The sequence below is a fragment of the Symsagittifera roscoffensis genome, chromosome 6, assembly GCF_963678635.1.
Source record: "Symsagittifera roscoffensis chromosome 6, txSymRosc1.1, whole genome shotgun sequence".
Lineage (NCBI taxonomy): Eukaryota > Metazoa > Xenacoelomorpha > Acoela > Convolutidae > Symsagittifera > Symsagittifera roscoffensis.
Window position 1 is genome coordinate 47,249,239 of NC_087067.1, and position 54,976 is coordinate 47,304,214.

Genomic DNA, 54,976 nt, shown 5'->3' on the forward strand with positions numbered 1-54,976 from the left:
CCATTGGCCAATCAACAAACCGTAAACACAACAGCATCAGATGATGGGAAAATATTAGTCCATGGACATTTTTTTGATTGCTTTGTTGTGGATATTAAAAATAAAGATGTCGCGGGTTATGTCGACTGGTGATTTTGTTCTGCTTTGAAAGGCAATTAATAAAGCGATGAGCATCCAATTCCTCTTTTAGTCCTATCAAAATATACGCAATGTAAGAACAGCTGCAAATCAAAAATTTAATAAATAATTAGTTTTTACTAAAGTCCTTATGAATGGGAACAGGGCGACGTTGTCTTAGTTTGACACCGTAAGATTAAGGAAAGCAAATTAAGAGGAAAACGCCTGCTGCAGAGGGGCAGAGCGACGCGAGTGAAAAACCAAAGGCTTGGAACAACCACGCTAAATTGATGGGAGCGAGTCGTATACTCAGTACTCTAGAAAAGATGGCTCCAAAAGGGAATCAGAATGCATCAATGATGCAAGAACAGTGAATGAACAGGCCAGGGTCTGGAAAAACCAATGACAGTGAGCGGACATAAGGGCCCGAATAAAACGGGCGACAAGAAAGACGCGAATATGAAAAGGATTCAACATCGGGACAAATTAAGACTCTTTGCGATTAAAATGCGTACTCAAAAGAAAGGCGAAACTACCAAAATACGAGCGAGCAGGGGCCCAAATTGAAACAGGATGCCCATGCAAAACGATGAGGCTCTGAAAGCCCACAGCGAAGGGCGGAGAGACGGCGAGGAAACGAGGACGATCGGTCGATTTGGGAGAAGGCAATTAGACAAAATACTAGTTTCTGAATAAACTTTGGAAGTGGAATGATTGGCACCGACGAGAGATATACGGTACAAAGGCTGGTTGCGGGCAGTAGTCAAAAGGCGGAGATTCAGGATGAGTACTCGAGCAGACAGCGCGGATGTTGGTGTAACAACAAAGGGGCAATGATGATCAAACAAGTTTTAAAAACAGAGGCGGAGGTGTTGGTTTTTTGTACGAGAAGAACTAAATCACCCAGTGCTGAGTAAAACTGTTAATACTATTTATCAAACTTTAGCATTGGAGATTAAAAAAATTCAATTAGTACTAAATTAGCCCAGATAAATTGATCCTACTTCTATTAAACAGTCAAGTTTAGAAAACTAGTAAATCATATCTATTTATTCCCTCACCGAAGTTTCATGGAAAAAAAATCGATTACAATGGATTTTTGCTGAATAAAATGTTGTCTATATAATCGATTATCATGGCAAATTTAGACAACGTAATGGATTTTTAATCTATTTTAATCGACTTTTTTTGAAACGTAAGAATCCATTATAATACATTATAGTCGATTATAATCCATTTTTGTTTTCAATATCATTTTTTGTATATAATCCATGAAAATTGATTAAATTTTGCAAATAATGACTCTACTTTTTGCAACTTTCCGCAAAACTCGAATGAACACGTTCATCCAGAGGGCAGCCAATATGTAATAATTTTGAAGAGGCCAATATGTGTTTTTTTTTCTCCAAAAAGTGCCAAAAAACGACATTTTAAACCAGTTCCCACGTAATCTATCCCCCCCCCCCACGTACCCCTTCACGTAAATTTTGTAAAATTGAAAATAGGAAAAAATGAAATTTAGTAGAGAACAAAATAACTAACTTAAGTTTAAAAATTTTATGAAAAAAAAACAGAAAGATAGGTAAACTTCTATAGGTAAATTTTATAATTTTTGTAAAATTGAAAATCCAAAAAAAAGAAGTTGAACGCGAAAACAAAATAACTTACTTAAGTTTAACAATATTATGAAAAAATGAAAACAACACTCAAAAAGATTCAAATAAATGGATTATAATCGATTCAAATGAATTATTTTTCTTTTGGTTAAATTTTTTGAAAATAAGTTGAAAATAAATGATTACAATCGATTATAATCGATTATTTTGGGATCCTATTGTTTAATATGTATCATGATTATAATCCATTTTGAATCGATTGTAAACGAATGTTTTTGTTATTTTTATAGAGACTGGCAATGAAAGTCCAGTATAATCGAATATTATCCATGAAATTTCAGTGCGGGTTGGCTTCGCTTCCTTCGCTTCCTGACACTAAACATATTGTTTGTTGAGAGTTCACCATCAATGCGCTGCGTGAATCTCAAAGAGCAACAATTTGAATAATTATGTTGTTAGGTATTGATCTTAATTTGTTGAAACAAAAGCGACATACCAGGGAGAAGCATAAATCAAAGTCTTCTTTGGATTTTTTTCAGTAGTCAAGAAGAGTTAACTGAAATTTTCAAAAATTTAAGTACTTATCATTATGCTGTGAGAGTGTCAAGCAAAAAATAACAGCAGCAATGAAACAGATACGACACACTTAACGAGAAACTAGCCGAAGTTTGAATATATTTTTTTTGGTGACAAAACTAAAGAAAAGAGTTACAAAAATAATCACCACTTAACCTTTTAAGTATGATTTTGAAGCTTTTGAAGATATATTAGAAAGATTTCAAAATGTTCCTGTCCAAAACCTAATGCATTTGGCATCGAAAAAAAAACAGCCAATTGGTAAAAATATGGAAAGTTAATCCAGTTCAAAACGTAGCAGCACGAAAAAGGTTCAAGCGAATTCACAGTTACACTTCCAGCCCCGTGGTTAAATTTAAGTAAAGAACACAATGATTGTTTTTTATTTAAAAAAAGAATAAACATGGCGTGTAGTAGATAGTTTTTCTAAATACTGAACGATATCAAACGACAAAAGTTCAAAAGGCGGAATTGTTAATTTAGAAAAAGAAATGGTTTCAAATAGATTTTTGGACAATAAGAGAGAAACTTTCTATTCGTTTTCAGAAATGAAAAGCAAAAACTAAACCATCACATTCTCTCAATGAGTACTCAAAATACAAAATGAGCAGGAAAATGTAATTGTTTTGGGTTAAATTTAAATTAATTTACTCTCAATTTTTACAGTCTAATTAAATAATTCTGAAAGAAGGTTGAAATGACAATAAATTCCACTCTCACAGAAAATTTTAACAAACATTTTGAAAAAAGTGTTTCCCAACAGTTTGAGAAGAGCAAAAGTTGTTGCACTGTTCAAAGAAGGAAGACGTTGTGATCCATCGAGCTATCAGCCGATTTCTTTGCTACCCAATTTTCGTAATTTATAAGGAAAACTGATCAATAGTTGGATTTTAATGTATTTTTATAGATTCAGGTGTCTAAAAAGATCAGTTCAATTTTAGAGATTTTGTTTTTAAAGTATAATGAGCATGGCTTGAGAGGTCATTTGTTGCAATCAATTGAATCTTATCTCATGAACCGAGAGCAAATTTTAGAGTTTAATCAAGCGAAGTCTGATTTGAGAAGAACTGCAACTGGGGTCAAATTGAATTGCTCTCAGACCACTTTTTTTTTCTCAAAAAATACAGAAGTCAGGTCAGAACGTTTAACAACTACTTTACAGCAGTTGATACATCAATTAATACAAAATTTAAAATGTTGTCTCAAATATTGTTCTAATTGCAGAAAACGTGTTCAGACACACATTTGATGTCGTTTAATTAAATTCAAAAATAATCATCGACCAAAAAGAAAAAGGGTTGTCAAGAAAAAAATTGAACTATAATTTCTTTTCTAAGGTTCTTAACGCAAAATCAGTTGGGCCAAAAATTTTTCAAGCGAAAAGAAACAAGTAAAGGAAAAAATACGAAATAGATATTAGTAAAATGACAAATTGCTGGAGTAGATGGAAACATACTAAAGGCAACTACATGAAAACTGCATACAGACAAAAGTTTAAAAGATGTGACAATTTAGCCGACAAAACATAAGCAGAAAAACAATAATCCGACAATTTTTGAGAAACTGCAAAATTTCCATTTGACAGAAAAACAGGTCCTAGTCAGGTTCGAAACAAGGACATTTGTCGTCACAGGCGTATTCTTTACTTCCAGACTAAGTGTGATGGAGCAGCTTGAAAACTCGATTTCGATATGAACCAGGTGCAGGTGGTTCAAATGATTCTGTTAACAAAGTCTATATTCCGATTTGATAAAGCAATCGAAATTGTAAGCAAACATTTTTAGATTGCTATATATTACACAACGAAGAATTAGTTAAAAATAGTTAAAAACAAAACACAATGAACTTTTTAAAAGATAACAACCAACATTTTTTTAAAATTACTGAATGATATCAAAACGACATTAATTCAAATTATTGCAGATTGTCAATTTATTGAGTTATCAGCCATTTTCTTTGCTAACCCAGTTTTGGTAAGCTGTTAGAAAAACTTACCTGTAAACATATTTTAGGTTATTTTAATAGGTACAGGTGTTCAAAAAGTTCAGTTTGACTTTGAAGATGTTGTTTATAAAGTGTAATGAGTATGGTTTTAGAAGTCATATGTTGCAATTATTGAATGTTCTATGAGAAACCGACAGCAAGTTTTAGTGAAAAATCGAGCGAAGTCTGATTTGAGCAGCACTGCATTTGGGGTCCCACCGGGCTCGTTCTCAGACAGCTTTTTTCCCTAAAAATACAGCAGTCAGTATAGAATTTTTAAAAATTTTGTATTTGCTGAAAACGCGTTCAAACACTCATTCAATGGCATTTATTAAAATTTTAAAATAATCATCTCCCGAAAATAAAGTTTCTGTTATGAAAAACGTTGAACTATAAATTCTATTCTGAAATTTCAAATGTTTTGTGTGATCTGGAGAAAAGCATACGAATTATGCTTTCCACGAAAGGCCAAAAATTAATTTAAAAAGCCAAAAAATGTTAGCCCAAATAATTTACTTCGAATTTTTTTCTAGCAAAAAAAAAATAATATTAAAATAATTTTAGTAGAAGAACAAATTGCCGGAGTAGATGAAAACATATTAAAAATAAGAGCCAAAAACTTGTAAGATGTGGCAACTAAGACGACAAAACATAAGCTGAAAAATAAAAACCAGACAATTTCTTTGAAATGGAATATTTCCTGTTTGAAAAAAAGGTCCTAGTCAGATTCGAACCAGGACCTTTGCCATCCCAGCCGTTTTCATTACTTCCAGACTAAAGGTGTTGGAGCCTCTTGGAAATTTGATATTGATATGAACCAAGTTACAAGTGATTCAAATGATTCTGTTAAACAAAGTCTATTTTCCGATTTGATAAAGCTTGCTAATCGCAATTGTAACAAAACTTTTCTGAATGGTACATTTTATGCAATTAAGAATTAGAAGGAAAACTATATCTTTAAACTTCCCTAGTTACTTCAGTTCTTCGTCTTTCTCTTTTTTCGTTGTTTTTGGTTTTGTTTTCACACACCCATTTCTTTTCAACGAGTTATTCGAATGATATTTTGATTTAGTTGTAATTGCTGATGAGACATCATTGATCTTAAATCATGAAGAGTAAAATGATCAAACTCAATTTTTCGCTCAGAGACACCTGAAAACTGATCTGTTTATCTAAGGTGATCTCCCGTGAAATTTTAAGTTTTAAAAAAAATATTATGAACATTATTAAGTTTAAATACGCATTTTATCTATCATCTCAAATAAACAGTCAAGGCTCTTATCTACATTAGTGCCGGCAGATCTTTTTTTAGTTAAAATAAAATCAGTACAGCAAGGTGTCTGGACTCAAGTAGAGGGCTGACTAGTTGGATCTACGACTCGATTTAGTTTAATTTTCTTAGGGTTCACTTATTTCAAAACAGTTGAGCTAAAAATTTTTAAAAAATATTTTTTCTTCTATCCTTAAAGTGGGAGTGCCATAAAAGTAAAAACAATTATTTTATAGTTCAATTGAATTTGAATCAAAACTGATTTTGAATCATCTGCTGCTGTTAAGTTGTGCGGTTGTCGATTCGTAATTGTCAAGGGCAATCGGAATTTTGCTTTTATTACCTCTAAAAGCAGTGTCTGATGCAGTTAAGCATTAAATTAAGCTGTCTATCGTTTTTGAATATGTTTCAGGATAATCATTTTTTCTGATTTCCAATTTGGAAAGAAACTAACGGGAGCAACGATCATTGGTCCACTATTTGTTAAAAATCGACTGGGGTGTGCTTCAAGATGTCTTTCTATGCCATCATGTCGTGCGTACAATTATTGCTCAACAATCTGCGAACTTCTTTCTGGAGGACGTTTTGGAGAATCGGCTTCACTGATAAACAACCCAAGCTGTGTGTATGTTGGCATGCAAAAGCCATACTTCCCCAATTGCAGGACAACATCCCTGGTAGGAATCGATCAGTTACATAAATGCGGATTATTTGACAAATATGGTTTCCACTGGACTCCTTTTGGAAATACAGTGAAGACGCCAGACTTGCGATACCCATGGTACCGCCGAAAAGAAAGAAACTGTCTGATGAAAAACGGGCAGATTAGTTACTTCATTCCAGGTGGATGCGCTGGGAGCGCTTATGAGGTGAATGTTAATTTGTTTGAAAAATTATCACGAAATGCAACGCATTTAAAACCTTGGAGCACTGAAAAATTTCTTAGCAAAGTTTGCAATAACTATGAACTACACGTAGTCCTCAATCATTTTAGTCCCATGAAACGAAGTTCGATGGAAAAAAATGGATTATTAATTGTCAGCCTCTATAAAACGCTAAAATGAATGATTTCAATGGATAAAAATCGGTAATGGACTTTCTCGACCAAAAATCGGTATATTTCGAATTTCTTGACCAAGTTTTGGTACGTTTCGGCTTTCTCGACCCAACAAAAAGTGTTCGATTTTCGTCGACCCAGTTCAGATATGTTTCGAATATCTCGACCAAAATTCGACATTTCGACATTTTCAATTGTTTCGACGGATATTTTTAAAATGTTTGTTTGTTCGACTGTCTCGACTTTGTTGACAAACAAGAACCCTTTCTCGCTTTGATGTCGGCCGTGGTTGCTCGAAAAAACTGTTCAGAAGGCTTTTTGGTCTCTCAGTGAAAACACATCTGGATCAAATTTTTATTTCACATTTTGGAGCTGAAAATTCATTTTTAAAAAATTTCTTTGGTACAGTCTATTCGTGGAAACAACCTGCTCGAACTATGTTTTGATTGTGCTCGACCTATATTTCGACTGTGCTCGACAGATGCTTTGACTTTTTTGACCGAAAACGGGTATGTTTCGACTGTCCACGACGTACTTTCGACTTTATCGACCAAAATTGGGTGTTTCGACTGCGCTTGATTTATATGACGACTGTGTTTGACCTATGCTTTGACTGTGGCCGACCTATACTTTGACTTTCTCGACCCTAAATTGGATGTTTTGACTGTGCTCGTCGTATCTTTTGACTTTCTCGACCAAAATGGGTTTCAAGTGTGTTCGACATATGTTTCGACCTTCGCAACATTCTCGATCATCAAATAACATGAGTAACATGACAAGATATATAATGTATGCTTTTCAGTTAATTTTTCTTGATGACGCTTGCTTTAAAAATACACTATTAAAATTCGTAAAATGCAAAATTCCTTCAACGAAAACAATTTTTTGAAACGAATATTGCAATTTTGCTTTCATTTTCATTGCAAATTCGGACTGAAAGTGTTGACCTGGAAACTGATGTTTGAGGAGTTTAAGATAGATTTTACTTTCTGTTGCCGCAGGAACCCTTAGATTTCCAAAACATAAAGGGTTCACTTTGAATCTTCTAGTTTTGCGGTACACTTATCTCCTCAATTGATTGCTGCGAGTTGCAACTGACTGACCGAGGTTTTTTTGAGCAGATTTGGTTTCAAATTTCAAATTCAAATATAATTAAAATCAATTAGGAAGTTTAATTTTTGAAAACAGTTAGGCTGTGCTCGATCTATGTTTTGACTTTCTCGATCTATGTTTCGACTTTCCTGACCGAAATCGGGTATGTTTTGACTTTGTGCTCGACTTAAAATTGCTTCTTGACCGCGGAATTTTAGTCGCAAAACTGCACTTAAAGTCCCAAAGTCGAAACACAAGTCAAGCACCTCAGCTCGGGATAGTTTAAATTGGCAAAAAGAGAGGTTTATAAGGACAACAATTTAGACAAAAAGTGTCCATTGTAATTATGGAACTCTGGGGCCATGTCCGCTTTAATTGGAACGGTTTGAATATGCCCCTCAAAACATAAAAACACTCTGCCGGTGGCATAAAAAAGGTAAACTCGCCAGCCAGAGTTGCAACAAAAGGTTCGTAACAAGATCCGCTCCAAATAGCCATATCATCAATTAAAAACTAAAACGCTAGTCTCAGCAAAAATAAAATTTTCCTCTTAGTAAGAATGAAACAATGGATAAAGTTTGAGCTTTTCCTCGAAGCCCCTTTTATATATATATATCGAAATAAGTGATGCAAGGTGGTGGGAATTGAGGCGGGGATATGCTGTGAATTAGAAATAGATCTATTTTTGTGTTCAAAATCAGCCTTTTTTGTAGGTTTCAGAGGTTATCGAGTGGAGCAACGACAAAATGATTTACAACCAAGCCCTCGCTTATTGCCAGGGAAAAGGCGGCACTATGTTCGGCGAAATAGACGGGACGATTGAACAAATGGACCAGTTTGCTGAAATGATCGGCGACAATTTCTTCCTGGGAATTCGAAACGTGCACAATCATGTTGTTTATCATAACACAAATGGCGATGATGTCAGTGCTCTGTTGTTATGGATGGATGGACAGCCGAATAAATTGGAGATCGAAAACTGCATTATCGGATCACCGGAAGCAATTAAATCACATCGGGTGGCTGTCGGCGATACCCAATGCAGAATGAAGCGAAGTTTTGCCTGTATTTTGCCGGTATAGACCAAATAGACTGGCCGTAAGCAGAGCAAAGCTCAGAATGTTCCGAGTGTATTGCAAGGTCGATGATAAAATTCTTGATTTAAAAGAAGATAACTGTTCGCAAAGACATGGGTTTTTACTTTTTACTCTCAACGCGCTAGGTAGTTTACCCATCAATTAATTTTAATTGCTAGCCTCAATTCCATTTAGAATGATTTGATTCATTGCTTCATGCGAAAAAAAGGACAAAATATGTCTCTCGTTAATTAAGCTAAATTGGCCAAACTGGTAATTTTGCAATCGTAACTTCAAGAAAAAAAAGTGTGCAGGTTTAATTTGATCTCAAGACATTGCAAGTTTTCAAGTGACATTTAAAATTTTGTCAAAAACGGCCAATGGAATAGCCGAAATTCGTCTGCAGGAAAAACTTACCCGAGCACAAACATTTCGTCACTTTCTTCGAAAGTCAGGAAAACTAGAATTTATTTTATAACAGATATATAACAGATTTTCCCGTTTTAGAAAATCAATCAAATTTTCAGAAAAATGCCTCATTGTTCCGACTTTCGATACGAAAGTAACGGAATATTTGTGCTCGGCGTGGGTTTTTTTCTTCAGACAAGTTCCGACTTTTTAACTAGCCAGTTTTTTTATATCATTCGAAAGGTGTTGTTGTTCTGAGCTCAAACTTGAAAAAAAAAACATTTCACCTGTGATCATTTTTCGTAAAGCTACGGGGGTTTATAGATTGCCAATTTTGCCAATTTGGGACATTTAACGCGCGGTATATTTCAAGCTATTATCGCGTAAGCGGAGTTTTAATCCGTCTTAGAAATCGTTCGAAATTGGTTGAAAGAAGCTTATTTGCCATAATTGATTTGTTACAAGGAGCGAAATATATCCTTTTATACTTTATATGGCGTGTGTGGGGATGATTTGCATAAAAAGTTTCAAATTTAAGAGAAAAAAAACTTTTCTCATTTCGTTTGTTTTTTCATTTAATTTTTAAATTTTATTCTGCTCCACAACCTTAAAAGGCAGTCGGAACATTCAGGGCTTCGCCCTGATACGAGCAGTCTTTTTTCCATTTGGAGTCATTTAGTTCACCGCACACAATGCGCGTTAACAGAAAACATATAAAAAGCGCGCATTAATTATCCCAATTTGGCTCATTTCAAACCCTCATTTTTTTAACAAACATTAGTTTCTGGTGAAATATCTTTTTAATTGTTCAGATGTTCGAAGAAAGTGCGGAATATCTATGCTTAGTGTGGTTTTTTTGTTCAGTCAATTTTCGACTTGTTAACTTAGCGTTTTTCACGGAGCTTCTTAAAACGCTCTGAAAGATACTGTAATCCTGAGCTCAAATTCAGAAAGTTATTGTTCCGACTTTCGATACGAAGTAACGGAATATTTGCGCTCGGGGTGTTTTTTTTTTCTTCCGATAAATTTCGACTTTTTAACTAGCCATTTTTGACGGAATTTTTTTATATCATTCAAAAGAAATTGTTGTCCTGAGCTTAAATTTGAAAACAGATTTCACCTGTGATCATTTTTCGTACGGTTATGACGGTTTGAAAAATGCCATTTTGGCCATTTTGACCAATTTGGGACAATTAACGCGCGATATAATTCGCGCTATTAACGCGTAAGCGGAGATTTAATCCGTCTTAGAAACTGTTCCAAATTGGTTGAACGAAGCTTATTTGCCATAATTGATTTGTTACAAGGAACGAAATCTATCCTTTTGTTTTTTATATGGCGTGTGGGGGAATGATTTTCATAAAAAATTTCCAATTTAAAAAAAAATTCATTTTATTTTATTTCATTTAATTTTTTTAATGTTATTACTGCTCCATAAACCTTGAAAGGCAGTCGGAACATTCATGGCTTTGTCCTGACACGAGCAGTCTTGTTTTATCGGTGACTTGTTTGTGTCAAGTTACGGGCAGTTGAAAATTGCTGATTTGGCCAATTTGGGATAATTAAAGTGCGATATAGTTCTTACTTATAACACGTGTAAAAAGTAAATTTATGTGTTCCTAATTGTGCATTCAGAGCATTCAGGGCTTTGCCCTGATATGCTAGCAGTCTTGGTTTTCTCTCGAGACATTCCAATTTTTTAGATTCTACAAAAATGAATTTAAAAAATCAAAATTTATCTGGATAATATTAAAAACGGCCAAGGCCTCCATACTCTGTCACTTTTTTTTCGAAAAATACGTTTAACAAAAACATGATCATGGAAGAAAACGAAACGAAAGGAAGTGGTGAGTTTTTTGTCAATTTTTCTCAAGTTCCGTAATAATTTACATCACTGAATTTATTTTTCCTTATCGATTCAAAATTGAACAAGACTGCTCGTATCAGGGCGAAACCCTGAATGTTCCGACCGCTTTTTAAGTTCTACGGAGTAGAATTAACTTGAAAAAATTAAATCTAATGAAATAAATCAAAAATTTTTTGAACATTTGAAAATTTTTATTAACATCATCCCCTCATACGCTATATAAAGTAAAAAAAAAGAGAGATTTCACTCCTAGTAACAAATCATTAATGGCAAATAAGCCTCTTTCAACCATCTTTAAACTACCATAACTTTACGAAACATGATCAAAGGTGAAATATCTTTTACTTTCACAAATATTCTGCTACTTTATTGACAAAATTCGGAACAATAAAAAATGTGACTAATCATGAAGATTTAACAGAATAAGAAATGCTTTGAACGAAAAAAATACAACAGGCCCCCTTAAAAATTAAGTTTGATGAATGATAATATTACATTGACTGACAGCGGTAGTTTTTAGGAGTAAGATTATCCTGCAATAAACCCGTGTTTAGAAGAATGATTTCAAAAATTCCTTCTGATCCCAGGTAACTAAGTTTCAAAATAACTATAAATTACTTTTATTAGCATTGAAACTCAGAAGCAATCAAAGAAAGAATCAGATTATGGAGGCGGTTTTTCCTTTTTCCAAAATTCTTGTCGCTACATACGCTTGTTCATATGCACATCACATCAAGCATGGTACATTGAACTCCTAGATAGGACAAAAATTTTATTTCCAAAGGTAAGGTTTCAAAAACAAGAAGTTTAAAGTTTTATTTTTTTCTTGTACGTATAAGATTTTAATTCGGCTTAAAATATTCGTAATTAACTCAAATCTCAAACATTTTCTCAAATCAGAACAACCGCTTTACTTTTATCATTTTAGATGTTTATACAGTAGATATCAAAGATATCAAAATCCTTTTAAGAAAACCTAAATTAAACAAAAACTTTAACAGGCTGACTTGGAGGTCATTTTACAGCAAGCTGCTTTGAACTTGAGACAGAACAAAAAAATCAGGTTTTTGTTTCAGAATAAACCCGAAAACAACTTCACAGAACTTACCTCAACTTCTGAACTTAACTTTTTTATGCTTTTGAGATTCTGCTTGCACGCCCAGCTATGTAAAGTTCTAGCAAATTTCAAATAGCACTTCAAATTTGTATAATTTGACAGTTTCTAAATGTTTCTCCTGATATTTATTCAAAATCATATACAGAAAAACATCAAATAGTAGCAAACTTAGGGGGGAGGAATACTCCCTTTGGTAATAATTGAAGACATACATTTTGTCTGTGTCTAATTTTTTTGAGGGAAAGAGCGCAACCCTCCAAAAATCTTCAAAAAAAACTTGCTTATTAGTCCGCCTCTCTTTAAAAGTTCTTGTTTTGAGTAATTTGAATGATCCTATCTTTGACGATATTGCAATTGCTGGAGTTATTTGTTATTAAAATGAGGTAATTTGATCAGCCGGTGATACAATTGATAAATTGTGAGCCCAATACAATCTTAAAAAATTGTTCTTCAAATGCAATGATTAGTGGATAAAGGGAAACCACTTGACCCCTTGCCGCCTAAAATGTACCCCTTTGGTCCAGTGGCGGATCTAGAATTTTCTCGATGAAAGGCAAAATTCCTTATTTTTAGGCGACAAAATTGAATTTTTGAGCTCTCCCAAATCACTCTATAGAACTTTTTCAAACCAAAATTTCTGTGCCACAGGCAACTTTTTAAAATAACAGGCCATAAAAGGCGTTTTAGGCACTTTTGTAAAATGTTGTGTAAAAAAGGCTTTTTTTTGGCGAGCACTCCCTCAAAATTAGTATATATTGGCGCCAAAGACACCTTTAAAAAAACTTATATAGTTCTTAACTTATATATTAAAGTTCCAAGCCAAATATGGATATTTCAAAATAGAACAAAAAGTGGGTCATTTCCTTGGGGTGGGGGTCCGCTTCCTTAAGTCCGCTACTGCTTTATTTTTCTTTTAGGATAATTGCCACTTATATAAATTAAATTTGAGAAAAAGGTTTGCTTGGCGAAAAAAATTGGCTTGTTGTTTTTTAATGCCGCTGAAAACCACTGCGGAAAAAAGTCTTTTTAAAAATACCCCTTTACAAGTTGTAAGAACATTTAGTACAAAGTACAAAGAGCACGCCTTGTAATCGAAGACTGAATTTTATCCTGTTCTTAGTAGAATTCAGCCTGCTAAAAATGTTAAACTATATTCTAAGCAACTATAACTGTTTGAAACTTTTTTTTTCACTGTTTTTAGCTTGGGAGTGAATATTTTTTTGTCTTTGGACAAACAATGCTGAATCTTCGTCTTGAATACCACCTCTTCTTGTGATCAGAACTCGAGACAATCAGTAGTAGCATTTTCATTAAATAGGTTTACAGGCACTTGCCACTTCTCTTGCAGCTCTAAGTTCACAGAAAGTTTAAGATTTTGGCAAATCTTGCTAAGATCATATTAAGGTTTTCAAGTAACTTGGCAATCTGGCCGAGATCTTGCGTTGGTCCTGGAAATCTAGCATGATCTTGCACGTTCTTGCATGTTAACTTGGCTAGATTTTGCATGGTCTAGGCAAGAACTTGCTAGCTCCTGGAGAAATTCTTCAAGATCGAAATATGACACTTGAATGACTTGGAACTTTCTATGATATACCCTGATGGCAAAGAGCGACACCCACTCCGAGCAGCGACAATCTGCTGAAACTTAAAAGAATTTTAAAAAAATGTTAATTGTGACGAATATTGTGTCATCAACTCAATGAGTTTTACTCGAAAATTAATTAGCTTAACAAAACAAACAAAAAGCCAAAAATTGATCAATTATTTGACTATATTGTAATTCAAATGGCAGTAATTCCGACGGCGAAATGTGATTTAAAAATCTTTTGATCTTATTAAAAGCTTATCTAATGGAACTGCTTGGCGCACTTTCACAACATTTTGCAATTAAAAACAAATGAAAGAGAAATTCGGAGCCGAAGGTCTCTCACAGGTTGTTATCAATAAAAAAGGCCGTAGCCTTTTGTCTATAAGCTCAGGGCTTTGTTCTATAAATCGTTTTTTATTATCTCAGTAGGGAAATTTTGGAGTTCGACTGTCTCATCTTCAAGTTGTTCTCGAATAAAGTGGTTTTTCAGTGGTTGATGACTGCTGGTCCATCACTCACCACGCCCATCATACCGAGAAGTGATTTTAAATTTTAGATATAGAGCGTCATGAACCGCTGCTGCAATTGCTCGGTACTCAGCCTCATGCAATAAAAGTTACCTGCAGCAGAAGAAAATTAGTGATGTGGCAATTAAGCCGTTAATTTTTGAGCTGACACCAACTGAACAGGAAAATTTTATTTCTGAAAAAAAAAATATTGAAATCTCTTAAGTACCCCGTGAACGTAGAATGCACAACATACACACTTGCAAGGAAATCTGCTAACAGCACAATAAAAGTCCGTTATGTAGCCACTTAGCCGTCAAAATTTGAGCAGACAAGTGAAAGTCGGACATTTCAACTCTTCTTGGATTTTTTGTTCAACTTCCTTGATACTGAAAAAACAAGGTCCGGCCAGGGCTGGAATCTCAGACATTAGATGTAAAAGGCAACCGCATTACCTTTCGGCCAAGTGTGACGAAACCTACATAATGCTAGGAGAAAAAAATAAGAGAAGACAAGAGAAGTATTGAAAAGCGTTAAGTTTCAGAATTATTGCAAAAAAAATTCAAAGGATTGGGGGTAGATACAGTAATTCAACCTCAAGTTTGAGCTGAGGATTGAGAAAAAGCAGTGATTGTTGACGAATGAATGAATGTATGAAAATTACAGGACATGACAAACTTGAGTAGTCTGACTTCAAAACCACCCATCTCAGAATGAGTTGGTTTTGTCCAATGTCAGGCTGTAACCCATCAAAATTCTATGATGTTGATTCACCGTAGCCTTTTGTCTATAAGCTCAGGGCTTTGTTCTATAAATCGTTTTTTATTATCTCAGTAGAGAAATTTTGGAGTTCGACTGTCTCATCTTCAAGTTGTTCTCGAATAAAGTGGTTTTTCAGTGGTTGATGACTGCTGGTCCATCACTCACCACGCCCATCATACCGAGAAGTGATTTTAAATTTTAGATATAGAGCGTCATGAACCGCTGCTGCAATTGCTCGGTACTCAGCCTCATGCAATAAAAGTTACCTGCAGCAGAAGAAAATTAGTGATGTGGCAATTAAGCCGTTAATTTTTGAGCTGACACCAACTGAACAGGAAAATTTTATTTCTGAAAAAAAAAAATATTGAAATCTCTTAAGTACCCCGTGAACGTAGAATGCACAACATACACACTTGCAAGGAAATCTGCTAACAGCACAATAAAAGTCCGTTATGTAGCCACTTAGCCGTCAAAATTTGAGCAGACAAGTGAAAGTCGGACATTTCAACTCTTCTTGGATTTTTTGTTCAACTTCCTTGATACTGAAAAAACAAGGTCCGGCCAGGGCTGGAATCTCAGACATTAGATGTAAAAGGCAACCGCATTACCTTTCGGCCAAGTGTGACGAAACCTACATAATGCTAGGAGAAAAAAATAAGAGAAGACAAGAGAAGTATTGAAAAGCGTTAAGTTTCAGAATTATTGCAAAAAAAAATTCAAAGGATTGGGGGTAGATACAGTAATTCAATCTCAAGTTTGAGCTGAGGATTGAGAAAAAGCAGTGATTGTTGACGAATGAATGAATGTATGAAAATTACAGGACATGACAAACTTGAGTAGTCTGACTTCAAAACCACCCATCTCAGAATGAGTTGGTTTTGTCCAATGTCAGGCTGTAACCCATCAAAATTCTATGATGTTGATTCACCGTAGCCTTTTGTCTATAAGCTCAGGGCTTTGTTCTATAAATCGTTTTTTATTATCTCAGTAGGGAAATTTTGGAGTTCGACTGTCTCATCTTCAAGTTGTTCTCGAATAAAGTGGTTTTTCAGTGGTTGATGACTGCTGGTCCATCACTCACCACGCCCATCATACCGAGAAGTGATTTTAAATTTTAGATATAGAGCGTCATGAACCGCTGCTGCAATTGCTCGGTACTCAGCCTCATTCGTAAGTATGGCGGCAGTTTGTTGCTTCTTGTTGCTCCAACTGATTGATGCCCCTGTCTTCTGCAAGTAATGCATGTAACCAGTACTTCACCTTGATGCCACCACATATCCAGCCCATCAGCATATCCAGTCCATACAATTTTACACCACCAGCGTTTTACACCAACAGCTCCAGATCTTTGTTCCCTTTCAGGTAACGAAAAACTCTTATCGCAGCCACCTAGTGCGCTCTGCCCGAATTCTCTACCAAACGAGAGAGCGGCGTCTTAGTGGCTAGAAGATCCGGCCTTTTTTGCTTAGCTTGATGTTTCGCTGGTCGTTGACAAGCTTGGTTGCTCAAGATCAATGCGCCCCTCGATTGATGACTCCAGGGTTTGCAATGGCTCTGTGTCAATCATGAAATCGTCTGGAATGATACCCTCATTGTATGTCACGCTACATGCTCGAAAAACCCGTCCTGTCTCTGGATGCGATAGCAAGTAGGTTTTGCTCTCCTCCTCCTAGCGAATGGACTTCGTTTCCTTGCCCTTCAGATCCAGTTTCGATTACGACGCCTCTCTATGGTTGCCTCCATTGGCAGTCGGTTGCCTCAATCCAGATAGTACGCCAGGCAACCGAACAAACATAAATAGCTCTTATTTGTGTTCTTCTATAGTGAATCCCCATCCGCGAAAAGCGTATCTCGTTGCTGGATGTGGGACACAAGTTGCTACCCTCACAGCTGTCGACAATGCCCGCACTGGGAACTTTTTCGGTAGTTTTGCTTCGGCCAGCAGACATCGAATCATCCGGATGATCTTTCTGTTGTAGCGCTCTGCTACACCGTTCTGTTCAGGAGTATTAGGCAAAATCGAATCTTGCTTCACTTGATCTATTGTCAGTCCGCAGGCCACTCGGTGCTACATACTCGGCCACAAATTCCTGGAACTTCAGTAGAGCATCTCTCTTCTTCATCATGTACTTGACCGCAGCCTGCCGATTGAAGTCGTTGTTGAAGCATAAGAAGCAGCGTGCCCGATGCCTGCTCAGTACTTTAAATGACCCCTAGACGTTACTGAATACCCGTTGCCCCACCGCATATAATCTGCCGTTAGTATTCTTTGGCACTGGTACTTCATAATTCTCGGAAATTTAGATCGCGCCCACATTGACAACCAATTAAGGATCCTGCTTCCCCGGGTGCCCAAGTTGTCGGTCCCACGGCTTCTGTTCCACTGATATCCCTTTTTGTCTTCGGCACTAGATTCATTGGGCTCTTCCTGAATTTGCACTCCAGGAAGAAAAGCCTGCCACGCTGCTTCACAAAAAGCTATCCCCCATCTGGTGCCAGTAGATGGGAAACATCTGCAGCAAAATTGAAGCTTGACTCTCTAGTCACTGCTGATCTCACACAACAGGTAAACACTGTAGCTCGGAACAAACAGCAAGTGTCCCTTTGTTCCAGATCTCAAAGCTAGAAAAGACAACTGTGTCGCGACCCACATGATCAGTGCACCCCATATCCCATATCCCTTCGTTCAAGATGTAGCACATTGTCCACTGTTTCTGGATCTGCAGTTCCTCGCCATATGACCCCTCCGACCGCAAATATAGCAGCCACTACTTGACACTCCTTTCTTTTTCCTCGCAGCTTGCATGGTTCTGTGACCATCCCCACTCCTCTCTCCACATTGAGTCTCGCTCGAGTCATCGTAGCTCTTAAGCCTTGCTCTCAGCTCTGGAAATGTCTCGGCTGGTTCAAAGCTCTTCTGCGCCACAACTTGCTCAAAGTTGCCAGGCACCCATTGATCAACAAAGTATTGACTAATATGTCCATGCTTGCTTCTCCAGCTTTGCTTAACCGCGTAATCGGCTTTTGGCTGCGAACGAAGTAGTCATCGATATCCCCCTCTGATCTGAGGCGCAGCTTCGCAAGGTGACCCACTAGACTGACCACCATCGGCCTCTCTACACTGCAATACTTCTCTTGAAGCAGCTTCTAGGCCTTCTTCCAACCACCATAGCCATCTGTTCCCATGCAGTTCTTCTTTATGTTCATCAAAGTGATGTTGTACCGCACTAGAGCCAGGTGGGACCACAAAATGTTTTGATTGTCTTGCCTCTGCTGAATCAACACTGCTGGCTCTTGCATCTTGGTAATGCAAGCTGTATGCTGATCAGTATTCGGACTCGTGGAGAGAGTACGCTCACCCTCTGGCATCATTTCCCATCTCTGTCCTGAGCATCAGCACTACAAACTTTGTCGAACAATCAGGAAAATCTTCAGACATTCCACTGAAATTGTCAGAGTCACCCAACACTCTCTCCATAATCTTTATACGAACAAAGTTACTTTGACGAGAAAAGACCAAAAAGTTTCGAAAAAGGCTTTTTTAAGATAATCTAAGAAGCATTGGAAAAGAGGAGAACAATGGACAAGATTTTCACAAAAAAAAACTTCCTTAAAGAGGACTTACGGTTCATAGAAAACAAATAAATTATTCCAACATCCTTTTGTTCTCCTTTTTAGTTTTGCTCATCGAAACACACGGCTGACAATTTGGGCTGAAAAATTTGGCCGATAATATATGCGGGCAGCAATTGTACTAGGAAACCTACAATCATGAACAGAAGAGCTCGAAAATCATTTGGCTCCGTTACAAGCTCAAAAGTTAAGCCGGAATCTATAACACGTTAACTTTGCTGATCTGCTTTATGCTACTACAGGAGAGGGGAGATAAAACACTTTTACTCATCTGTAGGAACTGTTTGGCACATTTTTATAACCAAAAATGTAAATTCTTTCTATCGGTTTTAATTTTAGAGGCAAAAACTACTGTTGCCTCCTGAAGTTTTCAATTTTTTCGAAAAATAAATTTTGCATATATCAGAGCAGATGATCCTAAATGCAAAGGATTGGTAAAATCCAAGCTTTCGTTTTGTCTTTTTGGTTTTCCCGAAAATTGGGCATATGTTGGAGAACTTTGTTATCGTATTTAACGCTATTTATCCTAAGAGTTACATTACTATAGCAAAATCACTTTTTAAGGGCATGAGATATGATTGAAAAAAAAGAAGAAAAAATTACATAATTTTGTGTTTCGGATTCCACTTTTGTTAATTAAACTTTTTTTGGGGCAGACACTAATGGGCAGTCAGCATGTTCAGGGATTCCCCGTGATATGAACAGACTTGTTTTGCTTAAAATAAGCTATAAAACCTATAATAATAGGTTTCGGATTACCTTTATTCTTAGCCTTAACTCAGATATATTAGGTGATAATGAACATAATGGAAACACTTATCTGTCGAGAAATTCTTTTGTGCTTCTTTTAACACAATTTATTCACGGACGAATTCTAGTTTCGAAAGTAGATTCTGTTTTTTAGATTTCCCGCAGCGGAATAAAAAAAAAATATTGATCCAGTTCTCTCAAATTGGATTAATTTATCAAATTGTTTCAATCATAGATTGTTTGTGAATTTCGAATAGCTGTAAATGTAAAGTATTATTTTTTGAACCTCTAAAGTTGAAGTTTTTTTGAAAGAAAAAACAAGTCACTGCTCTCTTTTTGTTTCCTTGCGTTCATTGATATTTTTTCAAATATCTGTTGCCCTTGTTTTTTTTATATATCTGTTGTGAAATTCAAATCAAGATTGGGTGGTGTTTTATCTAATAATGCGCTGCCGGTTGCATAAGGAGAATATCTGAAATTGGACAAAAACCACCAAACTTCGTAAGTACTTACCAATCTTTGAGAATACTTGGTGCAAAAAGATGCACACAGCTGCAAGCGCAAAGTATTACTATGGTTTTGATCTGGGGTGTTATTGTAGAATCAACCTTTTTCTTATTCAAAAAGATTAGAAAAATTGCCCCGCAGTAACTATCAATCATTTCTCAAATGCCTGTTTAGATGGTTGTAGATTTTAAAAGTCGTATTCTAGATAATATTTATCAAGGCAATACTGATTCTTGTAACCTATTACCTAAATGACGTTGTTTTAGCGATCAAAGTTCAACTTCTGTCAAATTTGGCAGTTTTTTCATGTTTTTTCGAGTTACAAAACATCTCCATGAAAACTCCATGTCAAATGTCAAATCTGCATATGTCACAACTCCATCTACATGTAAAAAAATATCTCAAATCAAAATAAATTCATTAAAAAATCGATCATCTTTTTTGAAACAAGAAAAAGGCACGAAGCCTGGGAATATCAGTTTAATTGGAAATTTTTCAGTTCTTCTTCAAATTAACCTTCAAACTCAGGAATGAACGTTTTCTTCAAGTATCGCGCAAAAATTACTTATTCTGATGATCTTCTAGTTCAATCTCTGTTAATTGACAATGAATCGAGGATGGTCAAAGCTGGTTTTGCAGGCGACAATTACCCCAGAGCAACTTTTCCCTCAATCATCGGTCGATCCAAATTCAACTGCATTGGCGACAAATCTCAAGCTAGAGAAGCATTTTGTCAAGCTAAACGAAGCTCAAGTGCCCTATAAGTCATGGAATTGTGACAAATTGGGATGAAATGTAAAAGTTCTGGAGTCACACTTTCTACAATGAGCTCAGAGTAGCTCCCGAAGGAGATTCGAACCCACTACCTTTGAGTTAAAGGCCGCGCGTGATACGCAGTCAGCCACGGCTGCTCACCGGATGCGAGCTAGACATCGGCGACAGTGACGATATACGAGGGCTACTCGCTACCTCACGCTATCCCGAAACTGGATCTCGCGACATGAAACTTAACCGAATGTCTGGCCGGGATGCTCCGCGAGGAAGGACATAATTTTGTCACCGGTGCCGAACGGCCAACAGTTTGAGGCATCAAAGAAACTGCTGACGACTTTGAAGCTGAAAACGATTGGCCGAAATTTTATACGAACACTTCTAAATGTATTTTTTGTTGAATGAAAATCTTTCAGCAAAAACATTCTAACAAAATCGAACATTATGTGTAATGTTCGTTTCCGGTTTTTCAGATAACTCCAAGTTCAAAAAAAACGAAAGAGAGTTTTTTTAAAAGAACAAAAATATAGTAATTTATTTTGATTTCGCGATTGATTGATTAGTTTATCAGCTTTTTGAACATTGTAATAGAGATAAATTTCTCCCGGTTAATTCAAATTTAATCAAGTCTTGAACTGTTTGCAAATCTATAATATCTTCATCTTGCGTGGCCTTCTGGACCGCCTCTCGCCATGTCTTCCTGTCGTTGCATGCGTCTTGAATAAATTCAACCGCCGTTACCAACTCAGTTATGTAATCCATCTTCTTCAACATCTCCAGTAAAATCGGGTCATTTTCGGGGATGTATTGACGGATCTCTGATATCGAGTCAGACCACTGAGATAGTTTAGCTCGCACCTGAAAAAAGGTCAACTTCTTAAATTAACAAACAACTTCAGCTTAGGGTTATCTGCTAAAAAATAACTACAGTATTATTTATTCTACGTCGAAATCAGTTAATTTTGTGATTTCTTCGAGGTGAAGTATATGTAGTATATAGAACCCCTCTGACTGTTGAAGCTGATAGAAAAAAAGTATCATGACGCCGAAAAAATTACCTGTTTTTATTAGCTTGTACAATTAGCAAGTACAACTAGCAGAAGGCCACCTGATTTTAAACTGTGTCGAAAAAGAAAACTAACATTTTTTGAAGCAGATTGGCACATATTCCCCTCGGAATTGAAACTGCAGCAGATCAAAAAAAGCAAAAAAACTTGTCACAAAAAAGCATGTCGGAGATTCTGCTTGGGATTTTCAACGGGACTTTTGAATGGCAAATTGCATGAGACTTTTGAATGGCAATGGCTATAATTAACTATGGGGTTCCAAAGAAACTAAATCCAACTTGTTTATCGAAACCTACAAAAAGTGTCCGAAAACTGATTATTTGATGCATACTTGTTCTGTAAAATTTTCTTCACAATATTGTAAGTTTACTTCAAATTTGGTCGACTTAAAAAACCCTGCTTCAGCAAAATCCCAGAACCACCGCAACCTCATTTGTTCACTTTCTTGTTTTTAGAGGTTAGGAACATCAAAATTAATGTTTTAAGTTATGTACAGCATTTAAATTGTACAGCAGTTGAACAATCATCCCTCTGAGCAGACCAAGTGAACAATCTCCCCCAAAAATTAAACAACAAATTCAAGCAGTATGCTGGCCTGCATGTACTATGCTCAAATCTGTTTAACTGAAAAATATTACTTTTTACCAAGTGAACAATCTCCCCCGTAAACTGATTTAGGGGGAGACTGTTCATTTGGTCCCAGCAGTTATTATACCTTGTGAGTTTTGAGAAGTCTGAACTTGAAGTGAGTCCACTCTGTGATCATGGAGTGAGCCACTTGGAGGAACTTCCACAGCTCCCTCCTCGCCTCCACCCGCCTGTACATATCCCACAACACTCCCCCCTCCAGCAGATCCCCACCACCCCCCTTACTTCCACTACTATAACCCCTCGTCCCTGGGGGGCCATCGTCACTCTTTATGATCTGAAACACCCCAAACTGAAAATCCAAAAACATTTTGCGTTCCCGTGGAAAGTTTTGGGTTTTGTCCGAAAACTAATAACCAAGGAAAATCTCTAAGAAATCCCACAGACAAATAAAAAACACTGTGTCGAAAATACTGTGCGTGGTTGAAAAACACTTTATAGTGATTTCTGAATTTTTGTGTGAAAAACTCAACCTGGACGTTGAGATTAAAAAAATTTGCATGCTACAACTTTTCTCGCAATGTTTGGCTGAGGTTTGAGCACAGAGTTTGTGATCAAAAGAGAGAAAGAATTTAATTCATTTTTGGATATTTTTCTAAAATGTTAATCAATTTGAAACAAAAAGTCTGCAATGTTGTAAAAATAACAGACCTTTGTAATAGCAACGGGCTGGCATCACAAATTTATTTTGAATGTTCAAAAGCTGAGCCTGAAAATTTCTCTAATGAAAACATAAAACTTGTATGCTAAACAGAAGAAAATGCTGAGCCCAATTATAACATCTTGTACCCGAATTGCTTCGGCAAAGAAAACACCTCGTCCGAACCTGCAAGTACTTGGCCTCAGCCACTCCCAACTTGACAGCGTAGAGACACTTGTCTCTCAGAACGTCCAGTTGTTTGACATTCTTCATCGCCTGCGAGGTCTCCCCCGCCTCTCCTGAATCACTCAAAGTGACGAACTGCTCTGAACAAATAAAAAAATAAAAGATCATTAATCCATGAGGGAAAGTACTAAAACGGAAAACCCTTTGAAAGACCTAACACGCAGTTTAATTGTCGGTTTTTCTGGTCTGGAAAATGTTGCCTTAATCTCCTTAGCAACAAGCGCAGATCATGGTGATCTCCAAATCAACGACCACTTTCCTGTATTCATGAAAAGGCTGATAATAATATTAATACATTTAGCACTTAATCAATTGATGGTAGTGTAAAAGACCAGTAAATTAGGTGAAAGGAAAATCAAGGATGCATCGTATCTTAACAGTTTATATTTTTCTAGCACCCAATCACTTCAATTAACCCCCCCTCCCCTCCCTACCTGTAAGCCCTTCCTCCCAGTTCTACCTTTTTTACCCCCTGCTAGCTTTAAAGGCTCAAAAAATGGGTAAAAAGTTATATTTTCCAGCCAATCAAAATTCAGAATTTTGCGTGAGGACTCGTTGCTGCTCTGTTGTTTCTATTATCTTAGAAAATCTGCGCAAAACAAGTTTTGATATAAAAGTTCACAAAAGGCGAGAAAAAAAGCAAAATGAAAGCATATGTTTTTCCATTTGCTCCACTTGCCTGATTGGCTCTCTGCCAGAATGGCCCTCACTTCCTCCTCTCTCTTCTGGAACTCAGACCGGACCAACACCTCCATCTCCAGTCGCTTCTTGCGCACAAACTCACTAGCGCCATTCTAAATTGAGGAGAGTAATTAAACAGCCAGAATTGCAGCTGACACTGGTTAACTCAGCCATAAACATAGTTTAGCAGAAAAACAGAGCCTCCGACCCTGGCAAGGTAATTGGTATTTATTGTTGTAAGGCCTATAGTACTTAAGCAAAAAAACAGAACTTCCGACCCTGACAAAAATACCAATGAAAAACCTCCAGCTGTTTTCACGTGTTTTAAACATGATTTTTTTTTTCGTCTCACGACCGCTTTTTTGGGATAAAATTTCACAATCTTTTTTTAGAGCGTACCTGCTGTTTTTGGGCGACAGAGAGAGTGCTCTCAACTGCTCTCACTGAGTTCAGCTCCTCCTCCGTGAGTGCCCTGACGCAGAGCTTGATGGTCTGCAGACAGGAGTGGGCATGGTCCAGACGGGGCCTCGCCTCACCCAGCTGAACTTTGGCACGGTTCACTTCGCTAGAATTATTTACCAGTAAATCCCGACACAAAAACGTGTTATCCGAATGTTCATAGGCATTATGCGCAGAATACATTCAATGCGGGGCGTTCTATTTGCGGACACGTTGTTTTAAATAAGTGATTTTCATATGCGAAAGAAATCTAATATAATCCAGTTAATCGAACAATGAACAAAATTCTGTTTTTAATCAATTTTTTACTTCGCCCAAAAATATTGCTAAGCTGCCTTGGACTGCTAGCACCAATTCTCTAAAAAGCTTTTTTTTGTCCGATAAAGAATGAAAAAAAAAACTCTTGTTCGGTTGTGCTCCACTGCACGTACCACACAGACACGTCGTGCGAGTTTGAGTGACACATAATATTGAAAAATCATAAGAAAGCAAAAAAATGTATATTTTTTAAGTTCGATAATCCTTTCGAGAGTTTTAATGCTACTTGCGCAGTTTACTTGAAGTTGATTTTGTTTACTTATGTTTTTGCTTACCTCAAGTATCCAGCAAACACTGCCACACCCATGTCACTTGCCGTGTGCAAAAACTCAGCCATCAGATTAGCCTGTTGCGTGAGCTCCTCACAAATACCCATTGCCCTTTTGGACAGTTGCGCGGACACCTGTTCGATGAACTCGTTCAATCTCGGAATCATGTACACGTGAACTGTGTCTTGTCTGACCTTGAGAAGCAGCTCAGGCGAGACCCACTCCAAGTCTAGAGATGTCTCCAACTGCTCAATCCATCTTTTGGTCTGAAGTCAATTCAATTTGAGGCACTAAATTTTACTTATTTGAAAAAATATATTTATGCCTACTTCTTTGTTCCGACAAACTGAAAAATATTGAGGAACTTTGTGTTCGGATGTATTTTAGTTTTTTTTCTCACAAAATCAGGTAACACAAATAATCATCGGAATGGGTCGAGTTATTCATCATATTAAAGCCTTTTCAGTCGTAATTCGAACATGAAAAAAATTTGAAAAAAAAAGATTGTGTCAATAAAAATATGTTTGCAGGGTCGCAATAGCTTATTTATTGAGTGTCGAATATACCTATTTTTTTTTGTTCAGATCATACTATGACACCACACAGAAAAAACAACACTAATTTTTAAAAAATATATGTTTTTTTTAAAGACTATGGTCGGAACATTCTGTGCCATTTGCACAGTAACCGGCTATACTTAATTAAATGCTTTTTTTTCTACACCAATTTCCCATTTTGTTATTTTGAATCGGGTCGATAACTGTGGGATCAAAAGTTTTTCTCAATGAAGCGGATTAAGCGGAAGTTTTCAAGGTTTTCAAATATTCCAACCTGGTTCAAAACCCTTTGAATCTCGGGCAAATCTTTCCTCATGACGTCATCGATACTATCTGCCTCTCTTTTGTCAATATTGTGAATGAACTCACAAATAGGCACCACCCACAAACCATCATCACAATACTCGTTCACACTCTGTTCACACTCACACCACATTCTTTTCACGTCTGACTTGAGTGCCTGGATAACTTCGTCCTGTTCCAGTTTGAGGCTGAGGTCAGTTTGACTAAGAACTTCATACTGACCGATGAACCCTTCCGCTATGATTTCCAGACCAGAACCTTCAGAAAAGAATGTGGGTCACAAATTAAAAGATTAGTTAGGTAAATTACTTAATAATGATCATGGGATAAAAAAGAACACATAATATTTCCCGTGATTCATGTTTCATGGTTCTAGTAGACATACCACTGGGCTAAAACCCTAATTATTAGAAGAACCAGTTGCCATTCGAACAGCACAAAATATTCCGATCACGACAAAAGTGTATTTGAAAAAAACTGAAATTATAAATTAAGCTAGTAACAAAAAAAACTAAAACTCCTCCTCAATCAAGTTTTTTTTTGTCTCAGCGGTGTGTCAAATGAACCTCTTACCTATCGACATATTAAGCAGAGCATCCGACATCTGGGACCTCGCGGTTCCTGTTGACATCTCTTCGTCCAAGTCTCTGTTCAAGCTACCACTGGGTCGATGCAGATTAACAGTTGACCTTGATCCTGCTGTACTACTAGACACCCGCGGATGACCTTGACCTTTTTTGGGCTTGACTCCTTTAGCCCCATCTAGAATAGGGTTTACTGTAGATCCAAAAGGCGCGATTATTTCTGTAATGGCCGAAATGATGGTTGAAAGGGACTCGATAATGGATTCGGTGACTGTTGATATTTCGGGGTCAACTCTTGGTTTGCAATCGAGGTCAAATGTCAGATGAATTGAGAGATAAGGTTTGATGTCCACTTTTTCTTTGGCCAAGTCGTCTTTATGCGAGTAAACTTCCAACATTTTCTTGGTGAATATTTGCAATTCTCTCCTGAAAAAAAAAAAAAAATTTGATTGCAACTACACAAAAAAAACAATAAGATGAGTTTCGTCTAAAAGGAGACTACTTGAGCTGCTGGCTCCAAAAAGTTGATGTTTTTGCTTATTCCAAACACACTTCTTCAAACATTTTAAGTAGCCGGGGTCGACTAAAAAATTGGATCACATTTTTTCATCCGACCGCCATCTAAATGTAGTAATTAAAAAACTACCGTCGAGGGTAGGTTTTGTACACAAAATCAAATACCAAAAACACTCTTATCACAAAGTAGGTGATTTTACATAACATTGAAGGCTGATAAGTACAAAATTTGAAAGGCTGGTAAGGAAAGTGTCAATTTCTAACGTATTTCGCAGCACTTGAAAAATAAATCTAAAAAGCTAAAAAATCATCAAAAAGTTTTTCCTAATATTTTTTGAAACTTTTTTGCAGCAGTGCTGAGAAGAATTGTACTGTGCGCGATTTGGAACAAAAGTTTTTTTGAGAGCAAAAGTATAGTTCACTATAGTGTAAGGAAAAAGAATTGCAAATGTTGCAAAGCAAACAGATTGAAAATGGATATTTCTTTATTTCTTTAAAATATAAGATCATTTCCCCGAAATTTTGATGAAAGAGAAATGTTTCCTACTTATCGAGACAAATCAGTAGTAATAGCACTAACTGAGATTTGAACAACATAAGACACATGTTTCGAAAGTTTCGATTTGGAGGGTTACCACGAGTTGTTACCACGGTAAATATATAAAAATGTTGATGAGGTTTTTTTTTAAAAAAAAAACTTTTTTCAATGAAATATTTGAGTTCACTGAGGGTCTAATACATTTACTATGGTTATATCATATGCAACCCAGAAATTTAAAAAGAGCATGGAAATAAAAAGTACTTGAAAGTAAATCAAATAAATTTTGAAAGCTATTAACGAAACTATCTCAAAATAAGAATTATATAAAGTTATCGTCAATTATGTGGAATAGAATTGTTTTGCAGCCTTCTCATAACTAGCAAAAATTATACGTTTCAAATTTCAAATCTGATTTTCATGAAATACGCTCAAATTAAAGACCAAAATCACTATTGTCAGTCATCAGCAAAAATTATTTAACAAACTGCATGAACGTAGCCTGACAATTTTTGAAAATTCAAAAAACTGAAAAAAGCCAAATTTCGGGAGTAAAAATAAACGCAGCGATGTGAAAGCCACAGTGGAGCTCACTCAAATTGTCAAATTTAAGTTATAAATTGCACATAAAAAAGACAGTACTTGAATTGATCTTTAAAAACTTTCGACAACGGTAATTGTGATATATGTTTTTTAGAAAAAAGTGCCGTTGCTTTGTTTGGCCTGCGAGGTAAAATGTTCGAATTGGTAAAAACTTAGATGACAAAAACTATGTTCAAATTAATACCGAATACTTTGAATTAAAAGATACAGATTGTTGTGTCTCAAAGGATTGTGTTAGGGCCCCTTTGTTCATTAATTTCATCGATGATGTATCAAGTATTGTGAAATTTAGCAACGATTTTGTAAAATTATTCTGTATGTAATGATTGATTCATGAAACATCAATTATAATTATGATCAAAATAATGTGTTCTAATTAGCAAAACAATCAGAAGCTGAACCAGTGGATTTAGGTGGGAGGGGCGCCCTTCAGGTATTCGAACCCCTGTCGACTTAAAAGGTCCCTCTTTGCACTAATTTGAGATATCCATTTTTAGTTGAAGGATCCTAAAATTTTTCTAAGGGCGCCTTCGGCGCCAATAAACAAGTAGAACTTGTTTCTGTTGGTTTCTAGGCTATGGGTAGAAAAGACTACCCGAGAAAACAAAAGAAATAAGTTTTTTTTTTAATATAGAGAATGGTCTAAAGGTGCGAATAGAGAGGTTTTAAGTTTAATAAAGGTTTACCGGTAGAAAGGTCCATTGCATTGGATCAAAAAATTGTTTTTTTGTTCTCCCCTTAATGAGACACCTGAAAACGGGCCGTGTTGGCTTAATGGTGTTCCCCTAAACGATTCTAATTTGTGTTTATAAATTTTTTTATAAATAACTTCATAACTAGATATCGTTTAGAAACAATTTATTATTATTATAAATACTAATTTTGAGGGAGAGCGAGCGCCGAAACGACACAATTTTTTTCTGGTCAAAATTTTCTAAAAAGTGCCTAAAAATTTTTCTATTAAATATTTGGTCAAAATAGGGTCCTTGTAGTGATTTGGGAGAGCTCGGAAAATCGTTTTGGTCGACCTAAAAATATGTCGATAAAATGTCAAAAAAGTATTGAAAATCCGACCCCCCTCAAGAAAATCCTGCACTGGTTACTTTATTTTGATCTATATTGGACTTAACCATTGATGAAAATGAGATGGTAAAATTAAATAGACTTGCAGGTTTTAGTATAACACTTTTTCTTCGGTCATCAAAATTTTAGAAATGTTCCTTAAAGCTAGAACAGACTGGAAAAAATTGGAAAGTTTTACAAAAAACTAGACGATGAGAGGAGCGTGAAAAAACCCATTACTTTTTAAATGCTACCTTGTGAATGTGACCAAATATTCGGCCACATATCGCTCGAATAACTGCACGAAGTTTCCCAGTTGAAGTGCCTCCCTTCTAGCAAGAAGAAGTTTGCGCTCATTTTCCTCACAAATCGCCTTTTGCTGCGACAAACTCACCTTCACGTGTGCCTTCGGCCTAAACATATTTTTTCTCACCAAAAAATTTTCAGTTTTTTTTCGTCGACGACATAAATAATTAATAGGGATATATTATTAAAAAATTAAAAGAGATTTATTGTCGCGGAAGACATTAATAACGAGACTTATTATGAAAAAATTATCTTTCAAACAGTTCTTAAGATTAATTCAGTTTTGAATAAAAAATTGTTGCAATATTTCGTTTGTTCTTTTAATTTTTGTCAAAGTTGACGTTTTGGGTTCGAATCTTACTTGGTGTTCACTTTTTGTTCACACAGTTGAAGCTTCTCCAGGATTTTATCACGAGTGGTGTTGATGATGATAGCAGAATACTCGTAGAACTTTTTCAGCACTTTCTGAAGGAATATTTTTTTCGTCTGCACAACTTCTTGGAATTCTAAAAATGCATAACTGGCTTTCGTGTTCAAAATAGATGCAGAAACGATTTGCCTAGCTAATCAGTCTTCCAGTGTAAACATAAATGAACTGGAATTCTCGGAAAGGAAAAGAAAATCAAACTAGTATTTACAAAGTATGTTAAGAAAAGAAAAAGTTCCAAGAAACAAAGGCAACCGGTTGCTGTGCAAGGAGCAACGAAAGTTCCGATCACAAAAATTAAATCTAGAAAAAAACGCAACTTATCTTTGATGATGGTTTTTGTTCGTTGGGCTATAAGCGGTTATGAATAAAAGCCTAGAATTTTAGGTTCATTTGATAGTGAGTGCATAATACACACATCTGACAATGGTTTTATCAAAAATTTGTTCAGAAAATAGAAAAAAATTGAAAACAAGGATTTTTTTTTATTCTCAAGAAAGCGTTGTGGCGCATCGGTAGTGATGTTGCCCAGCAATCATATGATTTCGGGTTCAAATTGCACGTGCGCTGCAAAAAGTTTAAAGCGGATTTCCTCTAAGCTGCGGAATTTTTTTTGGAATATTTTAGAAGGGTCCAAATCGCAACTACAAATCAGGGCTTTAACATGATATATCGCTTGATACTTTCTAATGATTATGTTTGGTACCTGCATTTGCGCAGAAAACAAAACAGAAAAAAAAACCTAAAACACACCCGAATACAAAGTTCCCCCTTTTTCAGTGGTCGGAGCAACAGAAGACGAACAAAAAATATGGTTCAAAATTTAAATCCTAGTATTTCAAATAAAATCATTCCACAAAAATTCACCTGCTAGCGTTATAGGATCCACAACCTCTATTACAGGCACCACTCCCACAGTTTCAAGTTCCATTAGCAACTTGTGCAAATGGCAGAAGGCCACATTGAACGAAGGCGTCCCAAGAAGCAGTCTCTCCTCCAGAAACAGCCTCACATTGGTCATTTTGTTCAAGTTTGCCCCACGTCTCCACAATTTGAAGTGCTTTTTAATTTTAAACTGTTTGAAAAATTTGAGACTTCTAAGAGTCCGGTAGATGAGAGCCTCGCGATGCCAGTCAGCCAGCGACATTGATTCAACGAATCCATCGTTGTGAACCCTCAAAATCCCAAAGTTAGACATCAGATAGTGTTCCCCTTTTGCATGTCTTTTGTCAATCAGCTCTAAACTGTACGGCTCCTCGGTGCTGACAGGTTGAAGGTAAACGAATTTTGCTATTTTCAAATGATTCGCTTTCATCAAATGCTGAGCATGTGCGACTCCAGCCATTTCACCACTAGAGGGCGAATTGAGATTGTATTCAGGCGCGAACTTCGGTTTTCCGATTGGTGGAATAACTTTGCTTTTAGACCCAGCAAAAGCTGCAGGTTCTTTCGGCATTCGGTACAAATCCATGTCCATGATTCTTCCGGTGGTTCTCTGGGTGTCTTGATCTTGGGTATCTGTCAACAAATTGGCGCCGAATAGCGAGTTTTGAATAGTTTCTAACTGGGTGACGTTTTGGGTTTCTTCTGCGGCAATTTCAAGAGCAATTGCAGGAATGAGTTTGTCGAAGTCGCGCAAGAGAAGTCCAGTTTTTTCCTTGAAAAGTCTCTCCCGTATTTTTGCTTCATCCGGATTGTACATTTCAACTCCTCCATATTTGTTGAAAGCGTCTACTTTAGAGGTGATTTTGTCGTCGAGGTCCTAAAACAATTCCCATCAATGATCGGAACAATCTGAATCATTGATGTCGCAAGCAGATCATCAAAACATAGCGAATTCTATGTTTTGCTTTATTGATCATCTTCTGATTTTTATGGGCTAACAAGATAGAAATTTATTATTGCATTTATGCTTAGAGTTCAATTCAAAGCTTCTCTGCGAAAGTTTTTATTCAAGTTTGCCTCAAATGTCAACCACTTACAAGTTTTAATTTTTCTGATTTTTCGCTCTTCAAATTGGTTATTTAAAATAAGGTCTTGTGAAAATACCTGACAATTGGAACCTGATCTAAACTATATTTTATGATTGGATAAATTAGATATTTTACCACTGTAAAGTATTTAATATTAACCAATCATGATCCATTTAACTAACAACCCACTTATTTGTAAGTGCTGAAATTACTTGTAATTTCAGCACCAGAGAGATTTGAATTTAACTTAGAAATTAGTTGCCTCTCCAAGAGAACTTCAGCAGCCGCAATAAACCAGTATACCCTAGATCTATTGAGCCTAGCAGAGACTAGTTAAACAACCTGAGACTAGATAGTATAAGAGTAAGATTAGGATCGGTATTAGACTAAGAAGTTGCACGAATCTATCCGGCCGAAAATAAGATAGCGTGACGAGCAGACGGTGTACCCTATCCGAAATTACTCTATGAGTTAACCACATCGATCCTAACTCATCTGGTGCGACCATAAGTCTCGAACAAGACCTTAATAGCTTAGAATTAACCAAAAAAAGATTAGAATTTAGACAAAACATTTTTAAAATGTTATACGACGATAATTTAATCGAAATGTCTCTACGACTCAATAGATCAGAGCCAATATTCCGAACGATAACAGAACTATCCGGAATTGCAAGAAGACCTCGAACCAGAGACGACATACGACAAAGTAGAAACTTACCAAATAGTTATATGATAGTACGGCAAAAGCCAACACAGACTTTTATATTTAGATTTTCATTTGCAAACATAAAATCTTGAAGTCAATCTTCATAATCATCTCAGGTGCTAAACAAAACTATTAATATACAATAACGATCGATAAAAAGATCTCAGATCGTTTTCCTAAAATTCTGCAGTATTATATAAAACATGTTTGGAAAATATTTATTGAAAATCAAAACAAGAATTAGTAGCATGACAATAAACTGTTAGTAATCATAAAATCATCAGTTGTCCCAGCTTCATCACCTAAACATAACAGCATTCATAAGCTCACTAATATCATTAAAAAACTAAATCTTTTTCTTAAACAAATTTAAACCATTTTAAACTTAAATTCACTTAATTTTAAAATCAGATCATCAAGGCTTATCCTTGGATCTTAATTCATTTTCTATTTAATTAAATTTAAAACTTGATCATCAAGGCCTATCCTTGGATCAAAAAGAACAATTTTGTTCTCCCCCACCCACTTAGCTAGTGTCTAACGACCTCAAACGTCGATTCACTATCCAACCCTTTCAAAAAACCCAAGACTAATAGAAATTTTTGAACAAAACTAATCATTCAAATTAGGATAAACAGTGAAGAACTTCGGTAATTCATCCTTCACTTGAACCCTCCTCTTATCAAGACCCAGGATAAATCTTAGACTTAGTAAGTTTAAAATAGTATCTAACGAACCACTCGCGTTCTAATTATACCTGAAACTTGTGGATCGATTTACTATTCTCCAACCCTTGAACACAATCACTACCCCTAAGTAAGATTAAGTAAGTTAACACCTTAGCTTATACTAGCCACGAGAAAGTAAAAAATCATTCTTCGGAATCGATATACTTTTCTCTCCAACCCTGAAAGATAGACCCAGGTTAAGCTAACGAAAAAAAATCGTAAGAACTAACAGTTTAAGAAAATAGAAATCATCTAACAAATTTTGCATCCGTCATCCTAAACCTTATGTCATTTAAAAATCTAGGAAACAAACAAACAATCGTTTTACACAACTGTGAAATAGATAACAAAAAATACGACCTTGTAATCACACCTCATACACAAACAGTTGGATATATTAGAACAAAACGACAAACACTAAAAAGGAAAATAATAACCAAACAAAGACAAATAACACGAAAAAGATTTTCCAAAAATAGAAACGCATTTTCAGAATCAGAAGCCAGCAATTTAGACGAACTTTAAAAATTAAAAGAATCTATAGATAAAAATTGCCCCATTCACGATCAATTATATTTTTCCGACTCAGAAACAACTTCAAATTCATCAAAAAGAGGAAAAAGAAGAATAAAAAAGCAATATAAACACAAACCAGTACATTTATATAATTGGAATCAACCGATTGGACACATCGATAATTACCTATTAACAGTCATTAAACGAAAAAATGAGCCAAACACACACTCCAAGTGAAGATAGTCCAGATGATGACGATATCTACCCCTTCCTCGTAGATGCACCCGATAATAGAGGACAGCATGATTTTTGCAAGAATTTACTCCTAAATTTATTTGAACCCGGAATCAGCCCATGTAAAGCAGAGTTCCCAGATGTAAAAATTAAAAGACAAATTATTGATCACTATCTGAAAGATATATGTAATTTGACACAACAATACGGAACCTACACCATAGAATTCAGCTCACCAAACCCGAATCATCGCAAATATGTAATTCAAACAGACGACCTTGATTTAGAATTTTCAAAAGTATTCTCAGAATAAATAAAAAGCATACAATATCATAACTCACAAAGAGCAAACTCCATATTTACTAATGAAGTTTTTGCAATAATATATAGTTATATCTCAATATTAGAAAACGAAATCCCAATCCCAAATGTCTCACCGACAGAGACATCTAAACATATAAAGGTACGACATGAAATCACACTATTTTCAACTTTCCTACATATAATTAAAGAAAATTTCACTAAAGATGAAGTTTCACAACATACAAAACATGACTTACAAAAAATTTTGGCATGGTTTATAATAGATTATTTCACACATAATATAGATTTAATTTCACAAGCAAGAAAAATTTTTAGACCTCAAAATTCAAACGATGATACCGCCATCACAGAACAATCAGACTACGTTTGGGACCCCGAATGGTCTCATTATGCATTCATAAATATCCCACAATCAATCTCAAGTCAAGCAATAAGTACAATATCTTATACAAGAGATTATGTAAGAGTAGTACCATTAACCATTGATGCAACACCATTAAACTACAATACATTTTTACCTGATACGCGACATAACAGTTTAAATTCGTCCGTCATACACAATGAAAACCTTAATGGAACTAGGAATCTCACTCAACAAGATATTCAGACACCATCACACTTCATAAATGAAGAAATTGTCCAAACAACAACAACAACTACACAACAAAGTATTTCACCGATACGTCCAAATTTAACAACACCAAGAAATACAAACACTTCACTAGCACAGGTAACCTTACAATCAACCGTTAAACCTTCGGTTGCTCCAAAATATTCAGAAATGGATTATCAAACATATAGACCCATGACAATACCGTCAAAAACACGCAGAAAGTTCACAAGAAACAATTTTGCGGAACACAAATATAATTACACACATTCATCAAAAACAAACTATCCCCCACGAAAAAAAAATAATAATCAGATAAGATCTCGATATTGGGATAATCCAATGGCAACAACCAACTCAGTAAATTTTCAAACTAATTCACATCCTCCACAGGATCGTAGTGAAAATTACCAATTCTTTCAACAGAATAAAAATAAAAAACAAACACCTCATCAAACGGATTACCTATCCTCTGATGATGATTATTTACAACCAAATATATTTGCACCATATACCCAAGAATATCGCGGACAAGGAGTGCAAAAACCATATACATATCATAGAATTTTTTCTCCACATCAAATAGATACACAAAATCAACAACCAATACAAATGCAAAACCCAATTAATACACAATCTTTTCAACCAATTCAGCCACAAAACCCAATGATTACACACTCATATCAACCAACACAAATGCAAAATGAAATACCACTTCCATATTACCTTCAACAACACGAAATAACAAAAAATCAACTTTCAAATTTCTCACAAATGCCCAATGCAGCAGAATCATTACAAATGACAATGAATCCATACCTTATGGGTGGATCATCAATAACATCAAACAAACCATTAATGGTATTCACAGGAACAGACCCTGAATATTCTGTAGAAGATTATTTAAATGCAGTAACAGCAAATTTAATTTTAAATATAGGACCTGAACCAATTAATACGCCACTACATCAAAACTGGATACATCGACGCACAGCGTTGATACAGACAACCTTAGACAACGCAGCCCAAAAATGGTTTTCAGTATTGCCTATAGAAATAAAATCAAATTGGAAAAGATTTACACAAGAATTTTCAAAAATGTTTGACTCCGAAAGAAACAAACAACAGCAAAGAGTTTTATGTAATGAAATTCGCAGATTACCAAATGAAACCATCAAACAATAAGCAGTACGTATCGAAACACTAGTTCGAAAAGCATATTCATTAAATACACACGACTATAAAAACACAAAAATGACAGAAATCTTAATGATGACCTTAACACCTCAATTAAGGAAAATAGCAATAAAAAAGAGAGCATCCCATCCCTCCTCAATTCGAGAGCCCGATTTAGATTTTTGAAAACTAGTAGACAAACTAGAGCAAGCGGAAATCACAATGAAACTTGAAGAAACAGAAAATCTGAAATTACAATATGTTAACCGAATTGAAACAAATACCACAAATATCAACAATATACAGGAATCAGATACAGACCTCGTTGAAAAAATCACTGAAATACTCAATATTTATGAAAAACATCCAAACTTTAAAGGCAAACCATCTTTCAAAAAATGGTGTAATTATTGCCGACGATACGGACATAGTATTTCTGAATGTAGACAAAAACAACAGGACAATCAAAACAAACCTCAAAAATATAAAGAACCAAATAAATCATTCTATCAGTACATGAAAAAAGATCAAAATCTACCGAACAAAAATGTATACAGCAACAACAGTTCAGGAAAACCACTTCCGAACAATACCAATTACACGAGAACTCAATCACCATATAACTCAAATTATAGAGGAAGATCACCAGAACGAAGAAATACACAAAATTCATCACAAAATCATTACAATAGACCAAATAGTCAAAATAACTACTCCAGATCAAATTCGAATACAACACAATTTGTTTCTAGATCAAATTCCCAATCAAGGAATAAATACTATCCAAACAATCAATCACGAAACTCATCATATAATAGAAATAGAAACTACTCCAATAATCGAAATAGAAGTTATTCAAACAACCGAAATCAGAATTACCCGAATAATCGATCAAGGAATAACTCATATAACAGATCAAACTATAACAGATCAAACGATAATTATCAAAACAGATCACGAAACAATTCACAAAATCGACATTCAAGTTATAATAATCGTTATAGAAATTATTCCCAATCACCACACAGAAATAATAACCATTATAATAATTCCAACAATCGCCACAGAAGTAGTACACCTAAACATCAAAGACATATAAATCAAGTACAATCAAATCCGGAAACAACATCAGACCCCCCAGGTATTGATGACACAGTAGATGATACACTACAACTAAATCAAATAAACTGTGAATCATCAGATTCAGAAAGTGATACAGAAAACACTATCTCCATCAATATGATAGCAGTTGAAAATGACTACGAACCTATTATATATGAACAACCTTTTTCATCACATATATATGAAAACCAATTAGAACTCCTTCACAATTATTATATTGAACCCATCCATTCCACACAAACAACACAAGAAACTAACGAAATCAACACTACAAATCAATCCAATGAAAATGACAAAACAAAATGCTTGAATACAAATCACATCTATCAAAATATACAAAAAGAACAACCTAAAGAAAAAATTTGGACAATACCATTTCTTTAAGAAAGTCCAAGAAACAAAGAATTTTAACCACCAGATCTTGAAATTGATTTTTTAATTGATTCAGGAGCAGAATCAAACATAATAAACATTCCCAAATGGAATGAGATAAAAACATTACACACAAAACTAACGCCTCTTGAAACCTCCAGTAAACTAGCAACAGCACAAGGATCAACATTGGTAAGATATGGAAAAATTCAATTATTTCTTCTCCCCACAAGAACAATAGAGCAGAATAAAATTTTAAATAAACCATTTAAACAAATATTTCATATCACTGATATTAAACACAATATCATTGGAATACCATTTATCTCTAAATATATACCAACAATCAACATCTTGAATAGTAAAATACTAATAAAAGATAAATACACAAAAACAAAAGACACATCCCTAACATTTTTTCAAAGATTAAATAAACAACCACCTTTCTTTTCAAAATTTTATCCAATATATAACCAACAAAGAAAACACCTGAAACCACTATCAGGAAACATATATAATTTTTCAATAAAACAAGTCCACCAATATGATAAAAAACAAAATAAACAACAACTCTATATGTCAGATTTTGAATTCAAACCTATCCATAAGTTTTTCAAAATCACAATCTCATCAATAAAATATTTGAAAAACTCGAATTCAGATATTATTTCTCTACATGTATACAACAATACACCCTATCAAGTAACATTACCTTTAGGACTTTTAGGCTATTGCGAAACCAACGCTACGATATCACCAATACACGAAAAAGCATACCGCGTAAATAATATACTCCAATTATTAGAAATTTGTCAATGCACAATTCTTAATGAAGAATTATCCATAAATAATATAATAAGTAATGAAAAAAGAAATACAGATTATTTCACAAAAACCCCATATTTCAAACCTACATTCAACATAAATAACTATACAGAGAATCAACAGAAATTTTTAACAATGTTTAACTTCCAACATTCACAAATAACACAAGACGAATTTGATAAATTAGCCAAACAGCTAATAAAATATTCATCAGCCTATGCAACATCCAAATTTGATGTTGGCAAAATCAGCTCATCACTACATCTCCCATTAAAACCTGACGCAGTTTTCAAAAAACAAAGAGCAAGTAAAGTACCAATTCACTTACACGATAAAGTAAACAGATTACTCGATATTTTAGAACAATACAAAATTATATCACCGGTAAACAAAGAAGAACAACCAAAAGGTAACACATTTATCAACCCTGTTATCATCCTAGCAAAAGGAGAATCATTAAAAATAGTTCTAGACGCTAGATACCTTAATTCACTAATAGACGAATCAAAATGCAATTGGCCTATCGAACCAACACAAGTTATTTTAACAAAAATAAACGGAAAATACTTTACAACCGCAGATATGAATAGTGCATATAATCAAATGCCACTAGATGAACAATCGCGACGCTTAACACAATTTGTTATTGGAAATCAGCAATATGAATTCAACCGCCTATTCTATGGAATATCCATAGGACCAGCAGCATTTTCAGCTTTTATGAGCAAAATTTTTAGACCACTAATACTCAAGAAAAACGCAATCACCTATTTAGACGATGTTTTTATACAATCACAGACAAAAGAAGAAATGTTCAATGTTTTAGAACACTATCACAAAATACTTCAGAACGAAAATCTGAAGGCCGCCCCCGATAAATCACACTTCTTTTTAACAAGAGTTAAATTCTTAGGACATAATATAGAAAGAAAAACAATCACTCCATTAAAATCACGCATTGATGCTATTCAGAAGCTCCAACCACCAACAAACAAAAAGAAAATCCAAGAATTCCTTGGAATGTTAAACTTTTTAAGCAAATATGTCTATAAAATGCAATTATACCTAAGACCATTCTATACTATACTTAGACAACAAAATAATTTTGAATGGAACACAGAACATCAAGCACGATTTGAAGAAATTAAAAAACTCTTAACTGAACAAATTTCGAATACAATTCCACATCCAAATCAACCATTCTATGCAATGTGCGATGCTTCGAATTTTGGCATCGGCGCAGCATTATTACAATCACACAATGGAACAAACAAAATGAATCTTATATCAGCAAATTCTCGATTATTCACTCAAGCAGAGCTAAGACTCTCAACTCTAATGAGAGAATGTACAGCCATAATATATACACTAACAGAATATGAATTTCTGATACTTGGATCAAAACATCCAACAGTTCTATTTACAGATCACAAACCAATCATCTTTCTCTTTACACAAAAATCCAATCCAAATCACCGAGTTTATAGATTTCAATTAACTCTAATGAAATTCCCAAACTTACATATAGTTTGGACAGCAGGAAAGAATCTTGCATTACCAGACACTTTAAGTCGAAATACACCACCTGAATTACTTACACGTAAAACTACAGTTGAAATACCCAAAAATATAAAATTCTACCTTGCAGAAAACGAAACATCACCCCGACTAGAATGCAAATATGCAGTAAAAACTGACGTTGAACAATCACAGATAAATAATCTACAACACTTCCCACTTTATTTAGATTGCCAAAATAACCACTACGAAGTTGATCTACTTGGAACATCAACTTTTAAACCAATCCCATATTCACAATGGATAAAAAAAAACACCCAACAAAAAAGAGTAAAACAACACCCGCATAAAAAAGACCTTTTTCCATTAATTGAAAAAGAAAATCTAACTGATAAAATAAATTTATCAGGACCACAAACAAACGATTCAAAATACACAATAAATCAAGTTTTTGACCTCCATGACCCACTTGATACAATTCCTTTATCTAAATTAGAAATTGAAAACATTTTTCTCCCCCCAACAGATAAAATGAAAATTAATACTTTGAAACAATATCAAAATCTTGACCCAGTAATTAGACAACTAAAATCATGGCACAAATATAAAACTAAACCCGTCAAGGCAGATACAACTATTTTAGGAAATAAAACACTCCTCCGATATTTTCGAAAATTTAATAATACAACAATTAATGAAAACACAGACCTTCTAGAATACCAATTAAATGAATCTACAGTTCCCTGTCTCCCTCTAAGTATGATTCTTATAGCTTTTAACATTTCACATACACAAAACATTAAAGGACACTGTTCAGAAAAAACATATTCAAATTTCATACCAAACTTTTATTTTCCAAATGCACCAATTTGGATAAAAGTACTATGCAATGATTGTATAGTATGTCAGCTAAATAAACCTTATCCAAATCAAAAACAAATAGCACAAAAACAAGATTTTAAAGGACAAAGTTTGTACTTTAACCACCGTATTTCATTTGATACAAAAGGACCAATTTCACCCTCATCCGAAGGAAACTCCTACATTATGGTAATTGTTGACGCATTTACACATTATGTAGCACTTAACCCAGTACCACATTGTAACGCTTATTACGCTTACACAACACTTTATGAACACTGGATAGCCAAATTCGGACTACCAGAAATTTTAGTTACAGACAACGGTACGGAATTCATAAATAATGAAATCATCACACTATGTCATTTATATAACATCAAACACAAACCACGTACATCTCACGCACCTTGGACAAACGGCTTAGTCGAAGGTATGAACCGTTCACTACAAGAATATCTTAGATGTATCATCAATGGAAATGATACAAGATACACCGATTGGTCAGCAGATGTAAAACTATTTCCCTTAGCATATAATTCACAAATCACGACAACTCTAGGAATGTCACCATATGAAATGGTTTTTAATCAAAAGCCACGCAAACCAATTATGTTTACAGCAAACTGTCATAAAAATGCACAAAGTTATTGTCAACCGAATAAAGACTCAATTTGTTATAACCTACCTTTACACACACACGATGAAGTTCATTTTCATCACCCACAAATTCTTAAATTAGCCTCCGGTACACACACCGAATGGATTTTAAACAGAGATAAAAAACACAATGAAGCTTACCAAAAAGTAACAAAAAAGTTGTTACAAAGGCAAAACATTAATGAACAAATAAATTCACGCTTTACACCAGCCTCCGATTTAAAAATTGGAACATTTGTTTTAATACCCAATTTTAACACTCAAAAAGGAATCTCTAAAAAATTACAACCCCTTCGTAAAGGACCATACCAAATAATTGCCAAACCCACTGATGTCACATATAAAATCACCGACTCAGACCAAAAAGAAATTGTTCAACATCGAAACAACCTATTACCTTATTACCCAAAAGAATACGCACTACGCGAACTAACTCAATTATATTCTTTCACAGGTTCAAAAGTTATTCAAAATAACCCACATATGGAAAATAAAACAAAGGAACAACATGACATTCACCTCGAAAACCAAAATAAAAAATCAACTACAACGAAAAACAATACAAAAAAGCTAGATCAAAATACACCTCAAAAAGAAAGAAAAAATAGAAAAATGACAGAAAAAATAATACCCCAAGAACAAATCGACAAATCAGAACATAGAGAGTCATCACGACTTAGAAATCAACCACGTAAAAACTATAAAACATTCATTCCACAATCTAAAATATTAAAGAAAGTCGAATTTCAACAACAGCTTTAATTTTATATTTAATAATTTTTGCACCTCTGAAATATTTTGAACTTTCATTTTTCAAAATAACATGCTGAAAAACACGCAGCGATTCTAGTTCATAATTAGCCAATAGGATTCATCCAATCCGTCACCTTCTCTAACTCTAACACAGATCAACTAGACGAACGATATAAAACTCCAGGCATATCTATAACTATAACTTTGCGACCTCCAGGTCAAAAATAAGCAAACCAACCCAACTTGACAACTAAAATAAATATCACCATAATATCATAACCCTCCCTTATCTAATAACCCAAAGATCAACAATATTTCCCCAACTCAGACCTCAAATACCCCCCAAAACAAATCTGTTAACTTAGCCTAAAGTAAAAGAACGACCATTTTAATTAGCCTAAAGTATAAAAATCTCAAAAATACCCCAGATCATTTGACAAATAAAAATAAAGAAAAAGAAGACCTCCCGATCACCATAAAATTTGCCCCCAACAATTTTTCACAAAACTCAACCCACTTGTCAAAAAACCAATAAATAATTCGACCACACTTGAAAATTGCCTCAAACAACAAAAAATCTTCGATCGAGAAGCCATTTCTTAAATGCTCTTCTCTCGACCAGTCAACATAATTCTTGACATTCTCATAAACTTTTTAACGATATTTAAACTTTTAATCATATTTCTTTTTGATACCTTTGAATCTTTTGTAATAATCTTAATCATTTTTTGCAATATTTTTTTAATTTTCTATTCCATATTTGAACTATACCTCCAGCTTTCAAAAGCTATTGACTATATCCACAGGTACGATTCACAAAACTTATCTAAATGATACGAACCATTTTTAGTAGAACAGATATTTTCTTACTATTTGTAATTTTTATAACATTTCTATCATCCCTCATCTTGACAATATGCAAATGTATAAAGAAAGCAATCATCACATTCGCCCTAGCAACAATCCTCCTAATTCTTTTTCTAGAAGAATACTATAATAAACATAAATTTTTTCACTAAAAGAATAGATCAAAACCTATCAAAAATTGCTAACCAACAGTCACACAGTCAGTCTTCACCGACATCACCCCAAGATAACCCAACAACACCTTCAACTACCCAAAACCCCCAAACATCTACACGAATTTCCTTTCAAGATAACCCATATACCTTTGAAGAACGACACGCTCGCTTATCAGAACCACTAGAACCAGTTCAACGACAAGCACCTCTAAGTGAACCAACATATAACTTATACCCAACATTACCACAAGAATTAAATAGAATACGAAATCCTAGTCAAAACCAAAATACAGTCGAAATAAATAGACAAATTATACATCCTCGACGAAACAGAAATTTTCAAACTCCCCGAGTTCATTTTGATATCCCCCAATCACCATCACAAAGTACTCCAGAAAACCCCATCGGTATATTACCAGAAACCCCTACGCTTCTTTCACAACGTAGCACCTCAAGCCTACCCTCAGATTACTAAGGTTCAACACCAACATCTGAACAAATACGTGAAAATCCCTTTAACCCTACAAACCAAACATCACGACTACCATATTAGACAACACATTCATTCACACAAGGTGAACCAAATTTAATCAATGATCCAATAGATATTTGTACGGATACAACAACATCCTCATCACTACCAGAAACATTATCACTACCATCAACACCATCAATCAGCCAGATTTCACCAACGCCTTTTAACTTCAATTTCCCAAATAACCTCGACGCTAGATACCGAGAACAATCATCAACAAATATTCCTTTCAGACTAGACTGGAATACATTCACAGCACCTCCACCATTATTTGGACAACACCCAGAAAGTAACCGACTCCACAACTGGGCACTAAATAGACTACAATATAGACAAGACATCCACGAAGAAATTCGTGATCATAACATCCAAATACTCCAACAAAATAGTCTACAATTAAAATTTGAAATCACGGTTAAATTAAACAACATTACTCAACATCCCTATCCATTAAACCCACCAAATATAACAGCTCACTCCCTACCACCACCATTTATAACAACTGAAGTAATATACAAACACGACAGATATACCAATAAGACAATTGGTTACATCACATTTTATAACCCATACTCAGGATTGTCATACACATGTATATTCTAAAAATAATAATTTTTCTCCAACTCTTTTTTCTAGTAACCTCCAATCAAAACATAAACCCTTCCCCCCGCACAGGACCCCAAGATTTATTAGTAACACATTACGATTGTGAAGAAAACGAACAAAAAACACTACACAAATATGCAATAAATCAAGTATCACAATGCGAAACAGAACCACAAGCCATAGAAACAAAAAATGTAATAGCGACACTTTATTCAAAAGCCCGAGCAACAACAGTTATAGTATATAAATTCACAGCAACATTTTCTGAAAAGAAAGTACATTGTTCACAAGTCTCTAATGGAAATAAAAACCGACTTGACCACGAATCATTCTACCAGAGTAATATCGAACGACTTTTACATCTCCATCCCGAAGATTGTAAAAACGAGTTACTCAGACTAAATATCACAAAAAATAAAAACACAGATAGAAAGTTAGTATATTTCCAAGTTTTTTCAGATTCTGTACATCAAGCAGAACTTGAAAGATATCAAGGACATATAAAATTAGATGAAAAATACCCATACAACGGCGCACACGGAAGATTAACTTATGACATACACGATAAACACTGGATACCACATATTGGTATAAATAACCCATCAAACTGCAAAGCAGACACAAAAAATAAAGGATACCAAGAAATAATGTTTTTCGATTGGAAAATACAACTCGAAAAAATACAACTCACACGCGATTTATCTGACAACACCATGATCTATCAAGGAATTAGATTACCTTGTAAAAACGATCAAGGCTATTGTGACCGTACAACACGAACACAAGCAACAATTGTTTGGTTCCCCGAAGACACATGTACAACATTTCAAGTAGCAAAAATACACGCTCGTATGATAAAATTTCACGAAAAATATTTTATACAGTCAGTTCCATATGAACAAGTAAATCCATCACGAAAACAAAGTTCTAATTTTAGGAACATACACAATATAGAAAATAAATTGACACGTTTTCAAATATATCAAGAAACAGAACTTGCATGTAAATATAGAAACCCACTTCACAAAACACAATACTCCGAAATATTAGTTGAATACGAAAAAGGATTCGACATGACCACTGGAAAAATAAAAATCGACCCATACGCCACAAGTCATCCTATAAACGAAGGAACATCATATATACCAGTTAATTTTCAAAAAAGTAAAGGTCAACCTGGTGGACATCTAAAACCCCATGACACTAGAAGCACACGTTTACAAGAACTATCACTAATGAATAGTACATATTTCGGTAATATCCACTATGATATTCACCTAGATATGAAATTAGACTACACAATTAGCCGCATTTTTCAAGAAATGTCACTCGCTGAATTAGAAACACTTCACCAACTATGCGAATTAGAAAGGACACAAATCCTACAATCACTTGCACTAGCAGTATTAAAAATACCCTACGCAGGATATTTACTATCAAGCAATAGATCAAATTTTTTAGACTACGAAGGAAACGTTTTATGGTTTTATACCTGTACCAAAAAAGTATCACCACTATATGTTTTTGAAGATAAACGATGCTATAAAAGAATCCCTATCTTTTATAAGAATAAAGTACATTTCGTTGACACACTTTCAAGACGAACCTATTTCTGGGATACCGCAGTCCCATGTGGATCAGAAAATAGCCACAATGTAGTACAACTGAACCCTGATGAAGATAAATATTACCTTCTTACCCCATATCCCACATTATTGCAATCACTCAAAAAATTTTCACCTGAAAGCATTAGAGCTATTGCTCGAAACCCAAATATTGACCTACAATCAATTGGAATATATTCAAAATCCGATATCCAACATCACATTAGAACACAACAATTCCAAGAATTATTAACACAAATGGACACTATACAAAGACAATCAATTGACCAAAACTTACGCAAACTTGCCGAAACCGCAGGATTTGCAGATATTTATACACAAGATTATAGCGGATATTTTAAAGACATTAAAGACTATATATATCTAAACGGTGAAATATACCGACCACAAGATATCTCACCTATAAATATTTTTAGCTTTGTTACACTCAAAAACGAAATTCTTGATTTTCTAGGATGGCCCTATTACATCTTGGAAAAATTAACTATTTTATACGCAATGTTTAACTTTATAGGATTTCTTTTTTCACTCTTAAAAGGAATCTACAATACATGCGCTATACACACACAAGTAAATAGACAAGCAAGTGTAGCACGCATACTATTTGCAGGATTTTTTGGAATTTTTTCATCATCAATAAACAAAATTCTTTTAGACGCACAAATAAAAGAATACAACACAAAAATAGCAGCAAGACAGAACACATATGACGAAGAACATAACAATGTAGACATAACGCCTACAGCACCACAGTTACCACCCCTACCGCATAACCATCCATTATCACTAGTCCCACAAAATTTTCGAAATTTAGCAATAACACATAATCCAAATTTTAGACCAACCATATCACAAAGTCCCATTCAACATATAATGACACACCATTCACTAGATGAAAATACATATGAAAAAATTATAGAACAACCCCATACCACCACTTTTCAGTCTCAAAATAATAATTTTTTTAGCCCACGATGAGCCGACAACTTGGATCCCTACACCGCTCAAATTCCCACCCAACCAACCTCAACACTCCAATTACAATAATTCCACTTTTTGCTTTCCCGCCACCCGATTTCCCAACCAATAATATAACATCAGGCATGAATTCAGACACTAATTCACATATCTCAGTTTTATACTCCATTTCACAACTCAAAAACCCAAATATTGAAACCCCTGATGAATTTGCAGACTCTGAACCATCTCCATCCAATAATTTTCAAACCAATCCCTCAGTTTTTTCAAAACCCCCTTTTCAACCAATCCCACCAAATAACCCACTCCCATCCATTTCTACACCCTCTTATGCTTCACAAGTCACCCCAACCTACTCTTCACTTCATTCAGACTGATCATCCAATTCTCCAGACACCCCCCAAATCTCCCAAGAACTAGATAATTTTATCACTCTATAACAACAACCCTTCCACCTTGACACCCCCACTATAAACCAGATTTCATCCACAATAGAATCATCAAACCCACCTACTCCTACACCCTCTTCAGCTTATACCGCATCATTAGCACCATCGTTTTCAATTCATCAATTCCAAATACACCTCACCATTCTTTCTTAACTTCACATATTGCATTAAAGATACTAACCTTCATGGTATTCTTCGAAATTATGATCCCATAACCCAAATGTATATTTTTTGTCCAATCACCAAGACCTTCAACGCAGAAGAATCCAGACCCTTCCTTATCCCACATGAATTTATTCAACCTATAGAAATCCCGATATTAGAATTCATCCACAACACTAAATACAATCACAAATTATATAATCTCATCCAAAACACACCTTATGAGTTTGCAGTTGGCACTGAAGAACTAAAAACCATTAAAGCACTTCAATTGCTTTGGCCACTGCTTCAAACTAAAAACATCATTCGCATACTAGCAAAATTACTAACTAATTCCGACATAATACACGACATCTTCCCCCACGGTTTTTTCCCCGACGACTAACAGGTAAGTATAATTTATACATATTCTTAACTAATAAATTCAAATTAAAAAACTAACCATTCTTTATCCATGTCTTATTTAGATTTTTAGTCTTCATCCCACGATCATCTGCAAAATACACAAAAGAAAAATAAAAAATAGAAAACTTCTTCAAATTGTTCAAAACTCTATTAATATTTTGCACCAGCTAAATTCAATAAAATTCATACCAATGTATTAAATTAATTTATAAATTGTTTCCCTACAAGCAGTAAATCTCATAATAATGAAAATTTGCAACTTAATTTTTCCCAAAAACTAGCAGTAAAATTGAAATTCTATGTAGTAAATTGATAAAACGAAAATGCAGTACTAACCTTTTTATATTTCTATTCACTCGCACAAAAATTCTATCCAAACCCGCACAGCTCGCCCACGAAGAATTGTTTAAATAATGAATTTCAGTTTCAAGCTTTCACACTCAACAACTCTAACACACGATAACACGTTCTAACTTTCCTTTAACCCGGTTGGAAAGGAATTATATACTAAACAAAACTAACCAATGCAGCTTACTAAACACCACAAATCATAGAATAACAGCATGACTAAGAAAAGGAAACCAACGGTACCCAAACCGGATTAACCCAGTTTAAAACTGGATAATTTATTCTTTTTAAGACTATTATAAAGTCTAAGAAAGAAATAATAAAACACAAAAAAGTCGAAAGACAAACCCATACCAAAAACAATTTGATTTTTGAAAAAAGGACACAACCAACGAAACATAAGAAAAACCACAATAAACCCAACATAAAACGTTATCACATAACAGGACCTCTTACAGAAACCGCACGAAATCATACTCCCACTCCTGGCCTAACCCACCAGAGAGGACGTCCTGAGCATGCTCTATAGCCGGCCTAACCCACCGCGCTACATCCACGCTTTGTGACCACACTCCTATTTTTAATAAGAGGTACTCAAGGGTGAGTAACTCTTCAAAATAACCGAACTAAAACAAAAAGCTTTTGTGAAAACAACTAACCAAAATCATAATTAAAACACCAAACTAATAAAAATTTTATAAAATGTAAATTACACCTTGCAGTATATAGATCAGCATACAACACCAAAGACGAACATCCAAAGACAAAATGACCCACTACACTCGAAAAAGAATGGCCAACCACAATCAATATGCCGCCCACAATCACAACTCAAAGGATTTAGAGTACGACTTGACTTCGCAGAAAAGGACTTCATTGAACTAGACCAATGACCACCTCGATGTTCAAGTATACGTACAGATCCGAGTAACCAGGCATCCCTTCCACGCACAATCTCCACGCCATTCCCAGACAAGGTCAACCCAAAAGAAGTTCTCTACATGAAACAGAAAAACCTGTCATAGCCAACCATTCTGAAATCAGATTTGAGTTTGTTGCGAAAACCCAGTCGTTGTCATGAGAAGACACAGCGATTGAACCTGGAACTTCTCTAACAAGAGAACCCAGAAGAAATATGATGTTCGCCAAATACCAACGTTCATCATCCATCCTTTGAATTGCAGAAAGACTATTCTAAAAAACTCTGTAAAACCCGGATGGGTGGAACCTGATCTAAACTATATTTTATGATTGGATAAATTAGATATTTTACCACTGTAAAGTATTTAATATTAACCAATCATGATCCATTTAACTAACAACCCACTTATTTGTAAGTGCTGAAATTACTTGTAATTTCAGCACCAGAGAGATTTGAATTTAACTTAGAAATTAGTTGCCTCTCCAAGAGAACTTCAGCAGCCGCAATAAACCAGTATACCCTAGATCTATTGAGCCTAGCAGAGACTAGTTAAACAACCTGAGACTAGATAGTATAAGAGTAAGATTAGGATCGGTATTAGACTAAGAAGTTGCACGAATCTATCCGGCCGAAAATAAGATAGCGTGACGAGCAGACGGTGTACCCTATCCGAAATTACTCTATGAGTTAACCACATCGATCCTAACTCACAATCAAAATACATTTTTGCTCCGCCTAAGAATAACGATAAACAAAAATCAGCAGCACCATCCGCACTACATACCTTGTAAAAATTCAAAAGTTTGCTCTGTGATCTGCTTTACTTTTGTCAATTTCGAGCTGAACCAACGAAAACAAAAACACGCAAGAAAAAATTTCACCTCAAAATAATTGCTCTTGTTCTGTTTCCCTCTGTGTCGTTTATACTCGTAGTCCACGAAGTCTTCGGCGTTCAGTAATTTCACAAATGCAAACTTCGGGAAAACTTTGTGGACTCTGATTTTCAAATCCGACAAAAAATTCTTCTGAGTAAACTCGCCACTGGAAAACTCTAATTGAAACAGCAATCTGTAAGTGTAATGTTCTAACTGTTCACTTAACTCCTTGAAAACTACTTTTTTCTCCGTTAAAAACTGGAGAAACTTTTGCAACTTGAGCCAATTTTGAACTGATCCATCGGAAAATAAATGGACAAAAATTTTGACCATGTTCAATTGTAAGTCATCTTCAGAGAGTGCATTCGGATCCGATTGAAATTGATTTTCTCGTCCAATCAGATCTCTCGTTTGTCCCAATAATTCCTCAAACTTTGAATCGTAAATGGTTTGTTTTTCTTTCTCAAAAGCCATTGTTGAGAGTAATTTCAATAAAGTAAGAAGATTACGTGGATTTTTTCTAAAGTGTGTTAAATTGACTATTTTATCACCATATTGTGATAGATATAAGAATCTGTTTATTAATACACATATAGAAAAACTGAAAGACAGTTTAAACTCTGTACATTACAAAAAATTGCATTTATAATTTCACGTGCGTCTCTGGCGAATACATTCAAAAAATATACGTGATTGAATATGACGCTCACGCTGCTTTCGTGTACACGCGGTTGTTAGAAAAGGCTTGAAAATGACCATAAGCCATGATAACAGTCTTAAAAAAGTTTTTGACTAAACTCTTACATGTATGAAAGCTCTTCAAAAAAACACGATATTTAGTTCACAGAAAATTCGGGAAAATTCGAATAATTCCTGGCAAAAAGCTGCTATCTATTATCACTCGTACATGTATATTTTACACCACAGAGATTTAATGACAACAAATAGCATTTTTTTCAGATCTAATTTGATGAGCAAGTCCATAAGCAGTTACTTACTATATATTCGAGGCCTACCGGCGGGAATGTATCACGTTTTGCCCATTGCACGTTTAGAGCCTAACTTTTTCACATTTTTTGTCCAATCATATTTCCATACTTGTTTTTTCACTTATGTTTGATTCTAACTTTTATCGATGAACGTGTCACTGTTTTATTATACTAAAATTCAAAAAAAAATTTCCTCCAATGGAACTGAAAACCGCCGCGCTGTGCCTGTTTTGTTAGAGCCAAAAACCGTGAGAGGGGTGAAACTTTTGCAGTTCCTTAATCTTTTAAAGGCTATAACAAGTGAGGGCAAAAGAGGAGTTCATACAAAACTCACGGGGAATTGATGTTGACCATTTGCCAGTTGATTTGCAGCTAAACATGTTATTTTTTATCTTTATTTTCCAGTAGTAATGATGTTTTATTAGCATTTTGACTTTGAAACGTTTGGCTACCGCGCTGATTTAAACTATATAGACAAAAAGAACAAAATTTGAAAATTCAAACACGTTTGCTCAAATTTGTTTAAAACTGGACAAAAAAATTTTCGTTTTTTCTTTTTAACTTATCAAGAATTAAATTGAAACTACCTAGTTAGCTGAAGAGAAATTAGATCAAAAGAAATTTCTTTCACAACTCGACAAATTTCTAAAAAAAAAAATTTCCCAAAAATGTACAAGAGAATATGTTTCTGGTTGATAACCAAAAGGTCATTTTTACTATATAAAAATAAAAGTCTTTGGCTGAAAACAAACTTCAGAAATTTTACGCAAATTTTTGAATGTTTTACGATCCTATAACTTTGTTGGGCTGCTTAATAGATTTCTTTCGATATAACTTTCTCAAGATGACTAAGGTCACTAAATTCCTTCTAAAAAAGCGGAAAATGATTATTAATATAACTTAAATGATGATAAAGATATAGTAGAAGCAAAATTGCAGAAAGTTAGCATATAATCAAACATTGCCTAGTTTGGTCTGCAAACTAAAATAATCAGACTAAACTTTCTGGACATGGAAAACTTTTCGTAAATTTTTTTTCGAATCCAAATCTAAATCTTAATGACTTAAACGTGACACTTAACTTGACAGACTAAACTTGACTAAACAATTTTGAACAAATCAAACGTAGAGGAAAAAACGCCTAACGCCATAGTTTCTTGTACTTAGTGGGTTGGTCGAAACAGATATCACATATGGAAACATGGGTAAAGTTTCTCATGATTTTTTTTCAGACATCGGAAAAGTTACATTAAAAACATTTTAAAAACAATCTGTTGAACTAGTTCGTCTCAGCGCCTCTGCGAGATGAAGCTATTTTGCTACGGGAAGTTGTGATTTTTTATAGTCAGATTCAAAACTTTTTTTTGCAATTAAAGTTTTTTTTAAACCATTTTTCAATGCAGTACGTAAAACTGTTGAAAAAACTTCAATATGATTCAAGCGTGTTAAAATAAATGAAACGTTTTGTAACTGGAAAAGAAAGCCTTAAAACTAGTCGATTTTGAATAAACTGCTTTGATAATTTACTGCTGTTTTAGCCGAGAAACGATTGATCAGAACAGAAAAGATGGCCTCACACTATTAGAAAGAGTTTGGGTTCTAAAACTTAAGCTCAGTTTTGCAATTTTTTTCTGATCAAAGAACGAATTCTCAGTACTAAAACAGTTAAAATATAATTGAAGCTTTTCGAGACAATTTTTTTTCCTTTTCATTTTCATTTGTACGAAAAAAGGTTAAATTTTGATAGACAAGCTGCTCGAAACAGAAATTTGAAGCAATTTTTAGACTCGCTTTTTATACGATAAAACTACTAAAAATTTTTAGATGTTTTGATAAATTAATATGGTTAGCTAAATCGTTTTCAAGAAATCAAAGAAATCAGTGGAACTAGTAAGGTTTTGAAAAAAAATCTCGAATCAGTTCGCTAGTAAAAATAATTTAAACGCAGAGGCGAAGCCACGGAATTGTAGAATAAACTGACAAAACTCAATAAACAAAATTCAAAAATTTCAAAAAATTGTCTAAAAACCGAAAAATTTTCAAAGAAACTGGGGCAGAACACAACAGCCAGTATTGAAAACAAGCCCGAAAATTTTCGAAATGCGCTACACATTGCGCTAAAATGAAGAAAACAGAAACAAAATTGAAAAAAGTGAAAAAATAAGTTGAAAAAATAACTTATAAAACAAACTTGTGAAAACTACAGTTAAAAAAACTGCATGGTTGTATCGGTTGATGTTCATAAACAGCCCGAAAAATAATTGGAAATCATTTACCAAGTGGTAACAAAGGCGAAAAATTATAGGTCGAAACCTGTTGAGCCGAAAACAAACCTGCTGGCATACAAAAATTTAATGAAGTTCCTAAAAACTTTACAACCCATCCACACTATAAAACATACCGTATAAGATCATATTCTGTCCTCAAAACTACGCATTATATGTTGAAAGAGACCAAATAACTTTTTTTATTTTGTACTTTAAAAAATGAAAAAAAAAATTAGGCAAAATCAGACTTGGTAAATTTACAAATTACTGAACTTTCAGTTTAGTTATTTTTTCAAAATTTAGGAACAAAACTCTTCATTCTAAAATTTAGCACATAAAATTTTAGCAGGTTAAAAACTACGTTCAAAAAACGAAACTTGAACTGACAGAATCTAGGAAGAAAACCACGAGCAACCACAAGTAACTTGAGAAAAAGTCTTGAAAGGTAATTACAATTTGAAACAGGCTTTACGTAAACACTGCCTAATTAAGAATAATAAGATTTGAAATTCAAGAACTTGAGCATGTCAGAAATGTTGGCTACCATTACTATTAAAATGACCATTCTGTGAACAAAGTTGTTTACGGGGAAAAATTCAAGTACACAAAAGCAATACCATGGTTATCGCGAAAGTTCAGCACAGTAACGACATGATCTTTTTACAAAACTGACACCCATGTAAAACATTATGACCTTGCCAGAAATCTTGAAAGTTCTCGCTGCAAGCAGTTTTTTTGATTGTGACAGAAAAAAAAGCATCCTTAAAGAATTTTATTTTCACTAAGGAGAACATAGACAAATGACAGTTGGAAAAGCGTACTGATCGTAAGCAAACAAAAAAAATCGAGTTGTTTTCGAAATACTTCAACTTTTGAGTTTATAAGAAAAAATATAACACCTTAAAATTTTTGATTTTCCCGAACAGTTTATGGTTTACCCCTTTTTGATAAAAAATAATGCACTCTGATCTGGGACTCGATTGATAAATAAAATTATTATTTTTCTGGATAATCTGATGTTTAAATTCCATGTTCGAATTTAGAGGTCGATCACATATTTCGTGACCTTTACTTTTTTGCTTTTCGATAGAGGAGTTTGCCTATCTTTTGCCAAAGGAAGTGGCGTGAAATTAAAAGAAATCAAAAGTCAAACTTCAAAAATCAAAATTCAGGGTGAACAAAATTTACTTTATCCTGAAAAAAACATTAGAAAAAATAATTAAGACCTATAGGAGAGAACTCACTATGTTCATTACTATTAATTATCGAGGCATTTTTTCAAAACTCCAGTTGGGATAGATGTGCTCCAATTGAATTTACGTTCGTATTAGCCTTTTCGTATTAACTAGACAATTGGTACGTCATGATCAGAGTTTCATTCTACCCTGCAGTGCCAATTCATGCGTACCTGCTTAATCTTCAACCCGTTAAAATTCTCGCTTCCGTTATTACGTACTGTAACGTGCTTAAGAAACATCAGGCACTGGCGTTCAGAA

At 34.8% G+C, this 54,976-nt stretch overlaps 1 protein-coding gene across 1 annotated transcript; it reads right to left on the bottom strand.

Moving 5' to 3' along the window:
• Nucleotides 1-21,234: 21,234 nt before the first annotated feature.
• On the bottom strand, nucleotides 21,235-50,740 carry LOC134847926 (dynein heavy chain domain-containing protein 1-like; the record flags this gene model as incomplete). The annotated part of the gene is given in 12 exon segments (XM_063865215.1): nucleotides 21,235-21,554; nucleotides 22,479-22,688; nucleotides 23,238-23,377; nucleotides 23,977-24,091; nucleotides 24,378-24,543; nucleotides 25,031-25,290; nucleotides 25,856-26,142; nucleotides 26,458-26,894; nucleotides 29,442-29,600; nucleotides 29,855-29,999; nucleotides 30,788-31,682; nucleotides 50,231-50,740. Coding segments are annotated over 12 exon segments (3,573 nt in total). The 3' UTR covers nucleotides 21,235-21,263.
• Between the last annotated feature and the right edge of the window lie 4,236 nt (nucleotides 50,741-54,976).